The sequence below is a fragment of the Hoplias malabaricus genome, chromosome 3 (genome assembly GCF_029633855.1).
Source record: "Hoplias malabaricus isolate fHopMal1 chromosome 3, fHopMal1.hap1, whole genome shotgun sequence".
In the NCBI taxonomy this organism is placed as follows: domain Eukaryota; kingdom Metazoa; phylum Chordata; class Actinopteri; order Characiformes; family Erythrinidae; genus Hoplias; species Hoplias malabaricus.
This window is the reverse complement of record NC_089802.1, coordinates 30,540,267-30,612,355: the sequence shown is the minus strand read 5'-3', so window position 1 is coordinate 30,612,355 and position 72,089 is coordinate 30,540,267. Positions and strand designations below refer to the sequence as shown.

The following is a 72,089-nucleotide window of genomic DNA, read 5'->3' as shown; positions in this document are numbered from 1 at the left end:
TAGGACCATATTGTAATTGTTAGGATTTTTCTTATTATTATTATTAGGGGTTCGAGCACAAAGTGCTTGAAACCCTATTATAATTGTTAGGATTTTTATTAGGGGTTCGAGCACAAAGTGCTTGAAACCCTATTATAATTGTTAGGATTTTTAGGGGTTCGAGCACAAAGTGCTTGAAACCCTATTATAATTGTTAGGATTTTTATTTTTATTATTATTCTTCCGGTTCTTTTTCTGCACTACAAACGATCGCACAGCCCAAACCGTAAGGCCTACAGACTTGAGGCTTGGTCAGTAGGTAGTAAACCCTCCCGCTACTCAGGCGCAAAAAATCAGACTGATTGGCCTCATGGGGGCGCTACAGCGAAGGACAACGCATTTTCTTACGGGGCTCCTACCACGTGAGGCGTAGAGACGAAATTTTTTTCCCCCTGATTCCTTGAGTCCTGCCGAATCAAAAAGGTCGGTACAACCACTAAGCTCCGCCCACTTAGATTTTTTGCTATTTTGCATAATTTGCAAAACCTACTTTTGCGAACTAGTCTGTGGATTTTTGTCCAATTCTGTTGAGCATGGTGCCAAATTGTTTGTAAGAGTCTGGAGGTTAATAATTATCCAAAAAATGTTAGAATTCGGATTTAAGATGGCCGCCATATGCAAATGAACCTCTTCGTCTGTTTTACTTAAAAATTCATAACAATTGTATACTTTACTCAAATGTGTTCAATTTGCATATTGAACTTACTCTCATGATTCTGAGGTACCAAGTCAAAGGAGGAGCCAATATTCATATAGGGGGCGCTGTAAATGTTACAAGTGTATATCTCAGCATCCGCAAGGCAGTTTGAACCATCCTTTGGCATGCTGCTTCTATGGGCAAAGCTATAAGTGGAAAATTAAGGACAACGCGATTCGGGCAAAATTGTGATCGTCATCGGCCAATTAGTTTTCAGCAGCTGTTTGACTACCTTAACAAGGTCCAATCATCATGAGACTTGACTGGTATGTTCCTGGGGTCACTTCCTAAGTGCATAAAAAATTACATAACGATAGCCACTAGGTGGCGCTATATCAAGAAAATGTGATATATCTAAGCAAAAATTAAGTGTATCGACACGCAGTTTGCAGCTTTGTATACTCTGCAGATGGCCTAACAACTTTGTAATTGCAAGTGTTGTGAAAAAATGCATCCTTTTTTCTCAATGACCAGTTGTTCAAAATTGAACTTTTTCGAACTAGTCCGTGGAATTTGGCTCTATTCCAAAACAATTGACTTTGTTGGAATCTGCAGAGTCTGTAGGTAAATAATTATCCAAAAAAGTACAACATTTGGACACACTGTTGAAACAATAAATCAATTAGTCCAAGTGTGCTGAGTTTTTACATTCTTTCAGCTGTATCTCAAACAAATGAAGCCCAATTAAGACCACAATTTACATACATATGTAGAGTCTTACCCTGAAGGAGCCTGTACAATATGACAGAAATCCATCAAAAGGGAGAGCTACAATTACACAATTACTTGTTATGTGCAGTTTCTGTGTTCATGCTGGATTTCTGTAATTGGGAGGGGCCTGTAAGCCACATAGTGATGAAAGTTCCACATTTTATTATCAATAATTAAAGTTCAGGTCCTTAGGATTCCTCTGATACCATATATGTCCATGTGAATGAAATATTCAAAGAGCAGTACCTGATTAAAAAATCTCTATGTGCATTTGTAACAGCTCAGCTCCTCTATGGGACAGTAGTAAATTGTTTCACCAGCAGGTGGCACTCTAAGACCATATATTGCTTTGTTCATCTACATTCAAGAACTTATTTCTCTGTACAGGTCAAAAGTCATAACATATGAACAAAAATATTTATCATAATTAAAAACGGTGCTCACCAGTCATATCATGTCCTTTGCTAAACTAAAACAAATGGTTCATTAGCACTTGTGAAACCTCACTGTCCAAAACTGCTTAGGGTCTCTCTGTACTGATGCTCCTTACACCAACACTAAGGCCTCATTGTGCAGATCCTTGCTTTAATGGACACCTCATGGACACGTGACATGCAGTTAGTGAGTGATGTACTTAATCCGATTCCATGTTGTTGTTGATATTTACTATACACAATGGCTGCCATTGGCCACTGAGGTTTCAGCAGCTCTTTGAAAGGCCCAACAAGGCCCAATCATAAAGAAATATTTACAGGGTGTCTATGGGGCACTTCGTAAGTACATGAGACATTTCCAAATGTTAGCTGCTAGTTGAAGATATAACAAAATCATAGATTCATTTTTACCTTGTTTGGCCTAAATGGTTCATGTGTCCTAAGGCCTCATTGACCTCTCAGACTGGCCAAAGGTCCCAATTAGGCCCATTCGTGTTAGGACCATGCCATGCAGCTATATTTAGGGGTTCAAGCACGAAATGCAAAGCATACTTTTGTCAATAAGTCTGTGCATTTTTGTCCAATTCTCTTGAGCATGGTGCCAAAACGTTCACATGAGTCTGACACTAGGTAATTATAGAAACAATGTTGACATTTTCATTCAAGATGGCCTCCATATGCAGATGAACCTCTTCGGCTTATGACAAGTTTTACTTGAACGTCTGTAACTCCTCCATACTTTATTCAAATGGGTTCAAATTTCAGATTCTACTTAAGGACATGATTTTAAGGGTACCATATCAGCGATGTAGGCCTATTGTTTCCAAACAGGCCTATTCTGCGAGAACCCCGTTAATTGTCGCTTGCGGCTATATTTATTATTATTATTATTCCGGTTCTTTTTCTGCACTACAAACGATCGCACAGCCCAAACCGTAAGGCCTACAGACTTGAGGCTTGGTCAGTAGGTAGTAAACCCTCCCGCTACTCAGGCGCAAAAAATCAGAATGATTGGCCTCATGGGGGCGCTACAGCGAAGGACAACGCCTTTTCTTACGGGGCTCCTACCACGTGTGGCGTAGAGACGAAATTTTTTTCCTCCTGATTCCTTGGGTCCTGCCGAATCAAAAAGGTCGATACAACCACTAAGCTCCGCCCACTTAGATTTTTTGCTATTTTGCATAATTTGCAAAACCTACTTTTGCGAACTAGTCTGTGGATTTTTGTCCAATTCTGTTGAGCATGGTGCCAAATTGTTTGTAAGAGTCTGGAGGTTAATAATTATCCAAAAAATGTTAGAATTCGGATTCAAGATGGCCGCCATATGCAAATGAACCTCTTCGGCTCTTTGTCTGTTTTACTTAAAAATTCATAACAATTATATACTTTACTCAAATGTGTTCAAATTGCATATTCAACTTACTCGCATGATTCTGAGGTACCAAGTCAAAGGAGGAGCCAATATTCATATAGGGGGCGCTGTAAATGCTACAAGTGTATATCTCAGCATCCGCAAGGCAGTTTGAACTGTCCTTTGGCATGCTGCTTCTATTGGCAAAGCTATAAGTGAAAAATTAAGGACAACGCGATTCGGGCAAAATTGTGATCGTCATCGGCCAATTAGTTTTCAGCAGCTGTTTGACTACCTTAACAAGGTCCAATCATCATGAGACTTGACTGGTATGTTCCTGGGGGCACTTCCTAAGTGCATAAAAAATTACGTAACGATAGCCACTAGGTGGCGCTATATCAAGATAATGTGATATATCTAAGCAAAAATTAAGTGTATTGACACGCAGTTTGCAGCTTTGTATACTCTGCAGATGGCCTAACAACTTTGTAATTGCAAGTGTTGTGAAAAAATGCATCGTTTTTTCTCAATAACCAGTTGTTCAAAATTGAACTTTTTCGAACTAGTCCGTGGAATTTGGCTCTATTCCAAAACAATTTACTTTGTTGGAATCTGCAGAGTCTGTAGGTAAATAATTATCCAAAAAAGTACAACATTTGGACACACTGTTGAAACAATAAATCAATTAGTCGAAGTGTGCTGAGTTTTTACATTCTTTCAGCTGTATCTCAAACAAATGAAGCCCAATTAAGACCACAATTTACATACATATGTAGAGTCTTACCCTGAAGGAGCCTGTACAATATGACAGAAATCCATCAAAAGGGAGAGCTACAATTGCACAATTACATGTTATGTGCAGTTTCTGTGTTCATGCTGGATTTCTGTAATTGGGAGGGGCCTGTAAGCCACATAGTGATGAAAGTTCCACATTTTATTATCAATAATTAAAGTTCAGGTCCTTAGGATTCCTCTGATACCATATATGTCCATTTGAGTGAAATATTCAAAGTGCAGTAGGCTATTAAAAAGTCTAAATGTGAATGACTTTAAGGAGCCCTTGAGGACAATAGTAAATACTTTCACCAGCAGGTGGCATTCTAAGACCATATATTGCTTTTATCATCTACATTATTGAGATCCAGGCGGCACGGTGGCGCAACAGGTAGTGTCGCAGTCACACAGCTCCAGGGGCCTGGAGGTTGTGGGTTCGATTCCCGCTCCGGGTGACTGTCTGTGAGGAGTTGGTGTGTTCTCCCTGTGTTCAAAGTGCAGTAGGCTATTAAAAAGTCTAAATGTGAATGACTTTTAGCAGCCCTTGAGGACAATAGTAAATACTTTCACCAGCAGGTGGCACTCTAAGACCATATATTGCTTTTTTCATCTACATTATTGAGATCCTATTTATCTGCACAAGTGAAAAGTCATAACATATGAACATAAATATTTATTATAATTGAAAACAGTGCTCATCAGTCATACCATGTCTTTTGCTATACATTACAACAACATCTATAACAATACCTTACACCCAATTTTCACTTGTTTGGCCAAACAGGCCCATGCTTCCTAAGGCATCATTGTTGGCTCATAGTGCCATTTTTGCCATTGGGCCCATTCGTGTTAGGACCATGCCATCGCCGCTTGCGGCTATATTTAGGGGTTCGAGCACAAAGTGCTTGAAACCCTATTATAATTGTTAGGATTTTTATTATTAGGGGTTCGAGCACAAAGTGCTTGAAACCCTATTATAATTGTTAGGATTTTTATTTTTATTATTATTCTTCCGGTTCTTTTTCTGCACTACAAACGATCGCACAGCCCAAACCGTAAGGCCTACAGACTTGAGGCTTGGTCAGTAGGTAGTAAACCCTCCCGCTACTCAGGCGCAAAAAATCAGACTGATTGGCCTCATGGGGGCGCTACAGCGAAGGACAACGCATTTTCTTACGGGGCTCCTACCACGTGAGGCGTAGAGACGAAATTTTTTTTCCCCCTGATTCCTTGAGTCCTGCCGAATCAAAAAGGTCGGTACAACCACTAAGCTCCGCCCACTTAGATTTTTTGCTATTTTGCATAATTTGCAAAACCTACTTTTGCGAACTAGTCTGTGGATTTTTGTCCAATTCTGTTGAGCATGGTGCCAAATTGTTTGTAAGAGTCTGGAGGTTAATAATTATCCAAAAAATGTTAGAATTCGGATTCAAGATGGCCGCCATATGCAAATGAACCTCTTCGGCTCTTCGTCTGTTTTACTTAAAAATTCATAACAATTGTATACTTTACTCAAATGTGTTCAATTTGCATATTGAACTTACTCTCATGATTCTGAGGTACCAAGTCAAAGGAGGAGCCAATATTCATATAGGGGGCGCTGTAAATGCTACAAGTGTATATCTCAGCATCCGCAAGGCAGTTTGAACCATCCTTTGGCATGCTGCTTCTATGGGCAAAGCTATAAGTGGAAAATTAAGGACAACGCGATTCGGGCAAAATTGTGATCGTCATCGGCCAAATAGTTTTCAGCAGCTGTTTGACTACCTTAACAAGGTCCAATCATCATGAGACTTGACTGGTATGTTCCTGGGGTCACTTCCTAAGTGCATAAAAAATTACGTAACGATAGCCACTAGGTGGCGCTATATCAAGAAAATGTGATATATCTAAGCAAAAATTAAGTGTATCGACACGCAGTTTGCAGCTTTGTATACTCTGCAGATGGCCTAACAACTTTGTAATTGCAAGTGTTGTGAAAAAATGCATCCTTTTTTCTCAATAACCAGTTGTTCAAAATTGAACTTTTTCGAACTAGTCCGTGGAATTTGGCTCTATTCCAAAACAATTGACTTTGTTGGAATCTGCAGAGTCTGTAGGTAAATAATTATCCAAAAAAGTACAACATTTGGACATACTGTTGAAACAATAAATCAATTAGTCGAAGTGTGCTGAGTTTTTACATTCTTTCAGCTGTATCTCAAACAAATGAAGCCCAATTAAGACCACAATTTACATACATATGTAGAGTCTTACCCTGAAGGAGCCTGTACAATATGACAGAAATCCATCAAAAGGGAGAGCTACAATTACACAATTACATGTTATGTGCAGTTTCTGTGTTCATGCTGGATTTCTGTAATTGGGAGGGGCCTGTAAGCCACATAGTGATGAAAGTTCCACATTTTATTATCAATAATTAAAGTTCAGGTCCTTAGGATTCCTCTGATACCATATATGTTCATGTGAATGAAATATTCAAAGAGCAGTACCTGATTAAAAAATCTGTATGTGCATTTGTAACAGCTCAGCTCCTCTATGGGACAGTAGTAAATTGTTTCACCAGCAGGTGGCACTCTAAGACCATATATTGCTTTGTTCATCTACATTCAAGAACTTATTTCTCTGTACAGGTCAAAAGTCATAACATATGAACAAAAATATTTATCATAATTAAAAACGGTGCTCACCAGTCATATCATGTCCTTTGCTAAACTAAAACAAATGGTTCATTAGCACTTGTGAAACCTCACTGTCCAAAACTGCTTAGGGTCTCTCTGTACTGATGCTCCTTACACCAACACTAAGGCCTCATTGTGCAGATCCTTGCTTTAATGGACACCTCATGGACACGTGACATGCAGTTAGTGAGTGATGTACTTAATCCGATTCCATGTTGTTGTTGATATTTACTATACACAATGGCTGCCATTGGCCACTGAGGTTTCAGCAGCTCTTTGAAAGGCCCAACAAGGCCCAATCATAAAGAAATATTTACAGGGTGTCTATGGGGCACTTCGTAAGTACATGAGACATTTCCAAATGTTAGCTGCTAGTTGAAGATATAACAAAATCATAGATTCATTTTTACCTTGTTTGGCCTAAATGGTTCATGTGTCCTAAGGCCTCATTGACCTCTCAGACTGGCCAAAGGTCCCAATTAGGCCCATTCGTGTTAGGACCATGCCATGCAGCTATATTTAGGGGTTCAAGCAAGAAATGCAAAGCATACTTTTGTCAATAAGTCTGTGCATTTTTGTCCAATTCTCTTGAGCATGGTGCCAAAACGTTCACATGAGTCTGACACTAGGTAATTATAGAAACAATGTTGACATTTTCATTCAAGATGGCCTCCATATGCAGATGAACCTCTTCGGCTTATCACAAGTTTTACTTGAACGTCTGTAACTCCTCCATACTTTATTCAAATGGGTTCAAATTTCAGATTCTACTTAAGGACATGATTTTAAGGGTACCATATCAGCGATGTAGGCCTATTGTTTCCAAACAGGCCTATTCTGCGAGAACCCCGTTAATTGTCGCTTGCGGCTATATTTATTATTATTATTATTCCGGTTCTTTTTCTGCACTACAAACGATCGCACAGCCCAAACCGTAAGGCCTACAGACTTGAGGCTTGGTCAGTAGGTAGTAAACCCTCCCGCTACTCAGGCGCAAAAAATCAGAATGATTGGCCTCATGGGGGCGCTACAGCGAAGGACAACGCCTTTTCTTACGGGGCTCCTACCACGTGTGGCGTAGAGACGAAATTTTTTTCCTCCTGATTCCTTGGGTCCTGCCGAATCAAAAAGGTCGATACAACCACTAAGCTCCGCCCACTTAGATTTTTTGCTATTTTGCATAATTTGCAAAACCTACTTTTGCGAACTAGTCTGTGGATTTTTGTCCAATTCTGTTGAGCATGGTGCCAAATTGTTTGTAAGAGTCTGGAGGTTAATAATTATCCAAAAAATGTTAGAATTCGGATTCAAGATGGCCGCCATATGCAAATGAACCTCTTCGGCTCTTTGTCTGTTTTACTTAAAAATTCATAACAATTATATACTTTACTCAAATGTGTTCAAATTGCATATTCAACTTACTCGCATGATTCTGAGGTACCAAGTCAAAGGAGGAGCCAATATTCATATAGGGGGCGCTGTAAATGCTACAAGTGTATATCTCAGCATCCGCAAGGCAGTTTGAACTGTCCTTTGGCATGCTGCTTCTATTGGCAAAGCTATAAGTGAAAAATTAAGGACAACGCGATTCGGGCAAAATTGTGATCGTCATCGGCCAATTAGTTTTCAGCAGCTGTTTGACTACCTTAACAAGGTCCAATCATCATGAGACTTGACTGGTATGTTCCTGGGGGCACTTCCTAAGTGCATAAAAAATTACGTAACGATAGCCACTAGGTGGCGCTATATCAAGATAATGTGATATATCTAAGCAAAAATTAAGTGTATTGACACGCAGTTTGCAGCTTTGTATACTCTGCAGATGGCCTAACAACTTTGTAATTGCAAGTGTTGTGAAAAAATGCATCGTTTTTTCTCAATAACCAGTTGTTCAAAATTGAACTTTTTCGAACTAGTCCGTGGAATTTGGCTCTATTCCAAAACAATTTACTTTGTTGGAATCTGCAGAGTCTGTAGGTAAATAATTATCCAAAAAAGTACAACATTTGGACACACTGTTGAAACAATAAATCAATTAGTCGAAGTGTGCTGAGTTTTTACATTCTTTCAGCTGTATCTCAAACAAATGAAGCCCAATTAAGACCACAATTTACATACATATGTAGAGTCTTACCCTGAAGGAGCCTGTACAATATGACAGAAATCCATCAAAAGGGAGAGCTACAATTGCACAATTACATGTTATGTGCAGTTTCTGTGTTCATGCTGGATTTCTGTAATTGGGAGGGGCCTGTAAGCCACATAGTGATGAAAGTTCCACATTTTATTATCAATAATTAAAGTTCAGGTCCTTAGGATTCCTCTGATACCATATATGTCCATTTGAGTGAAATATTCAAAGTGCAGTAGGCTATTAAAAAGTCTAAATGTGAATGACTTTAAGGAGCCCTTGAGGACAATAGTAAATACTTTCACCAGCAGGTGGCATTCTAAGACCATATTTTGCTTTTATCATCTACATTATTGAGATCCAGGCGGCACGGTGGCGCAACAGGTAGTGTCGCAGTCACACAGCTCCAGGGGCCTGGAGGTTGTGGGTTCGATTCCCGCTCCGGGTGACTGTCTGTGAGGAGTTGGTGTGTTCTCCCTGTGTTCAAAGTGCAGTAGGCTATTAAAAAGTCTAAATGTGAATGACTTTTAGCAGCCCTTGAGGACAATAGTAAATACTTTCACCAGCAGGTGGCACTCTAAGACCATATATTGCTTTTTTCATCTACATTATTGAGATCCTATTTATCTGCACAAGTGAAAAGTCATAACATATGAACATAAATATTTATTATAATTGAAAACAGTGCTCATCAGTCATACCATGTCTTTTGCTATACATTACAACAACATCTATAACAATACCTTACACCCAATTTTCACTTGTTTGGCCAAACAGGCCCATGCTTCCTAAGGCATCATTGTTGGCTCATAGTGCCATTTTTGCCATTGGGCCCATTCGTGTTAGGACCATGCCATCGCCGCTTGCGGCTATATTTAGGGGTTCGAGCACAAAGTGCTTGAAACCCTATTATAATTGTTAGGATTTTTATTATTAGGGGTTCGAGCACAAAGTGCTTGAAACCCTATTATAATTGTTAGGATTTTTATTTTTATTATTATTCTTCCGGTTCTTTTTCTGCACTACAAACGATCGCACAGCCCAAACCGTAAGGCCTACAGACTTGAGGCTTGGTCAGTAGGTAGTAAACCCTCCCGCTACTCAGGCGCAAAAAATCAGACTGATTGGCCTCATGGGGGCGCTACAGCGAAGGACAACGCATTTTCTTACGGGGCTCCTACCACGTGAGGCGTAGAGACGAAATTTTTTTTCCCCCTGATTCCTTGAGTCCTGCCGAATCAAAAAGGTCGGTACAACCACTAAGCTCCGCCCACTTAGATTTTTTGCTATTTTGCATAATTTGCAAAACCTACTTTTGCGAACTAGTCTGTGGATTTTTGTCCAATTCTGTTGAGCATGGTGCCAAATTGTTTGTAAGAGTCTGGAGGTTAATAATTATCCAAAAAATGTTAGAATTCGGATTCAAGATGGCCGCCATATGCAAATGAACCTCTTCGGCTCTTCGTCTGTTTTACTTAAAAATTCATAACAATTGTATACTTTACTCAAATGTGTTCAATTTGCATATTGAACTTACTCTCATGATTCTGAGGTACCAAGTCAAAGGAGGAGCCAATATTCATATAGGGGGCGCTGTAAATGCTACAAGTGTATATCTCAGCATCCGCAAGGCAGTTTGAACCATCCTTTGGCATGCTGCTTCTATGGGCAAAGCTATAAGTGGAAAATTAAGGACAACGCGATTCGGGCAAAATTGTGATCGTCATCGGCCAAATAGTTTTCAGCAGCTGTTTGACTACCTTAACAAGGTCCAATCATCATGAGACTTGACTGGTATGTTCCTGGGGTCACTTCCTAAGTGCATAAAAAATTACGTAACGATAGCCACTAGGTGGCGCTATATCAAGAAAATGTGATATATCTAAGCAAAAATTAAGTGTATCGACACGCAGTTTGCAGCTTTGTATACTCTGCAGATGGCCTAACAACTTTGTAATTGCAAGTGTTGTGAAAAAATGCATCCTTTTTTCTCAATAACCAGTTGTTCAAAATTGAACTTTTTCGAACTAGTCCGTGGAATTTGGCTCTATTCCAAAACAATTGACTTTGTTGGAATCTGCAGAGTCTGTAGGTAAATAATTATCCAAAAAAGTACAACATTTGGACATACTGTTGAAACAATAAATCAATTAGTCGAAGTGTGCTGAGTTTTTACATTCTTTCAGCTGTATCTCAAACAAATGAAGCCCAATTAAGACCACAATTTACATACATATGTAGAGTCTTACCCTGAAGGAGCCTGTACAATATGACAGAAATCCATTAAAAGGGAGAGCTACAATTGCACAATTACATGTTATGTGCAGTTTCTGTGTTCATGCTGGATTTCTGTAATTGGGAGGGGCCTGTAAGCCACATAGTGATGAAAGTTCCACATTTTATTATCAATAATTAAAGTTCAGGTCCTTAGGATTCCTCTGATACCATATATGTCCATGTGAGTGAAATATTCAAAGAGCAGTACCTGATTGAAAAATCTGTATGTGCATTTGTAACAGCTCAGCTCCTCTATGGGACAGTAGTAAATTGTTTCACCAGCAGGTGGCACTCTAAGACCATATATTGCTTTGTTCATCTACATTCAAGAACTTATTTCTCTGTACAGGTCAAAAGTCATAACATATGAACAAAAATATTTATCATAATTAAAAACGGTGCTCACCAGTCATATCATGTCCTTTGCTAAACTAAAACAAATGGTTCATTAGCACTTGTGAAACCTCACTGTCCAAAACTGCTTATGGTCTCTCTGTACTGATGCTCCTTACACCAACACTAAGGCCTCATTGTGCAGATCCTTGCTTTAATGGACACCTCATGGACACGTGACATGCAGTTAGTGAGTGATGTACTTAATCCGATTCCATGTTGTTGTTGATATTTACTATACACAATGGCTGCCATTGGCCACTGAGGTTTCAGCAGCTCTTTGAAAGGCCCAACAAGGCCCAATCATAAAGAAATATTTACAGGGTGTCTATGGGGCACTTCGTAAGTACATGAGACATTTCCAAATGTTAGCTGCTAATTGAAGATATAACAAAATCATAGATTCATTTTTACCTTGTTTGGCCTAAATGGTTCATGTGTCCTAAGGCCTCATTGACCTCTCAGACTGGCCAAAGGTCCCAATTAGGCCCATTCGTGTTAGGACCATGCCATTGCCGCTTGCAGCTATATTTAGGGGTTCGAGCACGAAATGCAAAGCATACTTTTGTCAATAAGTCTGTGCATTTTTGTCCAATTCTCTTGAGCATGGTGCCAAAACATTCACATGAGTCTGACATTAGGTAATTATAGAAACAATGTTGACATTTTGATTCAAGATGGCCTCCATATGCAGATGAACCTCTTCGGCTTATCACAAGTTTTACTTGAACGTCTGTAACTCCTCCATACTTTATTCAAATGGGTTCAAATTTCAGATTCTACTTAAGGACATGATTTTAAGGGTACCATATCAGCGATGTAGGCCTATTGTTTCCAAACAGGCCTATTCTGCGAGAACCCCGTTAATTGTCGCTTGCGGCTATATTTAGGGGTTCGAGCACAAAGTGCTTGAAACCCTATTATAATTGTTAGGATTTTTATTTTTATTATTATTCTTCCGGTTCTTTTTCTGCACTACAAACGATCGCACAGCCCAAACCGTAAGGCCTACAGACTTGAGGCTTGGTCAGTAGGTAGTAAACCCTCCCGCTACTCAAGCGCAAAAAATCAGACTGATTGGCCTCATGGGGGCGCTACAGCGAAGGACAACGCATTTTCTTACGGGGCTCCTACCACGTGAGACGTAGAGACGAAATTTTTTTTCCCCCTGATTCCTTGAGTCCTGCCGAATCAAAAAGGTCGGTACAACCACTAAGCTCCGCCCACTTAGATTTTTTGCTATTTTGCATAATTTGCAAAACCTACTTTTGCGAACTAGTCTGTGGATTTTTGTCCAATTCTGTTGAGCATGGTGCCAAATTGTTTGTAAGAGTCTGGAGGTTAATAATTATCCAAAAAATGTTAGAATTCGGATTCAAGATGGCCGCCATATGCAAATGAACCTCTTCGGCTCTTCGTCTGTTTTACTTAAAAATTCATAACAATTGTATACTTTACTCAAATGTGTTCAATTTGCATATTGAACTTACTCTCATGATTCTGAGGTACCAAGTCAAAGGAGGAGCCAATATTCATATAGGGGGCGCTGTAAATGCTACAAGTGTATATCTCAGCATCCGCAAGGCAGTTTGAACCATCCTTTGGCATGCTGCTTCTATGGGCAAAGCTATAAGTGGAAAATTAAGGACAACGCGATTCGGGCAAAATTGTGATCGTCATCGGCCAAATAGTTTTCAGCAGCTGTTTGACTACCTTAACAAGGTCCAATCATCATGAGACTTGACTGGTATGTTCCTGGGGTCACTTCCTAAGTGCATAAAAAATTACGTAACGATAGCCACTAGGTGGCGCTATATCAAGAAAATGTGATATATCTAAGCAAAAATTAAGTGTATCGACACGCAGTTTGCAGCTTTGTATACTCTGCAGATGGCCTAACAACTTTGTAATTGCAAGTGTTGTGAAAAAATGCATCCTTTTTTCTCAATAACCAGTTGTTCAAAATTGAACTTTTTCGAACTAGTCCGTGGAATTTGGCTCTATTCCAAAACAATTGACTTTGTTGGAATCTGCAGAGTCTGTAGGTAAATAATTATCCAAAAAAGTACAACATTTGGACACACTGTTGAAACAATAAATCAATTAGTCGAAGTGTGCTGAGTTTTTACATTCTTTCAGCTGTATCTCAAACAAATGAAGCCCAATTAAGACCACAATTTACATACATATGTAGAGTCTTACCCTGAAGGAGCCTGTACAATATGACAGAAATCCATTAAAAGGGAGAGCTACAATTGCACAATTACATGTTATGTGCAGTTTCTGTGTTCATGCTGGATTTCTGTAATTGGGAGGGGCCTGTAAGCCACATAGTGATGAAAGTTCCACATTTTATTATCAATAATTAAAGTTCAGGTCCTTAGGATTCCTCTGATACCATATATGTCCATGTGAGTGAAATATTCAAAGAGCAGTACCTGATTGAAAAATCTGTATGTGCATTTGTAACAGCTCAGCTCCTCTATGGGACAGTAGTAAATTGTTTCACCAGCAGGTGGCACTCTAAGACCATATATTGCTTTGTTCATCTACATTCAAGAACTTATTTCTCTGTACAGGTCAAAAGTCATAACATATGAACAAAAATATTTATCATAATTAAAAACGGTGCTCACCAGTCATATCATGTCCTTTGCTAAACTAAAACAAATGGTTCATTAGCACTTGTGAAACCTCACTGTCCAAAACTGCTTATGGTCTCTCTGTACTGATGCTCCTTACACCAACACTAAGGCCTCATTGTGCAGATCCTTGCTTTAATGGACACCTCATGGACACGTGACATGCAGTTAGTGAGTGATGTACTTAATCCGATTCCATGTTGTTGTTGATATTTACTATACACAATGGCTGCCATTGGCCACTGAGGTTTCAGCAGCTCTTTGAAAGGCCCAACAAGGCCCAATCATAAAGAAATATTTACAGGGTGTCTATGGGGCACTTCGTAAGTACATGAGACATTTCCAAATGTTAGCTGCTAATTGAAGATATAACAAAATCATAGATTCATTTTTACCTTGTTTGGTCTAAATGGTTCATGTGTCCTAAGGCCTCATTGACCTCTCAGACTGGCCAAAGGTCCCAATTAGGCCCATTCGTGTTAGGACCATGCCATTGCCGCTTGCAGCTATATTTAGGGGTTCGAGCACGAAATGCAAAGCATACTTTTGTCAATAAGTCTGTGCATTTTTGTCCAATTCTCTTGAGCATGGTGCCAAAACATTCACATGAGTCTGACATTAGGTAATTATAGAAACAATGTTGACATTTTGATTCAAGATGGCCTCCATATGCAGATGAACCTCTTCGGCTTATCACAAGTTTTACTTGAACGTCTGTAACTCCTCCATACTTTATTCAAATGGGTTCAAATTTCAGATTCTACTTAAGGACATGATTTTAAGGGTACCATATCAGCGATGTAGGCCTATTGTTTCCAAACAGGCCTATTCTGCGAGAACCCCGTTAATTGTCGCTTGCGGCTATATTTAGGGGTTCGAGCACAAAGTGCTTGAAACCCTATTATAATTGTTAGGATTTTTATTTTTATTATTATTCTTCCGGTTCTTTTTCTGCACTACAAACGATCGCACAGCCCAAACCGTAAGGCCTACAGACTTGAGGCTTGGTCAGTAGGTAGTAAACCCTCCCGCTACTCAGGCGCAAAAAATCAGACTGATTGGCCTCATGGGGGCGCTACAGCGAAGGACAACGCATTTTCTTACGGGGCTCCTACCACGTGAGGCGTAGAGACGAAATTTTTTTTCCCCCTGATTCCTTGAGTCCTGCCGAATCAAAAAGGTCGATACAACCACTAAGCTCCGCCCACTTAGATTTTTTGCTATTTTGCATAATTTGCAAAACCTACTTTTGCGAACTAGTCTGTGGATTTTTGTCCAATTCTGTTGAGCATGGTGCCAAATTGTTTGTAAGAGTCTGGAGGTTAATAATTATCCAAAAAATGTTAGAATTCGGATTCAAGATGGCCGCCATATGCAAATGAACCTCTTCGGCTCTTCGTCTGTTTTACTTAAAAATTCATAACAATTGTATACTTTACTCAAATGTGTTCAATTTGCATATTGAACTTACTCTCATGATTCTGAGGTACCAAGTCAAAGGAGGAGCCAATATTCATATAGGGGGCGCTGTAAATGCTACAAGTGTATATCTCAGCATCCGCAAGGCAGTTTGAACCATCCTTTGGCATGCTGCTTCTATGGGCAAAGCTATAAGTGGAAAATTAAGGACAACGCGATTCGGGCAAAATTGTGATCGTCATCGGCCAAATAGTTTTCAGCAGCTGTTTGACTACCTTAACAAGGTCCAATCATCATGAGACTTAGATTTTTTGCTAATTTGCATAATTTGCAAAACCTACTTTTGCGAACTAGTCTGTGGATTTTTGTCCAATTCTGTTGAGCATGGTGCCAAATTGTTTGTAAGAGTCTGGAGGTTAATAATTATCCAAAAAATGTTAGAATTCGGATTCAAGATGGCCGCCATATGCAAATGAACCTCTTCGGCTCTTCGTCTGTTTTACTTAAAAATTCATAACAATTGTATACTTTACTCAAATGTGTTCAATTTGCATATTGAACTTACTCTCATGATTCTGAGGTACCAAGTCAAAGGAGGAGCCAATATTCATATAGGGGGCGCTGTAAATGCTACAAGTGTATATCTCAGCATCCGCAAGGCAGTTTGAACCATCCTTTGGCATGCTGCTTCTATGGGCAAAGCTATAAGTGGAAAATTTAGGACAACGCGATTCGGGCAAAATTGTGATCGTCATCGGCCAAATAGTTTTCAGCAGCTGTTTGACTACCTTAACAAGGTCCAATCATCATGAGACTTGACTGGTATGTTCCTGGGGTCACTTCCTAAGTGCATAAAAAATTACGTAACGATAGCCACTAGGTGGCGCTATATCAAGAAAATGTGATATATCTAAGCAAAAATTAAGTGTATCGACACGCAGTTTGCAGCTTTGTATACTCTGCAGATGGCCTAACAACTTTGTAATTGCAAGTGTTGTGAAAAAATGCATCCTTTTTTCTCAATAACCAGTTGTTCAAAATTGAACTTTTTCGAACTAGTCCGTGGAATTTGGCTCTATTCCAAAACAATTGACTTTGTTGGAATCTGCAGAGTCTGTAGGTAAATAATTATCCAAAAAAGTACAACATTTGGACACACTGTTGAAACAATAAATCAATTAGTCGAAGTGTGCTGAGTTTTTACATTCTTTCAGCTGTATCTCAAACAAATGAAGCCCAATTAAGACCACAATTTACATACATATGTAGAGTCTTACCCTGAAGGAGCCTGTACAATATGACAGAAATCCATCAAAAGGGAGAGCTACAATTACACAATTACATGTTATGTGCAGTTTCTGTGTTCATGCTGGATTTCTGTAATTGGGAGGGGCCTGTAAGCCACATAGTGATGAAAGTTCCACATTTTATTATCAATAATTAAAGTTCAGGTCCTTAGGATTCCTCTGATACCATATATGTCCATGTGAATGAAATATTCAAAGAGCAGTACCTGATTAAAAAATCTCTATGTGCATTTGTAACAGCTCAGCTCCTCTATGGGACAGTAGTAAATTGTTTCACCAGCAGGTGGCACTCTAAGACCATATATTGCTTTGTTCATCTACATTCAAGAACTTATTTCTCTGTACAGGTCAAAAGTCATAACATATGAACAAAAATATTTATCATAATTAAAAACGGTGCTCACCAGTCATATCATGTCCTTTGCTAAACTAAAACAAATGGTTCATTAGCACTTGTGAAACCTCACTGTCCAAAACTGCTTAGGGTCTCTCTGTACTGATGCTCCTTACACCAACACTAAGGCCTCATTGTGCAGATCCTTGCTTTAATGGACACCTCATGGACACGTGACATGCAGTTAGTGAGTGATGTACTTAATCCGATTCCATGTTGTTGTTGATATTTACTATACACAATGGCTGCCATTGGCCACTGAGGTTTCAGCAGCTCTTTGAAAGGCCCAACAAGGCCCAATCATAAAGAAATATTTACAGGGTGTCTATGGGGCACTTCGTAAGTACATGAGACATTTCCAAATGTTAGCTGCTAGTTGAAGATATAACAAAATCATAGATTCATTTTTACCTTGTTTGGCCTAAATGGTTCATGTGTCCTAAGGCCTCATTGACCTCTCAGACTGGCCAAAGTTCCCAATTAGGCCCATTCGTGTTAGGACCATGCCATGCAGCTATATTTAGGGGTTCAAGCACGAAATGCAAAGCATACTTTTGTCAATAAGTCTGTGCATTTTTGTCCAATTCTCTTGAGCATGGTGCCAAAACGTTCACATGAGTCTGACACTAGGTAATTATAGAAACAATGTTGACATTTTCATTCAAGATGGCCTCCATATGCAGATGAACCTCTTCGGCTTATCACAAGTTTTACTTGAACGTCTGTAACTCCTCCATACTTTATTCAAATGGGTTCAAATTTCAGATTCTACTTAAGGACATGATTTTAAGGGTACCATATCAGCGATGTAGGCCTATTGTTTCCAAACAGGCCTATTCTGCGAGAACCCCGTTAATTGTCGCTTGCGGCTATATTTAGGGGTTCGAGCACAAAGTGCTTGAAACCCTATTATAATTGTTAGGATTTTTATTTTTATTATTATTATTCTTCCGGTTCTTTTTCTGCACTACAAACGATCGCACAGCCCAAACCGTAAGGCCTACAGACTTGAGGCTTGGTCAGTAGGTAGTAAACCCTCCCGCTACTCAGGCGCAAAAAATCAGACTGATTGGCCTCATGGGGGCGCTACAGCGAAGGACAACGCATTTTCTTACGGGGCTCCTACCACGTGAGGCGTAGAGACGAAATTTTTTTTCCCCCTGATTCCTTGAGTCCTGCCGAATCAAAAAGGTCGGTACAACCACTAAGCTCCGCCCACTTAGATTTTTTGCTATTTTGCATAATTTGCAAAACCTACTTTTGCGAACTAGTCTGTGGATTTTTGTCCAATTCTGTTGAGCATGGTGCCAAATTGTTTGTAAGAGTCTGGAGGTTAATAATTATCCAAAAAATGTTAGAATTCGGATTCAAGATGGCCGCCATATGCAAATGAACCTCTTCGGCTCTTCGTCTGTTTTACTTAAAAATTCATAACAATTGTATACTTTACTCAAATGTGTTCAATTTGCATATTGAACTTACTCTCATGATTCTGAGGTACCAAGTCAAAGGAGGAGCCAATATTCATATAGGGGGCGCTGTAAATGCTACAAGTGTATATCTCAGCATCCGCAAGGCAGTTTGAACCATCCTTTGGCATGCTGCTTCTATGGGCAAAGCTATAAGTGGAAAATTAAGGACAACGCGATTCGGGCAAAATTGTGATCGTCATCGGCCAAATAGTTTTCAGCAGCTGTTTGACTACCTTAACAAGGTCCAATCATCATGAGACTTGACTGGTATGTTCCTGGGGTCACTTCCTAAGTGCATAAAAAATTACGTAACGATAGCCACTAGGTGGCGCTATATCAAGAAAATGTGATATATCTAAGCAAAAATTAAGTGTATCGACACGCAGTTTGCAGCTTTGTATACTCTGCAGATGGCCTAACAACTTTGTAATTGCAAGTGTTGTGAAAAAATGCATCCTTTTTTCTCAATAACCAGTTGTTCAAAATTGAACTTTTTCGAACTAGTCCGTGGAATTTGGCTCTATTCCAAAACAATTGACTTTGTTGGAATCTGCAGAGTCTGTAGGTAAATAATTATCCAAAAAAGTACAACATTTGGACACACTGTTGAAACAATAAATCAATTAGTCGAAGTGTGCTGAGTTTTTACATTCTTTCAGCTGTATCTCAAACAAATGAAGCCCAATTAAGACCACAATTTACATACATATGTAGAGTCTTACCCTGAAGGAGCCTGTACAATATGACAGAAATCCATCAAAAGGGAGAGCTACAATTACACAATTACATGTTATGTGCAGTTTCTGTGTTCATGCTGGATTTCTGTAATTGGGAGGGGCCTGTAAGCCACATAGTGATGAAAGTTCCACATTTTATTATCAATAATTAAAGTTCAGGTCCTTAGGATTCCTCTGATACCATATATGTTCATGTGAATGAAATATTCAAAGAGCAGTACCTGATTAAAAAATCTCTATGTGCATTTGTAACAGCTCAGCTCCTCTATGGGACAGTAGTAAATTGTTTCACCAGCAGGTGGCACTCTAAGACCATATATTGCTTTGTTCATCTACATTCAAGAACTTATTTCTCTGTACAGGTCAAAAGTCATAACATATGAACAAAAATATTTATCATAATTAAAAACGGTGCTCACCAGTCATATCATGTCCTTTGCTAAACTAAAACAAATGGTTCATTAGCACTTGTGAAACCTCACTGTCCAAAACTGCTTAGGGTCTCTCTGTACTGATGCTCCTTACACCAACACTAAGGCCTCATTGTGCAGATCCTTGCTTTAATGGACACCTCATGGACACGTGACATGCAGTTAGTGAGTGATGTACTTAATCCGATTCCATGTTGTTGTTGATATTTACTATACACAATGGCTGCCATTGGCCACTGAGGTTTCAGCAGCTCTTTGAAAGGCCCAACAAGGCCCAATCATAAAGAAATATTTACAGGGTGTCTATGGGGCACTTCGTAAGTACATGAGACATTTCCAAATGTTAGCTGCTAGTTGAAGATATAACAAAATCATAGATTCATTTTTACCTTGTTTGGCCTAAATGGTTCATGTGTCCTAAGGCCTCATTGACCTCTCAGACTGGCCAAAGGTCCCAATTAGGCCCATTCGTGTTAGGACCATGCCATGCAGCTATATTTAGGGGTTCAAGCACGAAATGCAAAGCATACTTTTGTCAATAAGTCTGTGCATTTTTGTCCAATTCTCTTGAGCATGGTGCCAAAACGTTCACATGAGTCTGACACTAGGTAATTATAGAAACAATGTTGACATTTTCATTCAAGATGGCCTCCATATGCAGATGAACCTCTTCGGCTTATCACAAGTTTTACTTGAACGTCTGTAACTCCTCCATACTTTATTCAAATGGGTTCAAATTTCAGATTCTACTTAAGGACATGATTTTAAGGGTACCATATCAGCGATGTAGGCCTATTGTTTCCAAATAGGCCTATTCTGCGAGAACCCCGTTAATTGTCGCTTGCGGCTATATTTAGGGGTTCGAGCACGAAGTGCTTGAAACCCTATTATAATTGTTAGGATTTTTAGGGGTTCGAGCACGAAGTGCTTGAAACCCTATTGTGTTTGTTCTGATTTTAATTTGTTATTATTATTATTATTATTCTTTTTCTTTTTCTGCCATAAAACGAATCGCACAGCCCAAACCGTAAGGCCTAGACACTTGAGACTTGGTCAATAGGTAGTAGTCGGTCTCGCTACTCAGGCGCAAAATATCAGCCCAATTGGCCTCAAGGGGGCGCTACAGCGAAGGAAAACGCTTTCATTAAAAGATTTTCCACCCCGTGTGGCGTAGAGACGAAATCTTTTTTTTCCCTGATTCCTTGGGTCCTGCCGAATCAAAAAGGTACATACAACCACTAAGCTCCGCCTACTTAGATTTTTTGCTATTTTGCATAATTTGCAAAACCTACTTTTGTGTACTCCTCCGTGGATTTTTGTCCAATTTTCTTGAGCTTGGTGTCAAAATGTTCGCAGGAGCCTGTAGTTTAATAATTATCAAAAAAACGTTGAAATTTCGATTCAAGATGGCCGCCATATGCAAATGAACCTCTTCGGCTTATTTTATGTTTTACTTAAAAATCTATAACAAACTCATGGTTTACTCAAATGTGTTTACATTTCATATTCTACTTTCAGACATGATTCTGAGGTAGCTTGTCAAAGGAGAAGCCAATATTCATATAGGGGGCGCTGTAAATGCTTCAAGTTTATATCTCAGCATCCGTAAGGCGGATCGGACCGCCGCTTGGCATGCTGCTTCTATGGGCAAGGCTGTAGAGGGAAAATTAAGGACAACTCGATTCGAGCAAAATTGTGATTGTCATCGACCAATCAGCTGTCATCAGCTGTTTGACAACCTTAACAAGGTCCAATCATCATGGGATTTGACTGGTATGTCCCTGGTAGGCCTCCCTAAGAGCAGAAAAATTGTCATAACGATAGCCACTAGGGGGCGCTATATCAAGAAAATATTATATATCTCTGTGAAAATTAAGCATATTGACACGCAGTTTGCTTCTTTTTATACTCTGCAGAGGGCCTAACAACTTTGTAATTGCAAGTGTTGTCAAAAAATGCTTTGCTTTTTCTCAGTTTCCAAATGTTCAAAATTGAAGCTTTTCGAACTAGTCCGTGGAATTTTGCGATATTCACAAACAGTTGACCTTGTTGGAATCTGCAGAGTCTGTAGGTAAATAATTATCAAAAAAAGTTCAACATTTGGACAAACTTTTGTTGTAATAAAACAATTAATTGAAGTGTGGGGAGCTTTAAACATTCTTTTAGCTATAACTCAAACAAATTAAGTCCAATCAAGACCAAACGTGACAGAAGTATGTATAGTCTTGTCCTGAAGACGTATGTACAATATGATCAAAATTTACCAAAAGGGGGCGCTACAATTGGACAAAAACTGATTAAATGGGCTTTTTTATGTTATAGCGCCATCTAGGAACGCAGTGGCACCCCAACTTAATTATGACATCTGGTCCTCAGTCTGATCAAGTATGTGACGTTTTAAAATTTTTGGGGAAAGCATTTTTGAGTTATAGGTGTATATTAGTGTACACATATAGCTTATATTAGACTTGAGGAATACATGCTAGATCTGTGTTATTGGGAGTGGCCTGTAAGCTACATAGTAATAAAAGTGCAACAATTTTTTGTTAAAGTTCAGATCCTTAGGATTCAGCTGATACCGTACATGCCCATGTTAGGTAAATATCCACATAGGAGTACATGCTTAAATCTTTCTGTATGTGCTTTCATGGCTGATCTAAAAATATGGGAAAGTAGTCATTTCTCACCAGCAGGTGGCAGTCTAAGACTATACATTGTGCTGTTGAACTACAGTGGCTCTGAGACATTATGCAAAATGCAATGTGGAGCAAAGACCATAAGGCCCAGAAACACCTCCCTTGGCAGCAAGGTCCAGCAGGTGTAAAATGACTCAGCCAAGGAAAATGACATTCTTTGGCCAGATGGTGGCGCTATAGCAAATGGAAAAGCATTGAGGTCTATATCTCCTACGCCGTAAGGCCTAGAGATGAAATCTTTTTGTCCCTTATTCCTTGGCTTAAGACAAACTAATTTGCTGTTGGATCATAAAGCTCAGCCCACTTAGATTTTGAGCTAATTTGCATAATTTGCAAAACATACTTTTGTCAATAAGTCTGTGAATTTTTGATCAACTACCTTGAGCTTGGTGCCAAAACGTTCACATGAGTCTGACCCTAGGTAATTATAGAATGAATTGACATTTTGATTCATGATGGCCGCCATATGCAAATGAACCTCTTCAGCTTATCACAGGTTTTACTTGAACATCTCTAACTCCTTCATGCTTTGCTCAAATGGGTTCAAATTTCAGATTCTACTTATAGAAATGCTTTTAAAGGTAGCATGTCAGCGATGTAGGCCTATTGCTTCCAAACAGGCCTGTTAAGCGAGAACCCCGTTAATTGCCGCTTGCGGCTATATTTATTAGGGGTTTGAGCACGAAGTGCTTGAAACCCTATTGTGTTTGTTCTGATTTTAATTTGTTATTATTATTATTATTATTCTTTTTCTTTTTCTGCCATAAAACGAATCGCACAGCCCAAACCGTAAGGCCTAGTTAGGGGTTCGAGCACGAAGTGCTTGAAACCCTATTGTGTTTGTTCTGATTTTAATTTGTTATTATTATTATTATTATTCTTTTTCTTTTTCTGCCATAAAACGAATCGCACAGCCCAAACCGTAAGGCCTAGACACTTGAGACTTGGTCAATAGGTAGTAGTCGGTCTCGCTACTCAGGCGCAAAATATCAGCCCAATTGGCCTCAAGGGGGCGCTACAGCGAAGGAAAACGCTTTCATTAAAAGATTTTCCACCCCGTGTGGCGTAGAGACGAAATCTTTTTTTTCCCTGATTCCTTGGGTCCTGCCGAATCAAAAAGGTACATACAACCACTAAGCTCCGCCTACTTAGATTTTTTGCTATTTTGCATAATTTGCAAAACCTACTTTTGTGTACTCCTCCGTGGATTTTTGTCCAATTTTCTTGAGCTTGGTGTCAAAATGTTCGCAGGAGCCTGTAGTTTAATAATTATCAAAAAAACGTTGAAATTTCGATTCAAGATGGCCGCCATATGCAAATGAACCTCTTCGGCTTATTTTATGTTTTACTTAAAAATCTATAACAAACTCATGGTTTACTCAAATGTGTTTACATTTCATATTCTACTTTCAGACATGATTCTGAGGTAGCTTGTCAAAGGAGAAGCCAATATTCATATAGGGGGCGCTGTAAATGCTTCAAGTTTATATCTCAGTATCCGTAAGGCGGATCGGACCGCCGCTTGGCATGCTGCTTCTATGGGCAAGGCTGTAGAGGGAAAATTAAGGACAACTCGATTCGAGCAAAATTGTGATTGTCATCGACCAATCAGCTGTCATCAGCTGTTTGACAACCTTAACAAGGTCCAATCATCATGGGATTTGACTGGTATGTCCCTGGGAGGCCTCCCTAAGAGCAGAAAAATTGTCATAACGATAGCCACTAGGGGGCGCTATATCAAGAAAATATTATATATCTCTGTGAAAATTAAGCATATTGACACGCAGTTTGCTTCTTTTTATACTCTGCAGAGGGCCTAACAACTTTGTAATTGCAAGTGTTGTCAAAAAATGCTTTGCTTTTTCTCAGTTTCCAAATGTTCAAAATTGAAGCTTTTCGAACTAGTCCGTGGAATTTTGTGATATTCACAAACAGTTGACCTTGTTGGAATCTGCAGAGTCTGTAGGTAAATAATTATCAAAAAAAGTTCAACATTTGGACAAACTTTTGTTGTAATAAAACAATTAATTGAAGTGTGGGGAGCTTTAAACATTCTTTTAGCTATAACTCAAACAAATTAAGTCCAATCAAGACCAAACGTGACAGAAGTATGTATGGTCTTGTCCTGAAGACGTATGTACAATATGATCAAAATTTACCAAAAGGGGGCGCTACAATTGGACAAAAACTGATTAAATGGGCTTTTTTATGTTATAGCGCCATCTAGGAACGCAGTGGCACCCCAACTTAATTATGACATCTGGTCCTCAGTCTGATCAAGTATGTGACGTTTTAAAATTTTTGGGGAAAGCATTTTTGAGTTATAGGTGTATATTAGTGTACACATATAGCTTATATTTGACTTGAGGAATACATGCTAGATCTGTGTTATTGGGAGTGGCCTGTAAGCTACATAGTAATAAAAGTGCAACAATTTTTTGTTAAAGTTCAGATCCTTAGGATTCAGCTGATACCGTACATGCCCATGTTAGGTAAATATCCACATTGGAGTACATGCTTAAATCTTTCTGTATGTGCTTTCATGGCTTATCTAAAAATATGGGAAAGTAGTCATTTCTCACCAGCAGATGGCAGTCTAAGACTATACATTGTGCTGTTGAACTACAGTGGCTCTGAGACATTATGCAAAATGCAATGTGGAGCAAAGACCATAAGGCCCAGAAACACCTCCCTTGGCAGCAAGGTCCAGCAGGTGTAAAATGACTCAGCCAAGGAAAATGATATTCTTTGGCCAGATGGTGGCGCTATAGCAAAGGGAAAAGCATTGAGGTCTATATCTCCTACACCGTAAGGCCTAGAGATGAAATCTTTTTGTCCCTTATTCCTTGGCTTAAGACAAACTAATTTGCTGTTGGATCATAAAGCTCAGCCCACTTAGATTTTGAGCTAATTTGCATAATTTGCAAAACATACTTTTGTCAATAAGTCTATGAATTTTTCACCAAGTCCCTTGAGCTTGGTGCCAAAACGTTCACATGAGTCTGACCCTAGGTAATTATAGAATTAATTGACATTTTGATTCATGATGGCAAATGAACCTCTTCAGCTTATCACAGGTTTTACTTGAACATCTCTAACTCCATACTTTGCTCAAATGGGTTCAAATTTAAGATTCTACTTATAGAAATGCTTTTAAAGGTAGCATGGCAGCGATGTAGGCCTATTGCTTCCAAACAGGCCTGTTAAGCGAGAACCCCGTTAATTGCCGCTTGCGGCTATATTTATTATTATTATTCTTCCGGTTCTTTTTCTGCACTAAAAGTGATCGCACAGCCCAAACCGTAAGGCGTACAGACTTGAGGCTTGGCCAGTTGGTAGTAAACCCTCCCGCTACTCAGGCGCAAAAAATCAGACTGATTGGCCTCATGGGGGCGCTACAGCAAAGGACAACACCTTTTCTTACGGGGCTTCTACCACGTGAGGCGTAGAGACGAAATTTTTTTTCCCCCTGATTCCTTGAGTCCTGCCGAATCAAAAAGGTCGATACAACCACTAAGCTCCGCCCACTTAGATTTTTTGCTATTTTGCATAATTTGCAAAACCTACTTTTGCGTACTAGTCCGTGGATTTTTGTCCAATTTTCTTGAGCTTGGTGTCAAAACGTTCGCAGGAGTCTGAAGCTTAATAATCATCGAAAAAACGTTGACATTTCAATTCAATGTAGCTGCCATATGCAAATGAACCTTATCGGCTTATCGCCCTTTTTACATGAACAGCTGTTACTTCTGCATACTTTACTCAAATGGGTTGCAATTTCAGATTCTTCTTAGGGACATGATTTTGAGGTAGCATGTCGTCGGTGGTGCGAAAATTCACATAGGGGGCGCTCTAAATACTAGAAATTCATATCTCAACATCCGCAAGTCCGATCGGTCCGCCGCTTGGCATACAGCTGCTTTAGGCAAGGCTCTAAGTGGAAAATAAAGGACAAGTCGATACTCGCCAAATTGTAACGTCATCGGCCAATCAGAACTCAGCAGCTCCCTGACAAGCTTGACAAAGGTCAATCATTATGATACTTGACTGGCATGTCCATGGAGGCACTTCCTAAGAGCAGAAGACGTTTCGTAATGATAGCCACTAGGGGGCGCTATAACAAGAAAACATGTAATATCTCAGCGAAAATTAAGCATATTGACATGCAGTTTGCTGGACTCTGTACTCTGTATATTGCCTAACAACTTTGTAATAGCAAGTATTGTCAAGAAATGTATTGTTTTTTCTCAATGGCCAGTTGTTTGAAAATTGAGGTTTTCGAACTAGTCTGTGGAATCTGAAGCTATTCCCAAACAATTGGTTTTGTTGGAATCTGTAGAGTCTGTAGGTAAACAATCTTTAAAAAAAGTATGACTTTTTAACATTGTGTTGTTACAACATGTCAATAAACTGAAGTGTGAGCTGCTTTATAGGTTCTTTCATCTATAACTCCAAGAAAAGAAGCCCAATCCAGACCAAACTTTATAGGATTATGTAAGACCATACCCAGAAGGAGCATGTATATTATGGCCTAAATCCACCCAAAGGGGGCGCTACAATTGGACAATAACTTATTAAAAAGTTTTTTTTGTGTTATAGCGCCATCTAGGATTGCAGTGGCACCACAATTTAATTATGACATCTGCTCCTCAGGCTTATCAAGCTTGTGAATTTTTTTAATTTTTGGTGAAAGCGTTTTTGAGTTATACGTGTATATATGTGTACATATATATCATATATTTGACTTGTGGAATACATGCTGGATCTCTCTTTTTGGGAGGGGCCTGTAAGCTACATAGTAATAGAAGTGCAAGTTTTTTTTGATAATTATTAAAGTTCAGATCCTTAGGATTCAGCTGATACCACATATGTCCATGTAAGGTAATTATCCACATAGGAGTACACGCTCAAATATTTCTGTTTGTGAAATATTTCTGATCCAAACAGACTGCCATCTGCTGGTGAGAAATAACAGCTTTCTCATATAAGACTATACATTGTGATGTTGAACTACAGTGGATCTGAGGCAAAATGCAATGTTGAGCAAAGACCATAAGGTCCAGAAACACTTCACTTGCCAGCAAGGTACAGCAGGTATGACATGACTCAGCCAAGGAAAATGACACTCTTTGGCCAGATGGTGGCGATATAGAAAAGGGATACGCGTTTAGGTCTATATCTCCTACACCGTAAGGCCTAGAGACGAAATCTTTTTTTTTGCCTGATTCCTTGGCTTAATTCAAACTAATCTGCCATTTGGACCATTTACCTCCGCCCACTTAGATTTTGAGCTAATATGCATAATTAGCTAAACTTACTTTTTTCCACAAGTCTGTGAATTTTTGTCCAATTCTCTTGAGCTTTGTGCCAAAACGTTCACAAGAGTCTGACCATGTCTAATTATAGAATTAATGTTGACATTTCGATTCAAGAAGGCTGCCATGTGCAAATGAACCTCTTCGGCTTATCGTATGTTTTACTTGAACGTCTGTAACTCCTCCATATTTTATTCAAATGGGTTCAAATTTCAGATTCTACTTAAGGACATGATTTTAAGGGTACCATATCAGCGATGTAGGCCTATTGTTTCCAAACAGGCCTATTCTGCGAGAACCCCGTTAATTGTCGCTTGCGGCTATATTTAGGGGTTCGAGCACGAAGTGCTTGAAACCCTATTGTGTTTGTTCTGATTTTAATTTGTTATTATTAGGGGTTCGAGCACAAAGTGCTTGAAACCCTATTATAATTGTTAGGATTTTTAGGGGTTCGAGCACGAAGTGCTTGAAACCCTATTGTGTTTGTTCTGATTTTAATTTGTTATTATTAGGGGTTCGAGCACGAAGTGCTTGAAACCCTATTGTGTTTGTTCTGATTTTAATTTGTTATTATTATTATTATTATTCTTTTTCTTTTTCTGCCATAAAACGAATCGCACAGCCCAAACCGTAAGGCCTAGACACTTGAGACTTGGTCAATAGGTAGTAGTCGGTCTCGCTACTCAGGCGCAAAATATCAGCCCAATTGGCCTCAAGGGGGCGCTACAGCGAAGGAAAACGCTTTCATTAAAAGATTTTCCACCCCGTGTGGCGTAGAGACGAAATCTTTTTTTTCCCTGATTCCTTGGGTCCTGCCGAATCAAAAAGGTACATACAACCACTAAGCTCCGCCTACTTAGATTTTTTGCTATTTTGCATAATTTGCAAAACCTACTTTTGTGTACTCCTCCGTGGATTTTTGTCCAATTTTCTTGAGCTTGGTGTCAAAATGTTCGCAGGAGCCTGTAGTTTAATAATTATCAAAAAAACGTTGAAATTTCGATTCAAGATGGCCGCCATATGCAAATGAACCTCTTCGGCTTATTTTATGTTTTACTTAAAAATCTATAACAAACTCATGGTTTACTCAAATGTGTTTACATTTCATATTCTACTTTCAGACATGATTCTGAGGTAGCTTGTCAAAGGAGAAGCCAATATTCATATAGGGGGCGCTGTAAATGCTTCAAGTTTATATCTCAGTATCCGTAAGGCGGATCGGACCGCCGCTTGGCATGCTGCTTCTATGGGCAAGGCTGTAGAGGGAAAATTAAGGACAACTCGATTCGAGCAAAATTGTGATTGTCATCGACCAATCAGCTGTCATCAGCTGTTTGACAACCTTAACAAGGTCCAATCATCATGGGATTTGACTGGTATGTCCCTGGGAGGCCTCCCTAAGAGCAGAAAAATTGTCATAACGATAGCCACTAGGGGGCGCTATATCAAGAAAATATTATATATCTCTGTGAAAATTAAGCATATTGACACGCAGTTTGCTTCTTTTTATACTCTGCAGAGGGCCTAACAACTTTGTATTTGCAAGTGTTGTCAAAAAATGCTTTGCTTTTTCTCAGTTTCCAAATGTTCAAAATTGAAGCTTTTCGAACTAGTCCGTGGAATTTTGTGATATTCACAAACAGTTGACCTTGTTGGAATCTGCAGAGTCTGTAGGTAAATAATTATCAAAAAAAGTTCAACATTTGGACAAACTTTTGTTGTAATAAAACAATTAATTGAAGTGTGGGGAGCTTTAAACATTCTTTTAGCTATAACTCAAACAAATTAAGTCCAATCAAGACCAAACGTGACAGAAGTATGTATAGTCTTGTCTTGAAGACGTATGTACAATATGATCAAAATTTACCAAAAGGGGGCGCTACAATTGGACAAAAACTGATTAAATGGGCTTTTTTATGTTATAGCGCCATCTAGGAACGCAGTGGCACCCCAACTTAATTATGACATCTGGTCCTCAGTCTGATCAAGTATGTGACGTTTTAAAATTTTTGGGGAAAGCATTTTTGAGTTATAGGTGTATATTAGTGTACACATATAGCTTATATTTGACTTGAGGAATACATGCTAGATCTGTGTTATTGGGAGTGGCCTGTAAGCTACATAGTAATAAAAGTGCAACAATTTTTTGTTAAAGTTCAGATCCTTAGGATTCAGCTGATACTGTACATGCCCATGTTAGGTAAATATCCACATTGGAGTACATGCTTAAATCTTTCTGTATGTGCTTTCATGGCTTATCTAAAAATATGGGAAAGTAGTCATTTCTCACCAGCAGATGGCAGTCTAAGACTATACATTGTGCTGTTGAACTACAGTGGCTCTGAGACATTATGCAAAATGCAATGTGGAGCAAAGACCATAAGGCCCAGAAACACCTCCCTTGGCAGCAAGGTCCAGCAGGTGTAAAATGACTCAGCCAAGGAAAATGACATTCTTTGGCCAGATGGTGGCGCTATAGCAAAGGGAAAAGCATTGAGGTCTATATCTCCTACACCGTAAGGCCTAGAGATGAAATCTTTTTGTCCCTTATTCCTTGGCTTAAGACAAACTAATTTGCTGTTGGATCATAAAGCTCAGCCCACTTAGATTTTGAGCTAATTTGCATAATTTGCAAAACATACTTTTGTCAATAAGTCTATGAATTTTTCACCAAGTCCCTTGAGCTTGGTGCCAAAACGTTCACATGAGTCTGACCCTAGGTAATTATAGAATTAATTGACATTTTGATTCATGATGGCAAATGAACCTCTTCAGCTTATCACAGGTTTTACTTGAACATCTCTAACTCCATACTTTGCTCAAATGGGTTCAAATTTAAGATTCTACTTATAGAAATGCTTTTAAAGGTAGCATGGCAGCGATGTAGGCCTATTGCTTCCAAACAGGCCTGTTAAGCGAGAACCCCTTTAATTGCCGCTTGCGGCTATATTTATTATTAGGGGTTCGAGCACGAAGTGCTTGAAACCCTATTGTGTTTGTTCTGATTTTAATTTGTTATTATTATTATTATTATTCTTTTTCTTTTTCTGCCATAAAACGAATCGCACAGCCCAAACCGTAAGGCCTAGACACTTGAGACTTGGTCAATAGGTAGTAGTCGGTCTCGCTACTCAGGCGCAAAATATCAGCCCAATTGGCCTCAAGGGGGCGCTACAGCGAAGGAAAACGCTTTCATTAAAAGATTTTCCACCCCGTGTGGCGTAGAGACGAAATCTTTTTTTTCCCTGATTCCTTGGGTCCTGCCGAATCAAAAAGGTACATACAACCACTAAGCTCCGCCTACTTAGATTTTTTGCTATTTTGCATAATTTGCAAAACCTACTTTTGTGTACTCCTCCGTGGATTTTTGTCCAATTTTCTTGAGCTTGGTGTCAAAATGTTCGCAGGAGCCTGTAGTTTAATAATTATCAAAAAAACGTTGAAATTTCGATTCAAGATGGCCGCCATATGCAAATGAACCTCTTCGGCTTATTTTATGTTTTACTTAAAAATCTATAACAAACTCATGGTTTACTCAAATGTGTTTACATTTCATATTCTACTTTCAGACATGATTCTGAGGTAGCTTGTCAAAGGAGAAGCCAATATTCATATAGGGGGCGCTGTAAATGCTTCAAGTTTATATCTCAGTATCCGTAAGGCGGATCGGACCGCCGCTTGGCATGCTGCTTCTATGGGCAAGGCTGTAGAGGGAAAATTAAGGACAACTCGATTCGAGCAAAATTGTGATTGTCATCGACCAATCAGCTGTCATCAGCTGTTTGACAACCTTAACAAGGTCCAATCATCATGGGATTTGACTGGTATGTCCCTGGGAGGCCTCCCTAAGAGCAGAAAAATTGTCATAACGATAGCCACTAGGGGGCGCTATATCAAGAAAATATTATATATCTCTGTGAAAATTAAGCATATTGACACGCAGTTTGCTTCTTTTTATACTCTGCAGAGGGCCTAACAACTTTGTATTTGCAAGTGTTGTCAAAAAATGCTTTGCTTTTTCTCAGTTTCCAAATGTTCAAAATTGAAGCTTTTCGAACTAGTCCGTGGAATTTTGTGATATTCACAAACAGTTGACCTTGTTGGAATCTGCAGAGTCTGTAGGTAAATAATTATCAAAAAAAGTTCAACATTTGGACAAACTTTTGTTGTAATAAAACAATTAATTGAAGTGTGGGGAGCTTTAAACATTCTTTTAGCTATAACTCAAACAAATTAAGTCCAATCAAGACCAAACGTGACAGAAGTATGTATAGTCTTGTCTTGAAGACGTATGTACAATATGATCAAAATTTACCAAAAGGGGGCGCTACAATTGGACAAAAACTGATTAAATGGGCTTTTTTATGTTATAGCGCCATCTAGGAACGCAGTGGCACCCCAACTTAATTATGACATCTGGTCCTCAGTCTGATCAAGTATGTGACGTTTTAAAATTTTTGGGGAAAGCATTTTTGAGTTATAGGTGTATATTAGTGTACACATATAGCTTATATTTGACTTGAGGAATACATGCTAGATCTGTGTTATTGGGAGTGGCCTGTAAGCTACATAGTAATAAAAGTGCAACAATTTTTTGTTAAAGTTCAGATCCTTAGGATTCAGCTGATACTGTACATGCCCATGTTAGGTAAATATCCACATTGGAGTACATGCTTAAATCTTTCTGTATGTGCTTTCATGGCTTATCTAAAAATATGGGAAAGTAGTCATTTCTCACCAGCAGATGGCAGTCTAAGACTATACATTGTGCTGTTGAACTACAGTGGCTCTGAGACATTATGCAAAATGCAATGTGGAGCAAAGACCATAAGGCCCAGAAACACCTCCCTTGGCAGCAAGGTCCAGCAGGTGTAAAATGACTCAGCCAAGGAAAATGACATTCTTTGGCCAGATGGTGGCGCTATAGCAAAGGGAAAAGCATTGAGGTCTATATCTCCTACACCGTAAGGCCTAGAGATGAAATCTTTTTGTCCCTTATTCCTTGGCTTAAGACAAACTAATTTGCTGTTGGATCATAAAGCTCAGCCCACTTAGATTTTGAGCTAATTTGCATAATTTGCAAAACATACTTTTGTCAATAAGTCTATGAATTTTTCACCAAGTCCCTTGAGCTTGGTGCCAAAACGTTCACATGAGTCTGACCCTAGGTAATTATAGAATTAATTGACATTTTGATTCATGATGGCAAATGAACCTCTTCAGCTTATCACAGGTTTTACTTGAACATCTCTAACTCCATACTTTGCTCAAATGGGTTCAAATTTAAGATTCTACTTATAGAAATGCTTTTAAAGGTAGCATGGCAGCGATGTAGGCCTATTGCTTCCAAACAGGCCTGTTAAGCGAGAACCCCTTTAATTGCCGCTTGCGGCTATATTTATTATTAGGGGTTCGAGCACGAAGTGCTTGAAACCCTATTGTGTTTGTTCTGATTTTAATTTGTTATTATTATTATTATTATTCTTTTTCTTTTTCTGCCATAAAACGAATCGCACAGCCCAAACCGTAAGGCCTAGACACTTGAGACTTGGTCAATAGGTAGTAGTCGGTCTCGCTACTCAGGCGCAAAATATCAGCCCAATTGGCCTCAAGGGGGCGCTACAGCGAAGGAAAACGCTTTCATTAAAAGATTTTCCACCCCGTGTGGCGTAGAGACGAAATCTTTTTTTTCCCTGATTCCTTGGGTCCTGCCGAATCAAAAAGGTACATACAACCACTAAGCTCCGCCTACTTAGATTTTTTGCTATTTTGCATAATTTGCAAAACCTACTTTTGTGTACTCCTCCGTGGATTTTTGTCCAATTTTCTTGAGCTTGGTGTCAAAATGTTCGCAGGAGCCTGTAGTTTAATAATTATCAAAAAAACGTTGAAATTTCGATTCAAGATGGCCGCCATATGCAAATGAACCTCTTCGGCTTATTTTATGTTTTACTTAAAAATCTATAACAAACTCATGGTTTACTCAAATGTGTTTACATTTCATATTCTACTTTCAGACATGATTCTGAGGTAGCTTGTCAAAGGAGAAGCCAATATTCATATAGGGGGCGCTGTAAATGCTTCAAGTTTATATCTCAGTATCCGTAAGGCGGATCGGACCGCCGCTTGGCATGCTGCTTCTATGGGCAAGGCTGTAGAGGGAAAATTAAGGACAACTCGATTCGAGCAAAATTGTGATTGTCATCGACCAATCAGCTGTCATCAGCTGTTTGACAACCTTAACAAGGTCCAATCATCATGGGATTTGACTGGTATGTCCCTGGGAGGCCTCCCTAAGAGCAGAAAAATTGTCATAACGATAGCCACTAGGGGGCGCTATATCAAGAAAATATTATATATCTCTGTGAAAATTAAGCATATTGACACGCAGTTTGCTTCTTTTTATACTCTGCAGAGGGCCTAACAACTTTGTATTTGCAAGTGTTGTCAAAAAATGCTTTGCTTTTTCTCAGTTTCCAAATGTTCAAAATTGAAGCTTTTCGAACTAGTCCGTGGAATTTTGTGATATTCACAAACAGTTGACCTTGTTGGAATCTGCAGAGTCTGTAGGTAAATAATTATCAAAAAAAGTTCAACATTTGGACAAACTTTTGTTGTAATAAAACAATTAATTGAAGTGTGGGGAGCTTTAAACATTCTTTTAGCTATAACTCAAACAAATTAAGTCCAATCAAGACCAAACGTGACAGAAGTATGTATAGTCTTGTCTTGAAGACGTATGTACAATATGATCAAAATTTACCAAAAGGGGGCGCTACAATTGGACAAAAACTGATTAAATGGGCTTTTTTATGTTATAGCGCCATCTAGGAACGCAGTGGCACCCCAACTTAATTATGACATCTGGTCCTCAGTCTGATCAAGTATGTGACGTTTTAAAATTTTTGGGGAAAGCATTTTTGAGTTATAGGTGTATATTAGTGTACACATATAGCTTATATTTGACTTGAGGAATACATGCTAGATCTGTGTTATTGGGAGTGGCCTGTAAGCTACATAGTAATAAAAGTGCAACAATTTTTTGTTAAAGTTCAGATCCTTAGGATTCAGCTGATACTGTACATGCCCATGTTAGGTAAATATCCACATTGGAGTACATGCTTAAATCTTTCTGTATGTGCTTTCATGGCTTATCTAAAAATATGGGAAAGTAGTCATTTCTCACCAGCAGATGGCAGTCTAAGACTATACATTGTGCTGTTGAACTACAGTGGCTCTGAGACATTATGCAAAATGCAATGTGGAGCAAAGACCATAAGGCCCAGAAACACCTCCCTTGGCAGCAAGGTCCAGCAGGTGTAAAATGACTCAGCCAAGGAAAATGACATTCTTTGGCCAGATGGTGGCGCTATAGCAAAGGGAAAAGCATTGAGGTCTATATCTCCTACACCGTAAGGCCTAGAGATGAAATCTTTTTGTCCCTTATTCCTTGGCTTAAGACAAACTAATTTGCTGTTGGATCATAAAGCTCAGCCCACTTAGATTTTGAGCTAATTTGCATAATTTGCAAAACATACTTTTGTCAATAAGTCTATGAATTTTTCACCAAGTCCCTTGAGCTTGGTGCCAAAACGTTCACATGAGTCTGACCCTAGGTAATTATAGAATTAATTGACATTTTGATTCATGATGGCAAATGAACCTCTTCAGCTTATCACAGGTTTTACTTGAACATCTCTAACTCCATACTTTGCTCAAATGGGTTCAAATTTAAGATTCTACTTATAGAAATGCTTTTAAAGGTAGCATGGCAGCGATGTAGGCCTATTGCTTCCAAACAGGCCTGTTAAGCGAGAACCCCTTTAATTGCCGCTTGCGGCTATATTTATTATTAGGGGTTCGAGCACGAAGTGCTTGAAACCCTATTGTGTTTGTTCTGATTTTAATTTGTTATTATTATTATTATTATTCTTTTTCTTTTTCTGCCATAAAACGAATCGCACAGCCCAAACCGTAAGGCCTAGACACTTGAGACTTGGTCAATAGGTAGTAGTCGGTCTCGCTACTCAGGCGCAAAATATCAGCCCAATTGGCCTCAAGGGGGCGCTACAGCGAAGGAAAACGCTTTCATTAAAAGATTTTCCACCCCGTGTGGCGTAGAGACGAAATCTTTTTTTTCCCTGATTCCTTGGGTCCTGCCGAATCAAAAAGGTACATACAACCACTAAGCTCCGCCTACTTAGATTTTTTGCTATTTTGCATAATTTGCAAAACCTACTTTTGTGTACTCCTCCGTGGATTTTTGTCCAATTTTCTTGAGCTTGGTGTCAAAATGTTCGCAGGAGCCTGTAGTTTAATAATTATCAAAAAAACGTTGAAATTTCGATTCAAGATGGCCGCCATATGCAAATGAACCTCTTCGGCTTATTTTATGTTTTACTTAAAAATCTATAACAAACTCATGGTTTACTCAAATGTGTTTACATTTCATATTCTACTTTCAGACATGATTCTGAGGTAGCTTGTCAAAGGAGAAGCCAATATTCATATAGGGGGCGCTGTAAATGCTTCAAGTCTATATCTCAGCATCCGTAAGGCGGATCGGACCGCCGCTTGGCATGCTGCTTCTATGGGCAAGGCTGTAGAGGGAAAATTAAGGACAACTCGATTCGAGCAAAATTGTGATTGTCATCGACCAATCAGCTGTCATCAGCTGTTTGACAACCTTAACAAGGTCCAATCATCATGGGATTTGACTGGTATGTCCCTGGTAGGCCTCCCTAAGAGCAGAAAAATTGTCATAACGATAGCCACTAGGGGGCGCTATATCAAGAAAATATTATATATCTCTGTGAAAATTAAGCATATTGACACGCAGTTTGCTTCTTTTTATACTCTGCAGAGGGCCTAACAACTTTGTAATTGCAAGTGTTGTCAAAAAATGCTTTGCTTTTTCTCAGTTTCCAAATGTTCAAAATTGAAGCTTTTCGAACTAGTCCGTGGAATTTTGCGATATTCACAAACAGTTGACCTTGTTGGAATCTGCAGAGTCTGTAGGTAAATAATTATCAAAAAAAGTTCAACATTTGGACAAACTTTTGTTGTAATAAAACAATTAATTGAAGTGTGGGGAGCTTTAAACATTCTTTTAGCTATAACTCAAACAAATTAACTCCAATCAAGACCAAACGTGACAGAAGTATGTATAGTCTTGTCCTGAAGACGTATGTACAATATGATCAAAATTTACCAAAAGGGGGCGCTACAATTGGACAAAAACTGATTAAATGGGCTTTTTTATGTTATAGCGCCATCTAGGAACGCAGTGGCACCCCAACTTAATTATGACATCTGGTCCTCAGTCTGATCAAGTATGTGACGTTTTAAAATTTTTGGGGAAAGCATTTTTGAGTTATAGGTGTATATTAGTGTACACATATAGCTTATATTAGACTTGAGGAATACATGCTAGATCTGTGTTATTGGGAGTGGCCTCTAAGCTACATAGTAATAAAAGTGCAACAATTTTTTGTTAAAGTTCAGATCCTTAGGATTCAGCTGATACCGTACATGCCCATGTTAGGTAAATATCCACATAGGAGTACATGCTTAAATCTTTCTGTATGTGCTTTCATGGCTGATCTAAAAATATGGGAAAGTAGTCATTTCTCACCAGCAGGTGGCAGTCTAAGACTATACATTGTGCTGTTGAACTACAGTGGCTCTGAGACATTATGCAAAATGCAATGTGGAGCAAAGACCATAAGGCCCAGAAACACCTCCCTTGGCAGCAAGGTCCAGCAGGTGTAAAATGACTCAGCCAAGGAAAATGACATTCTTTGGCCAGATGGTGGCGCTATAGCAAATGGAAAAGCATTGAGGTCTATATCTCCTACGCCGTAAGGCCTAGAGATGAAATCTTTTTGTCCCTTATTCCTTGGCTTAAGACAAACTAATTTGCTGTTGGATCATAAAGCTCAGCCCACTTAGATTTTGAGCTAATTTGCATAATTTGCAAAACATACTTTTGTCAATAAGTCTGTGAATTTTTGATCAACTACCTTGAGCTTGGTGCCAAAACGTTCACATGAGTCTGACCCTAGGTAATTATAGAATGAATTGACATTTTGATTCATGATGGCCGCCATATGCAAATGAACCTCTTCAGCTTATCACAGGTTTTACTTGAACATCTCTAACTCCTTCATACTTTGCTCAAATGGGTTCAAATTTCAGAATCTACTTATAGAAATGCTTTTAAAGGTAGCATGTCAGCGATGTAGGCCTATTGCTTCCAAACAGGCCTGTTAAGCGAGAACCCCGTTAATTGCCGCTTGCGGCTATATTTATTATTATTATTCTTCCGGTTCTTTTTCTGCACTACAAACGATCGCACAGCCCAAACCGTAAGGCCTACAGACTTGAGGCTTGGTCAGTAGGTAGTAAACCCTCCCGCCACTCAGGTGCAAAAAATCAGAATGATTGGCCTCATGGGGGCGCTACAGCGAAGGACAACGCCTTTTCTTACGGGGCTCCTACCACGTGTGGCGTAAAGACGAAATTTTTTTTCCCCCTGATTCCTTGGGTCCTGCCGAATCAAAAAGGTCGATACAACCACTAAGCTCCGCCCACTTAGATTTTTTGCTATTTTGCATAATTTGCAAAACCTACTTTTGCGAACTAGTCTGTGGATTTTTGTCCAATTCTGTTGAGCATGGTGCCAAATTGTTTGTAAGAGTCTGGAGGTTATTAATTATTTAAAAAATGTTAGAATTCGGATTCAAGATGGCCGCCATATGCAAATGAACCTCTTCGGCTCTTTGTCTGTTTTACTTAAAAATTCATAACAATTGTATACTTTACTCAAATGTGTTCAAATTGCATATTCAACTTACTCGCATGATTCTGAGGTACCAAGTCAAAGGAGGAGCCAATATTCATATAGGGGGCGCTGTAAATGCTACAAGTGTATATCTCAGCATCCGCAAGGCAGTTTGAACCATCCTTTGGCATGCTGCTTCTATTGGCAAAGCTATAAGTGGAAAATTAAGGACAACGCGATTCGGGCAAAATTGTGATCGTCATCGGCCAATTAGTTTTCAGCAGCTGTTTGACTACCTTAACAAGGTCCAATCATCATGAGACTTGACTGGTATGTTCCTGGGGGCACTTCCTAAGTGCATAAAAAATTACGTAACGATAGCCACTAGGTGGCGCTATATCAAGAAAATGGGATATATCTAAGCAAAAATTAAGTGTATCGACACGCAGTTTGCAGCTTTGTATACTCTGCAGATGGCCTAACAACTTTGTAATTGCAAGTGTTGTGAAAAAATGCATCGTTTTTTCTCAATAACCAGTTGTTCAAAATTGAACTTTTTCGAACTAGTCCGTGGAATTTGGCTCTATTCCAAAACAATTGACTTTGTTGGAATCTGCAGAGTCTGTAGGTAAATAATTATCCAAAAAAGTACTACATTTGGACACACTGTTGAAACAATAAATCAATTAGTCGAAGTGTGCTGAGTTTTTACATTCTTTCAGCTGTATCTCAAACAAATGAAGCCCAATTAAGACCACAATTTACATACATATGTAGAGTCTTACCCTGAAGGAGCCTGTACAATATGACAGAAATCCATCAAAAGGGAGAGCTACAATTGCACAATTACATGTTATGTGCAGTTTCTGTGTTCATGCTGGATTTCTTTAATTGGGAGGGGCCTGTAAGCCACATAGTGATGAAAGTTCCACATTTTATTATCAATAATTAAAGTTCAGGTCCTTAGGATTCCTCTGATACCATATATGTTCATGTGAGTGAAATATTCACAGAGCAGTAGCTGTTTAAATAATCTGTTTGTGCATTTGTAACAGCTCAGCTCTTCTATGGGACAGTAGTAAATTGTTTCACCAGCAGGTGGCACTCTAAGACCATATATTGCTTTGTTCATCTACATTCAAGAACTTATTTCTCTGTACAGGTCAAAGGTCATAACATATGAACAAAAATATTTATCATAATATTAAAAACGGTGCTCACCAGTCATATCATGTCCTTTGCTAAACTAAAACAAATGGTTCATTAGCACTCGTGAAGCCTCACTTCCCAAAACTGCTTATGGTCTCTCTGTACTGATGCTCCTTACACCAACACTAAGGCCTCATTGTGCAGATCCTTGCTTTAATGGATACCTCATGGACACGTGACATGCAGTTAGTGAGTGATGTACTTAATCAGATTCTATGTTGTTGTTGATATTTACTATACACAATGGCTGCCATTGGCCACTGAGGTTTCAGCAGCTATTTGAAAGGCCCAACAAGGCCCAATCATAAAGAAATATTTACAGGGGCACTTCCTAAGTACATGAGATATTTCAAAATGATAGCTGCTAGTTGAAGGTATAACAAAATCATACATTCATTTTTACCTTGTTTGTCCTAAATGGTTCATGTGTCCTAAGGCCTCATTGACCTCTCAGACTGGCCAAAGGTCCCAATTAGGCCCATTCGTGTTAGGACCATGCCATTGCCGCTTGCGGCTATATTTATTATTATTTTTCTCGACTAAAACTCATTCTGGAGCAAAGACCGTAAGGCCCAGAGCCACCAAAATTTAAGGGAAGGTACAGCTGAGGTGCAATTAGAGAACTATAGAAAATTATACCTATTGGCCTCAAGGCCTCAAGCATTACCAAACGCGTTTACATCCATATCTCCTAAACCATATAACGTAGAAACAAAATTCTTTTTTTCTCTGAATCCTTGCATCTAATTGTATCTAAAATGTGTCAAAACTTAGCTCTGCCCACAATAAATTTGAGTTAAAAGTGATAAATTGTAAAATTTACTTTTGTGAACTAGTCCCTGGATTTTAGTCAATTTCCCTAGAACTTGATACCAAATTCTTCACAGGTGTTCGAAAGTCAGGAATTATCCAAAAAATGTTGAAATTTCGATTCAAAATGGCCGCCATATGCAAATGAACCTCTTCGGCTTTTCATATGTTTTACTTAAAAATTCATAAGAATTTCATTCTTAACTCAAATGTGTTCAAATTTCATATTCCACTTTCAGACATGATTCTGAGGTAGCATGTCAAAGGAGAAGCCAATTTTCTTATAGGGGGCGCTCTAAATGCTACAAATTTATATCTCAACATCCGTAAGGCGGATCGGAACACCCTCTGGCATGGTGCTTCTATCTGCAAGGCTATAAGTGGAAATTTAAAAACAACGCAATTCGGGCAAAATTGTGATCGTCATCGGCCAATTAGATTTCAACAGCTGTTTGACAACCTTAACAAGGTCCAATCATTATGAGAATTTACTCATATGTCCCTGGTGGCACTTCCTAAGTGCACAAAAATGTACGTAACGATAGCCACTAGGGGGCGCTATATCAAGAAAATTTGATTTTTCTCAGCAAAAATTACGCATATCAACACGCAGTTTACTTCATTGTATACTCTGCAGAGGGCATAACAACTTTGTAATTGCAAGTGTTGTCAAAAGTTGCATCGTCTTTTCTCAATAACCAGTTTTTCACAATTAAACTTTTTTATACTAGTCACTGAATTTTCACTCTGTTCCCAAACAATTAACCTTGTTGGAATCTGCAGAGTCTGTTGATCAGTAATTATCAAAAAAAGTTCAACATTTAGTCAAACCGTTGCCACAATAAATTAATTAATTGAGCCGTGCTGCGATTTATAAATTATTTTAGCTATAGCTTAAACAAACTAAGCCCAATCAAGACCAAACTTGACATAAGTATTTAGGGGCTTACCCTGAAGCATTGTGTATAATATGACTCAAATCTACCAAAAGGGGACGCTACAATTACACTTTAATTTGTTATTTGCTGTTTCTGTGTTCATGCTGGATTTCTATTATTGGGAGGGGCCTATAAGCCACATGGTGATGAAAGTTTAACATTTTATTGATAACTATTAAAGTTCAGTTCCTTAGGAATCCACTGATACCACATATGTCCATGTTAGTTACATATTCACAGAGCAGTAGACAATTAAAAAGTGTGTATGTGCATTTCTAACATGAACTCCTCTGCAGCTCCATGAGTCAAAAGTACACGCTTTCACCAGCAGGTGGCACTCTAAGACCAAATGTTGCTTTGTTCATCTACATTCATGAAATCCTATTCATCTGCACAAGTGAAAGGTCATAACATATGAACATAAATATTTATCATAATTGAAAACAGCGCTCACCAGTCATAACATGTCTTTTGCTAAACATTATAACAACATCTACAACAATATCTTACACCCAATTTTCCCTTGTTTGGCCAAACAGGCCCATGCTCCCAAAGGCCTCATTGTTGGCTGAGACTGTCAAAGTACTCTGATGTGGCTTATCCGTGCTAGGACCCGCCATTGCCGCTTGCGGCTATATTTAATATTATTAATGCTAATTAGTTAGAAGTGTGATGGAAATTTGTTTATATAAATGATTCATAATCAATAGAGATATTTAATCAGCAATGGCCACGCATGTTTGTGTAAACTGAAATTGTTTTATTCCTAATTCTCTGTGTGAGACCGCAGACTTGTGTGTGTGTGTGTGTGTTTGTTTCAAATAACATATCGACACCTCCCTTTGTCTCCAGACCAAGGAGATAGAGGGGGAGGCACAGGCCACGTCTGAAAAGGTGTTAGAAATACAGGAGATAGGGGGAAACAAATGGTGGGAAACTCTGAGTTTTGGGAACAGGATACAGGAAAAGATGACTGAAATGTAAAAGAGTGAACAGATGGTGTACTTCAAAGGGTTTTCCATGTATAAAAAGACGCTGATCAAAAATGGTCAGCAGAGAGGTGAAAAACAGCGTTGCGCGCACGTCCCTCTCTCACGTTAATTAATAAATGCTGTCTCACTTGATGCCGACTCAGAGACTCAAAGAGTGTCTTATTTTCTGTCATGATTTTTCCACCACAGTTTGGCATAGTTGGCAGGATGAGCAACGGATTGTGGCAAAGAGAGGAGTTGTGAACACGGACCGAGGACGCTCTCCGGCAGAGACTGGACCCAAAAGCAGGGAACAAGAAAAAAATAGTACCGCGGGGGTGCGTGTGACTGTTCATCCCTCCGCTAACAATCCAAGCCTCATCTACAAACATTGGTGGTGAGTGACAGTCTAATTATTCGAGATTAATTATAGTTTAAACTATTCCCCTCCACCTCCCTTTAAGCACTCCGTCCTGAAATAGTGTAGTTACATGACGGTGTAACGTGTGATGACTAGCCTGGTCATAGCGAGGCCTCTGGTGGTAAAATATATCACCGGAGTAAAAGAGTAGCCTGCTCATAGCGAGGCCTCTAGTGATAAAAATTATTATCACTGGAGTAAAAGACTAGCCTGGTCATAGCGAGGCCTCTGGTGGTAGACGTATCACTAGGGTAACAAAAGGAAAAGAGTAGCCTGCTCATAGCGAGGCCTCTAATTGTTAGACGTACTTTTAGAGTAACAGGTCCGGACCGTGGGAAGGAGTGCTAGTGTTAGGTACAGGTTACCTAAGTGAATAAATAGATAAAGGGAGGTGAGACGTTGTTGTTGGGGCTAAATTTATCTGAGTCACTAAATCAAGTAAGAGAGCAAGATGGGATCCCAGTTAACATTTTTTTTTAAATTATACTATATATATATATATAATATTATAATTATAAGATTCACACTGCGGCTCTTTTAGTCAGATGAGCCAGGATTGTGGCACTGATAGTGTAACATATGTCCCATTGCGGATAAGATATTTCGGATTCCCGACTACTGGGAACCTCAGTGTGAAATATTAAATAAGATCAAGGACAGGGTGAAACAACCACCCGTGAGGTGCTCACGAGTGGTGATTAAACACTGTGCAAAGAAAAGGAAAAAGTACCTGTGGGGTGCCCACAAGCGGTGATTAAATATTTGAAAAAAAAAAAAAAAAAAAAAAAAGGGAAGGGGGCAAAACTAAACCAGTGTCTCAGTGTTCCTTTTTCCAGCCGATCCTAACCTCGATGCCGCCCCGCCGAAAAAGAACCGTACCAGAGAACAACCAAGCCGCAGCAGCACCTGAGCAAGTGGCAATGCAACCACCTCCACCCACCGGAACACCAGGCCTCAGTGGACCTGCATCCAGCACCCTAGCATAGGGACCTATGTCAATCTACAGCGGGAAATCGAAGTGTTGGACAGAGAGCAGGAGGGAATCGGTTTTCACTCTCCACCCGTCTCCGCCCGAACTCGAACCAAAACTTTAAGTGGAAATGAAGCAGGAGACCAATTCCCCCCGCCCTCCGGAAACCACACCAACCAAGGACAGATGATAGCCTTGCTCCAGAACCCAAGCGGCTCTTTCCCCATGGTGGAAGTGGCTGGCCCAGAAGGACCCCTGTTAGTACATCGACATTGGACTGAAAAGGACATGATGGAAGCTGCCTCTGGCCTTTCTGACCCCCGACAAGTAGGAGGACAAAAGTTTGGAGAAGAGTTTGAAGACTTTGTTATGTCTTGTCGCCCGACGTTGAACGAGATAAAACGCATTTTATTCCGAAAGTTATGTTCCAGTTATTGCAAGGTGGACCGAGGCTGGCCAAACGGAGATGTCCGCCTAGCCCACCCCACCTACGACCCTGGAGAGAACGCTGCACAGGATCCCAACGCTCCTTATCGAAATATGATAAGAGATTTGAAAACCCGTTTAGGAGATGCTTTCCTTTAAATGTAAACACAGGAAAAATAGCAGCATGCAGACAGGAAGATGGAGAGACGGTTCAAGATTATCTGGTCCGCCTGACGAGAATTCATTCAGACTTCAGCGAACTGGACGCACCTGCAGCAAGAGCAGCTGATGCGGAACATGTGACCCCGTGGGAAGCGCATCTGCGCAACAGTTTCCTACTAGGTCTGAAGCCAGAACTTTCCAGCGCTATTAAGCAACATTGTGTGGGGTATCCTAGACAGCCCCTCAGTGTCATAGAAGACCACGCTAAACACCACGAAGAACTTCTCAATACTCTGGAAAAAAAAGGAAAGAAAAAAGCGGGCAGACACTTTGGACCAAGCCATGTTGACGATGGTACAAGAAGTTGCAACCCTCCCCACCAGCGCTTCACGTGGAGGAGGCCGAGGTAAAGGACTCTGGTGGGGTCGAGGGCAAAGCAGAGGAAGAGGATTTGCACGCAATGGGCCAGCTTTCCAGCCAAACGTGTTTCAGAGAGATACATGGGTGAATCGGTGCTACAATTGTGGCAAACAGGGACATTTTGTCAGAGACTGCCCGGAGCAATATGCTCAAGAGGAAGAAAAGCCAGAAACAGCACACTGCGAGAATTGATGGGCGGCGGAGAGGCAGGACGCGCTAAGATGGGACCCACTGACACAACGAAAAGGGAAGTACTCTTTTCTTCTCAAAACTTAAGTTAACTGCCTGACTAGATAATTACTATAAATCTGCAGATCAGATAACGTTATAGAAACTAATGATAAAAAAAATAATAAATAAAGGGGATTTTATTGATAGACCATGCGAAGTATTTATTAGAAAAAATATATAAAAATGCTTCTATTCTATGTGTAGATCTATGTGCTGATCTGAAATATGTGATTTCAAGGGATTATCTAAGACTGAATGGAATCCCCCAGAGCTCTGGTGTAAATATATATATGCATTTAGCATGACGTATAGATTTATTTATATAAACATGTCTATATAAATAAAAATAATAATAAATAAAAAAAATCCCCTATTTTGCCGCGTAGAGGCCACTGCGCGAAAAAAAAAGGGGGATTCATTTGATTAGGTGATTTGGTTGAGTCATTGGTTTGATTCAGATTGAATCACTGAGTTGATTCATTGAGGTGACAATTTGATTCATTTGAACCTTACATTTGAGTCATAGGTTTGATCCAGATTGAATCACTGAGTTGATTCATTGAGGTGACAGTTTGATTCACTTGAACCTTACATTTGTTTCATTTTATGATACTTTGTTTCAAATTTCAACTTGTTGAAATTGATTCATTAATTATCATCGAATTTGTTGAGTTTGGTGATGGTTTGATTGACTTTTATTCTAAATATTTGAGATTTTAAAATTATTATTAACAATGAGATTCATCTTATCCCCAGTTTGATTAATGGTTACCAATTATTGATATGAATTGAGTCATTATTGATTCGAGCCAAAAAATTGGCTTAATATAAGATCTGATTTAATATGTTTTAGAACATGTGATAACTGAGAAATCAATTTATCACATTTTGATTAATAAATTTATATCACATTTATTAGATATGCATGTGTGTGAAACCCCATGAAACCTGACATGGCATGGGATAATTATAAACTCATGTAGCTAAACACACAGCTCTCACAGCTCCGGTCGCCGCCACACAACTTCATCTAACAAATCAAGAGAAACCCACTCTGCAGGCTATTCAATCCACTGCCACTGGAGCAGAGCAAGCTCAGTGGTCCAAATCAGGGTGCATTAAGTATGGGTACACACTACAGTGAACAGACCGTGTCTCCCAGAAACAGACATAAAAGGGTTAATTGCTATTGCTCATGGGAGTTATCACATGAGCAAAAGGAGGGAATGATAAAATATGATACCCAGGCATTGGTATGCACCCAGACTCTCTATACTCACCCAAAGGTTTTGTTCAACATGCCTCACGTGTGCACAAAACACACACAGGCACAAACAACCCCTGTCGCAACAACCTGTAGGTCACCCCCCAGCGACAGAGCCATTCCATTGACAGATTGATTTTGTGGAGCTAATACCAGCAGAAGGGAAGCGGTTTCTCCTGGTCTGTGTATGCATGTTCAGTAAATGGGTTGAAGCTTTTTCCACAGGTACCCAGGATGGCGAGGCAGTAGCCAAAACATTCCTCAGAGAAATAATCCCCAGATGGGACCTGCCACAACGCATCTCGAGTGATAATGGCACTTCATTTGTACATACAGGCCTAATTAGTCTAACTAAGTACCTAGAAATAGACATGCCACCACCCCGCCAGTGCTGGGTCAGTAGAAAGGGTTAATAGAACCATTAAAAATGGTCTTGCAAAATGACACAAACAGGCCTTAATTGGGTTAGGTGCTGTCCATTCCACCTACCTGACTGATGTGACTGGGAATTACCAGTCAGTTCCGGCGCAGAACCACCTCAATGTTCTCAGAGAGAACTACGGATCCTAGACAGCTCGGATGAAGCCCATCCCAACGATACAGGGCTGGACGCTCACAAAAGCACTCCCAGTTGTCGACGTAGTCCATGCTGACAGTGCCGCACCAATCGAGGAGCCAGGAGTGGAGCCCAAAGAGCCTGCTAAATGCCTCGCATCCTTGACGGTAGGTGGGCAGGGGGCCAGAGACGATGATCCTAGCATCCGTTTTCTTCCGAGCAGTATCCAGAAGCAAACGGTAGTGCTCCTTCAGGACCTCGCTGCGGTGGGCGGAGATGTTGTTCGTTCCCACGTGGAGAACGATGGTGCCGAAGTCCTCGCGCTGCCGAAGCACCGACGGAAGCCGCCTGGCAACGTCCAGGACACGTGCGCCTGGGAGACAAGACACGGTTGCATTACTCTTTATCCCCGGCACTTTTAAATGTCTAACTATTGAATCACCAATAATAAGAACACCGTCCTGTTTAGTCTTCGGTGCTGGAGCAGGTGCAGGTGAAGGCCAGGAGCTGAGCACCTCAAACCGGTTGGCAGAAGTGAAGACAGCCTCGGCTTCCCATGCCCACGCTGGCACTCCCATCCCGGTGCAGGCGTGTAGATAGGTACCCCCGCGAACCGCTGCGGCAGAGGAGCCGGAGAGGCGACGGCCACGTAGGAGGCGTCGCGGGCTGCCTCGAGTCTCGTCTTAAGACGAAGTTAAGAAGCAAAGTGGGTTAGGAACGATGAAGACAGCACACTAGGGTAAGCAATGCCAAAAAATATGCAATAGAGATTGTAAATAAACGTCTAGAGGACTAAAACAGCGACAAACAGCAAACAATTTCAAATCAAGCACGCGAGCAGTCAGTGACGTACCTGTGACGGGACGCTTTCAGTGGAGGAAAAAGTGCAGATGACACACAGCTCTATTTATCCTTTACTCCAGGTGACACTTCAGTGGCAACTCGAATCTCTGACTGTCTCTCTGACATATCTACATGGATGAAGGAACATCACCTCCAACTGAATTTATCCAAAACTGAACTACTGGTCCTCCCAGCCAAGCAAGCTATTCTCCACAACATCAGCATCAAGCTAGAGTCCCTATCAGTGGCCCCCACCAAGGTTGTAAGAAACCTGGGTGTCATGGTTGATGACCAGCTGACCTTCGCAGATCACGGTTCTGCTGTAGCTCGATCGTGCCGCCTCTCCCTATTCAACATAATAAAGATTAGGCCATACCTAACTCAACATACAAGACAGCTCCTTGTTCAGACGTTAGTAATCTCCCGTCTAGACTATTGCAACGCCCTCCTGACAGGTCTTCCGGCCTGTGCTGTGAGACCGCTACAGATGATCCAGAATGCTGCAGCACGCCTGGTCTTCAACCAGCCTAAAAGAGCACATGTCATGCCGCTATTAGTTGAGCTGCATTATACCCTTAGCTGCTCGCATCAAATTTAAATCACTAATGATGGCATTCAGAGTATTCACTGGTTCTGCTCCTATCTACATCAATAGACTCTTAAAACCATACGTTAGCGCCCACCCTCTCCATTCCTCAAAGGAGCGCCAACTAACACGACCAACCCCCCGTACAGGTCAGTTGAGGCTATTCTCATCTCTGGTACCACGCTGGTGGAACGAGCTTCCAAGCACTATCAGAGCAACAGGAACCCTCTCCGCATTCAAGAAGCCCTTGAAACCCAGCTCTTCCGAGAGTATCTTTTGCACTGAAAGTCTTTCTTTAATGCACTTATTACTTACTGGCATATTGCACTTAATGTAAAGTATTTTGTATAAATTGTGCTGTAGTTTGAATGTTAGATCCTCTTTTGTAAGTCGCTTTGGATAAAAGCGTCTGCCAAATGCATAAATGTAAATGTAAATGTAAATATAGAAAGAGTCATAAGCATCATCCACACCTTGTCTCCAGTCTGCACTGTATTCTTCCTTTGTTCATTCAGCCTCGCCTGCTCCTTCTCTTTTCTTTGCTTTTCTGAAACCTATGTGGATATTCTTTTATGTAAATTAGCTAACTGTGAAACATATGCCCGCATGTCATCCTCTAAAAGGACTAAGCTTGGACCCTTGTACGCAAGCACGGTGTTGGCATTCGTCTGCCTGTCATCAACTCATGAGGAGTCATGTGTAAATCATGCAGCTCACTTGAGCGACACACCATTAATGCTAATGGAAGTGCTGCTATCCAATTTAAAACCGTGTGCTGACAGATTTTAACAATCCGATTTTTCAAGACACCATTCATTTTTTTCACAAATCCCTTGACTTTGCGGATGGTACACAGCACCCAGACACTGTTTACTTCCTAATTTTTGAAAAATTTATTTCACTGTTTTATCCAAAAACTCGTTCCCATTATCTGAGGATATTCAATCTGGAAGTCCCCACCTGCTTATGACTTCTCTACACAAAAACTTGGCAACAGATTGAGCATCTTATGCTTAGTTTATGGCATGACCTTCACAAGACCTTCAATTTGTGGTTTGATCCCTTTGATTGCTTCTTCATTCAAAGGATCCTTAAAGTATTTCAGTGTACAGTGAAATGGATACTCTGGAAACTTTGCATCAGGCATGTTTGCTTCAATAAACTTATCCCACAGCTTTGCTGGTTCCAAAGATTCTTTGCCAATATTTCCAATCCAAAATACAGAAGAAGCTTCAGTCTCTGTTTTTTTCATCATTGATCAATCATATCACTTGGCAGCCGTCTGGTGTACATTTTATTGTACAATTCAGTCTGCAAAAAGCATCTCTTCCCAAAAGTACAATAGGTGTATGTTCTGATGCCAGTATGGGTATTGTAGTCTTCAGATGTTTATAGCAGAGCTCAATTGGTTCCGTGAGAGGAATCAGCTGTTTTACTCCCTCAAACCCGATTGTCCAAATCATCTGACCAGACCTGGGGAGATGTATAGCATCTTCAGGGCAAATACAGGTGAAAGCAGCTCCACTATCTGCCATCGTTGTCAATGGTCGATCATTTATTTTCACCTCTATTGTTGGATCTCTCTCCGGCCCTATTGCTAAAATTACCATCGATGTAAAGATCAGACAATGAAAGCATGCCCTTTCTGGCCCAAATAGCAAAGGTTTTATCCAATATTGATGGGAGAAACTTTTGATTATTTATAATTGTCACAGGCAGTTATAATAATTTATAACTGCCTGTGACAGACCTCTCAGGGAAAAGGACCTCCTAAATTGATTCCAGATTTTAATTGAGCATATGACAACAGGGATTGAGCTAAAAGCAGTGATAGGTTGTGTAAATGGCAATTCAGAACACAATAATGCAGCTAGAGAAGTAGAATCAACAGACGATTCCTCTAAGGTCACCCACACAGGGGCAGTACCTTCATTCATCATCCAATAAAACAATGCCCTTATATTTGCTGCCCAATAGTAAAACAAAAAGTTCGGGAGTGCTAGACCCCCTGAACTCTGACCTCTTTGGAGTATTTTACTTTTTATTCGGGGTGTTTTATTGTTCCAGATAAAGGTCAATATTAAGTTATTTAATTTGAGAAAAAACGATTTAGTTAAGAAAATCGGAACAGACTGAAATATATACAAAAATTTGGCCAATCAAGGAAATAGGTATGGGGGCCCATCGCACCACAATTTAAGCTGAGATAATAAAGATTGATAATTAGCGATGTATAGATTATTGTAATCATGTGTGATCCAAATTCCAAGGTATCTAAACTTTTTAAGGCAAAGTTTAAATGGAAAGGAGGCCAAAGACATACTTTTCCCAGCGTCTATAGGCATTAGCTCACTTTTCTGGAAGTTTATTTTATAACCAGAGATCTTACCAAACTCTGTTAGCAGGATCATTAATTTTGGTATACTTGAGTGGGGGTCAGAAATATATAATAACGTATCATCAGCATAAATCGAGACTTTCTGCTCCAACCCAGCACAAACGATTCCCTTAATGTCTACATTTTGCCTTATACACATAGTAAGTGGTTCCATTGCGAAAATGAGTGGGGATAAAGGGCACCCCTGTCTTGTACCGCGATGAAGTTCAAAATATAGGACAGATTATTATTAGATCGCACTGCAGCCATTGGGATCTTATATAAAATCTTTACCCATGATATGAATTTAGGGCCCAACCCAAACCGTCCCAGTGCGTCAAAGACATAGTTCCATTCCACCCGGTTGAAGGCCTTCTCCGCATCAAGTGATAGCACTATATCAGACATACCAGGCGTCTAATGTAAAAAAAAAGAGAAACGATTTATGATAAAGCCTGTTTGATCCTGAGATATAATAGTGGGAAGGACCCCTTCTAAACGGCGAGCTAGTACTTTGGCGAGAATTTTGCATCTGTATTTAATAAAGAAATGGGGCGATATGAACTACAATCCATAGGATTTTTATCCTTCTTTAGAATCAAAGAAATAACTGCCTGACACATGGTTAAAGGTAGGGACTGTTCTGAGAATGATTCTTCAAAGACTGATAATAATAACGGAGAAAGTAGTTCTGAGAATTTTTTTTAAAAACTCTGTAGGGTAATCATCAGGCCCCAGAGATTTACCACTCTGCATAGATTGTGTTGCTAATGTTATTTCTTCTACTGAAAAGTCTTCCTCCAATTCACCATCTGTCTCTAAATCTAAAGAAGGGATATGATTGATTGATTGAAAGGAATAATCTAATTTCTGAGGTAATGAATTTAGTAAAAATTTCATCTGATAAGAGTAATGGGTTAAGCCTCCAAGGACGGTAATTGAGCTGTGTGTTAGGAATACACATTTGCATAAACAAGGGGCCATGGTCTGAGATAACTATGGCTTGGTAATCACATTTAGTGATGAAGGGCAGAAGGCCCTTATCCACAAAAAAATAATCAATACGAGAGTATGTTCCATGGATTGGAGAAAAGAAGGAATATCCTCTGGCAGTGGGATTACGAAACCGCCATACATCTGCTACTCCGTAGAGTTCCAGAAATGACTGGAGAGTGTGAGCTGATTTAGATAAGGAGCCCTGCTTTAATGAACTGCGGTCCAAGACAGGAGATAGTACATAGTTAATGTCACCCCTGAGAATAAGATGGTGAGTTGACATGTTTGGTAAGGAAGAGAGAATATCTGAGAAAAACGTAGGATTGTCCCCATTTGGCGCATATATATTGGCCAATATTGCTGGAGATGTATATAGTTGCCCCACTACAATTATATATCGCCCTATTGAATCAGCCTCTACACTTGAGACTGTGAATGGTATATCTTTACTAATCAGTATAGCTGCCCCCCTAGCTTTTGAGTGGAAATTAGAATGGAACATGTACCCAGCCCAACCCCCTCTGGGTACCTATACAAAAAAGAAAAAGAAAAGAAAAAAAATAAATAAATATATATATATATATATATATATATATATATATATATATATATATATATATATATGTATATATATATATAAATTAAATCTAGAAAGGGCAGTGGTACTGTCCATACGGCTATTATATAAGACTATAGTATTCTCAGTAACTGAACAGGCACTACAGCCAGGATTAGGATATATGCCCAAACTAAGTGCAGCTCAAGAGCCCACTGAATTCAGACTCCTATCCCTCAATCTCTACTGACAAAATTATATATTCCTTTACATAACTCATCGCTTCATTCGCATCCGTGAATACCTTTTCTTCTCCCTTATGCATGATACGAAGTCGACCTGGGAACAGAATGCTGTACCAGACACCTTGGCAATTGCGAAGCAGTCTCCTGACCTCCGTGAACGCAGCCCTGGCCTTGGCCACAGTGGCGGTATAGTTCGGGAAGATTGCAATTGGGTTACCATTAAGCCAAAGTGGAGTGCGGGTGCGTGCACGACTTAGCACCTCATTACAATCATGATAATAGTGCAGTCTGGCTATAATGGCTCGCGGCTTCCCATCTGATCTTTTTGGAGCCAGACTTCTGTGTGACCAATCCACAAGCACATCTCTATCCAACTGCAGAACATCCCGCAGCAACTTTGAGATGGATGCTGTAGAGCACGAGCCGTCCGTCTCGACCACCCCAAGAATTCTGATATTACATCGCCTTATTCTCCTCTCCATATCTACACATTTCTCCCATAGCTCTCAAACCCCCCACCGCTGTTTGCAAGGCAGTAACCTCATCTGACCATGTTGACAATCCACCTTCCACATCTTTCAGCTTTACCTTCACCTGGTGTATAAAAGGCCCTTCTTCAGTAGGCATCATTCTTCTGTACCTTTATCCACCAAGTTTACTGCTTAATATTCTCTGATTCAACTACAATGTCAAATCAGTCCACTTAATACTTCATTTATATTACTATAACCCCTTCATCGGTCATCATTTCACTTTTACTTCTGTTCTCTGTTGTGTCTCCGGTGTCGACCCGAGGAGGATGGGTTCCCCGTATGAGTCTTGGTTCCTTCCAAGGTTTCTTCCTCGTGTGCTGAGGGAGTTTTTCCTTGCCACTGTTGCCCCTGGCTTGCTAATAGGAGGCTTGGACCCGGATCTCTGTAAAGCTGCTTTGTGACGACTTTTTGTTGTGAAAAGCGCTATATAAATAAAATTTGATTGATTGATTGATTAATACAACAACATCCAGAATATCAACTTATGTCTCCGTGTCTTTGATGTCTTGACCGACACACAGGAGTGTTTGCTGCTAAAATCTTAGTCTCAGCGCATTCAATAATAAAGCTTCATTACATTTGGTCCTTCGAGCCGGATAGCAGCTCTTATTCCTGGTTTGATGGAGTACGACATGGAGAATACTGAGGGAGCCAGACCAAAGCGTCAGACTCGACCACCAGTGAGGATGAGAGATTATGAAACTGATTATCAGGGCTATGTAGCCAGGGATGCACACCCAAGGTACTTACCCACACTTGGTCATGAGGAAGCGTTTCCTGACCTGAGGAAGGAACCAGTTCACATGACTTCCCAATCGTCCCTCACTCTTTCTGAAGGCTATGTCGGGGATGCTGCTCTTTATGAGACACACCAGCTAGCCTCGCCACTGTCTAGGATGAGAGAAGGTATTCGTACCATTCCGGATTACACCCCTTCTCCTCAGAGGAGCCAGTACACCTCATCCCACTTTCAGGAGGAACTAAAGGTGATCCGGTTAGAGACTTCCAAGCTGCACTCTTCTCAACAAGCCTTCGAAGCTCAACTAAATGAGATGAAGGAGGTCCGTACTGAGCTCAAGGAACTGATTGCAGTAGCTCACTCATTACGTTCGAACAGCAAAGCCCCTTATACTCCAGTGCCAGAAAGAACTGATTATGTACTACCACCTGAGCACAACACGGACCACAAAGCCTGCCTCTACTCCAAGGCCCAGAGTATGGGCAAGACCCAGTTAGATGATGATGAGGAGGAGTGACCGGAACCTCCGCCCTGGCCAGGACCAGAGGAAGAGATGGAGGCACATATGGGAAGCATGACGCTGGAAGATCATAAAGCCGATACATCCAACCACGAATCTCCCCATGGATTGAATTTCCTCTCCTCCCAACCACCTGCTCCACTGCACTGGCAAAAGCCGCTGTATGCATCCATTCCAGCCAAACAGTCCCAGCCCCAGGTGTTTAGCACATCTGCCCCTTGTAGATGGCCGGATCATGCCATGCCATATCCTAATACATGTCCTCTGCCCACTGTCTACCAGTCATTAGCTCCATCCAGTGCCTCACGGCATCCACTGCCACCGACAGCAGCCGTAAAGTTAGAGCCATGCACCCCACCTTCACTACATGCTAGGGCCAGACCACCTGTGTCAGAACAAGTATACAGAGGTCCTAAACCTAACATCCCGAAATTCATCCACCCAGATCCTAGTGAGTTTGCTAGGCTCAGGATAGCTCTCGGGAATATGTTGCCTCCTGACAGCACAGAACTCTTCAAGTACCAAATCTTGGTGGATCACTTGAAATTAGAGGAAGCAAGGTTGATGGCTGATGCCTACCTGAATTCAACTACCCCTTATACTGACACAATGGAAGCTCTCTATGAGAAGTTTGGACAGCCCCATCAGCTCGCTTTGAAGAAGATAACTAGTGTTCTGGAGTCCCCCGATGTTAGGCGCGGGGACTCTGTGGTATTTCAGAGGTTCGCACTACAGGTACAGTCACTGGTGGGATTGTTAAAGACATTAGGCCCACCATGAGAGATTGAGTTAAAATGTGGGTCGCATGTGGCTCGTCTCCTGAACAAACTCCCCCAAGAACAGAGATCTGAGTTCCGACGTCAGATGTTCAGCCAATCTGGGACCGCTTACACCTTACATGACCTCTCAAACTGGTTGCGCTATGAGTCATGGTGCCAGAGTTTTGATGACCAGGGCCCGTTTAGAGCAGCAAAAGAGAAACAGAGCATGAGGCCTGGAAACCAGCAAGGGAAACATACCGTAACCATCCTGCATGGAGTAGGGTCGCCTTCAGAGCCTGGTAAGCTGCTCTGTAAAGAGAGCGGATTGAAGAACAGAGCAAAAGGTAAAGCCTATTGCCCGTTCTGCGACAGCACTGATCATTACCTTAGTCTTTGTAGTGCAGTAGCCAAGCTCTCAAGAGAACAGCTCAAGGACTGGATACAGGTCAATAAACGCTGTTGGCGTTGTGCTAGATCACATCAGGCAGCCCAGTGTAATTTAAAGAAGCCCTGTAACCTGTGTCAGAGGAGGCACCTTACCGTTCTACATGATGTGAACACTAGAACACAGAAGGATGATGGGACTCTGCATGCTAAGGGTGAAAGCTGCCTCACTAATTCATCTTCCGAGACCCTCTACCTAGACAAACCGGTGGTTGGAAGCCGGGTCATGCTAAAAGTTGTCCCGGTGCTGGTCCATCATGGAAATCGGACCTTAGATACCTTTGCTATCCTGGATGATGGATCTGAAAAGACAATGTTATTACCTGCAGCTGCCAAAGTCTTAGGCTTATGCGGTATTCCAGAAGCACTCCCGCTACGCACTGTACGGCAAGATATCCAGGTGCTCCAGGGTTCCACTGTGTCATTCCGTGTCTCTCCATTATGCAACCCACGGAGAAGTCATCTGATAGAGAATGTGTTCACAGCTGACAGGATCAACCTAGCACCTCACTCCTACCCATTAGACCTACTACAGAAGAAATATAGGCATTTGAAGGGTCTTCCTATCCATCCTTTAAAGGATGCTAAGCCCATGCTGCTCATTGGATCAGACCAGCCCCATCTCATTACTCCGATTGAGCCAGTTAGACTTGGTCCACCAGATGGACCTGCTGCAGTGCATACTAGACTTGGGTGGACTCTGCAGGGTCCATTTAAGTTCATGGGGCGGCCAGTTGCTTCACAGCAGTGTCTACTGAATTCAGTGGTTCCCCCAATGGATGAGATATTCAGACATGTTCAGAGGCTATGGCAAGTTGACCTGGTTCCTTGTCGGACAGAAAAGGAGGCGACCCGTTCAAAGCAGGATAGGGAGGCCCTAACACTGCTTGAAACTAAGACTATTCGTACAGAGGTGGAAGGAATCTTAAGATATGCCACACCATTATTGCGGCAGAAAACTATGCCACTGCTGCAAGCTCCAAAGGAGTCTGTAATGCCTAACTTGCGCAGCACAGAGAAGCGTCTGCTGAAAGACCCAGTGCGGGCTGAAGCATACAAAAAGGAAATGGAGAAGCTCATCCAGTCTGGCGCTGTCCGGGAGATCACTTCAGAGTCCAGCCCTAAAGGTGACTGTTGGTATATTCCCCATCATTTAGTCAGTCAGAATGGGAAGAACCGCTTGGTTTTCAACTGTTCCCATCAATATCTGGGTAAGAACCTAAATCAGTATCTGCTGCCAGGACCTGCCCTTGGGGCGTCATTGTTGGGAGTACTAGTGAGGTTTCGAGAACACCCCATAGCAATAAGCGGGGATATAAAGGGGATGTTTCATCAAGTACGACTTCTCTCTGATGATCGCTCCCTGCTGAGGTTCCTGTGGCGGGATTTAAAGGTGGAAGAGCCCCCGAAAACCTTTGAATGGCAGGTGTTACCCTTCGGTATCACCTGTAGTCCTTGTTGCGCTACATTTGCTCTGCAGCACCATGTTACTGCCCACAGTGTGCCAGAGGACGATGTCAGGTTCTCAGTGGAAAAATGTTTCTATGTTGATAACTGCCTGCAGAGTCTGCGCACACAAGAAGAAGCCAAACTGTTGGTGGATAAGCTTAGAGAGCTTCTAGCCACAGCTGGATTCGAGCTACGTCAGTGGGCTTGTAACATCCCCAGCGTTCTGCAACATTTACCTCAAGAAGCGCAGTCAGAAAGCCTGGAACTATGGCTCACCCAAGATAAAGCTGAAATGTGTATGGAGCTGTGGCATATATGAGGACAGTCGATAAAGGAAATGAAGTCTACCTGTCTTTTATTATGTCACGGTCTAGAGTAGCCCCCAAACGGGTGCAGTCCATTCCTCGGTTGGAGCTTTGTGGCAGATGACACAGCAGAGCTGAGGAAGGCAGTTTTTTGCGGCTCTACTGTCGTGTCTGATTCTGCCAGTTTTGATGTCAAGAAACACAGTAAATGGCAGGAGCTCTTAGAATCCGTTGTTAAAGACAAAGCAATTAAGTCTGACTCCACTCCCTCAGCTGAGGATTATCGGTGGGCTGAAATTCTCATTCTGAAACAATCCCAACAGGAGTCATTTCCCGATGACTATGAGAGACTAGCTACAGGGAAACAAGTGTCGTCAGGAAGCCGACTTCTCGCTTTAGCGCCTGAGATTGATCCATCCACTGGACTTATCAGAGTTGGCGGTAGGCTGCGATGAGCTGAAACCCTAGATGAGTGCACAGTACATCCTGTTGTTTTAGACCCCACTCATCTTACTACTCACCTGCTCATAAAAGACTACGACCATCGACTACTCCATCCAGGACCTGAGCGAGTCTTTGCAGAGATACGCCGAGCTTTCTGGATCCTTCGTGGACGCGAAGCTGTCCGCCGTCACCAACATACCTGCCCAGAGTGTCAGCGCTGGAGGGCACAGCCGGCCATCCCTAGAATGGCTGACCTACCTGCTGCACGCCTCTGCCTTCACAAACACCCTTTTCATTCCACAGGTATGGACTGTTTCGGACCACTATTGGTTAAGGTCAGAAGACGTCCGGAAAAGCGATGGGGCGTCATTTTTAAGTGTTTAACAACAAGAGCAGTGCACTTGGATCTTCTTAGTAATATGGATGCGGATTCCTTCTTAATGGCTCTGAGGCGGTTCATATCTCGAAGGGGTAAACCAGTTGAGTTGTGGTCAGATCAAGGGACCAATTTCAAAGGAGGAGACAGAGAGCCAAGGGAGGCCTTTGCATATTTAGCCCCTAATCTGAAGAAGCAACTAGCCTGCCAGCAGATAAGTTTTCACTTTAACCCCCCAGCTGCCCCACATTTTGGTGGAGTGTGGGAAAGGGAGATACGCTCAGTCAAGTCTGCACTCTACACTACAGTGGGTGCCCAGACAGTACCTGAGGAAGTCCTATTAACGGTTCTTCTGGAGGTAGAGGCGATCCTGAATTCTAAGCCATTAGGCTATGTTTCGGCTGATATTGCGGATGCTGACCCAGTGACACCCAATAGCTTGCTCATGGGGCGGCCAGATGGATCCTTGCCACAGGTAGTATATCCTGAGTCTGAGTTGCTAAGTCGTAAACGCTGGAGACATTCACAAGTTCTGGCTGACCGATTCTGGGCCCGGTTTATTCGTGATTACCTTCCCAGCTTACAGGTCAGACAGAAGTGGCACTCTTCCCCCACTAAAATATCAGAGGATGCAGTTGTCATGATAGTGGACCCACAGCACCCTCGGGCAATGTGGCCCATTGGACGTGTCACCAGGGTTCATCGCAGTGCAGATGATCAAATCAGGTCAGCAGATGTGAACATCAAAGGGCAAATGTATACGCGACCAGTGGCGCGAATGGTTGTTTTGCCTGCACTTGCAGCAGGAGAAGACTCTATGTGCAATAGTTCAGATGACTCTTAAGCTAGTGATGTGATTGGAGCCTTTTATTGGGAGCAAATGTGTTACACATTTGGGGGCGGCTGTATAAAAGGCCCTTGAAATTAGAAAAGCCCTCTCTGCATTGGTCAGCATAAATGACAACGGCAGCCTATCGGGAGCCTCGGCTGCAAGTAGCAGCGCCATTTTGCAACAGTATGCAGTGAACAAAGGGACTGTGTAGACGTTTGATTTGGTTCCTAAAAGTTTGAACTTTTAAAAGAGTTGCTCTTGCTGGTTCAGTGTGGGTTTATTTTCTTCATTTGAGTCTGTGACACAAAGTAAGCTATTATGTTCATTCTTTGAGAATAGCTTAATTCTAATTGTAGGCTAGGTCTGTAGAAATGTAGTTTCAGTATCGATTTGTATTTCCTTTAATATTCATAGGTTTGGTCATATTTTCTGATATATTTTACAATATTGAGCTGTTCCACGTTAGTATTGATGGTGTAACTTGGTGGAAATGCACTAAATCTGTGTTCTTAATCGATTTCTTTGGTGTATAATTAGTTACTGCTCAGAGACTGTTGCTATTCTTTTTCTGTCCACATGGGATATAATCCCATTGTTTAAGCTGTGTAACCGTTAATGTGATGATATAGCTTGTGCTCTGTTATGATATGAATGAGTGTTGCGTGTATTAGCCTTCTTTATCCCACCATTTATGTGTCTATGTATGTGTATATATACTTCTACTACTAGTTAATACTGTACCTGTCTGTTGTTCATTTCAGACTCAATTACTTTTCATCATTCTTCTGTATCTTTATCTACCAAGTTTACTGCTTAATATTCTCTGATTCAACTACAATGTCAAATCAGTCCACTTAATACAACAACATCCAGAATATCATCTTATGTCTCCGTGTCTTTGATGTCTTGTCCGACACACAGGAGTGTTTGCTGCTAAAATCTTAGTCTCAGCGCATTCAATAATAAAGCTTCATTACACCTGGTCAACCTCAGAGTGGATTGCCACCATATTTCCAACAATCTCAGATTTTACTCCGTGTAGCTCAACTTTAAGGGAACCAAAAATCTCACTAAGTGCATTTTTCAGTTCTGATTTAATCACCGCCGAGATATCCGCTTTTACTGAGAGGAGAATCTCGGATTTGAGAGCTACCGCGTCCACTACAGGGATTCGGCCGAAGGCAAAGTAAATCCCGCCGAGGGACTTACTTGAGGTCGAGGCGGCGTTAGGCCTAGTACTGAGCGGGCCAGTATACTTATATTTAGGAAGTTTGTAGCCATAAGTCCACACAAACTTTGTCGCCTTACTTAGAGAGCACTTTTAGGAAACTTTAACAACATACCGTAATCCTAAGCGTCCAAAAAATGCTAAATAAAACAAAAGCTCGGCAGGAGCTCAAGTTCAACACGTCCTACTACATAGCGAGCTCTTGTGCGCCCCCGCCCTTTCTTCTGTCCTTGTTTGTATACTGATACAAGTACCTCCATCTTTTTAATTAGATCTGGGTTAAGTGTCCCCTCTACCGGCCATGGTTGGTCTATGTCAGGCCATCGCTTATAAAATTTTATTTTTCTGAACTATATCAACAGGAGTAACCTCTTTTGAAACATTAGTGCCCATTTTTGGCATAATAATGTCTTAATATGTTCCCAGCTTACACTTAAAATATTTCTCTCCCTTTTTCCTCTGTTTATAGGCCACTATATTACCACAATCAACAGAAATTAAACCCAAATTGAATGTGCCTACTTCAGAGAAATCAAACCTTAGAATGCAATACAAATTCACACCACTAAATCTCCCCTTTACTAAGTAATATAATTACTAAGTACACCATAAACTTAGATTAAATAAGCATTTTCTAACTACCTTGCAAATAAAGAATATACAAATTTATATAAGGCTCAACAAGCACTTCTACTTATGATAATTACCACTAAATATTTGCAGCCCCATTACACCTGCAGCAAATCTTAGATAAAAAAAAAAACCTTTCCCCACACAATAATTTGTCTTCATAAACCTAATTTATAACTCTTAATGGAATTATAATCAAATAAGCATGTTATCTTAAGAAAAGGAACAACCTGTTGCCGAGCTTTCTTTGAAAAAGACGTACTGTATTGTCATGTACAATGTCATGTACTGTAGCACAAATAATGGACTAAATGCAAAGAGATAAAACAAATCTATGAATTTCTAACTATTACTTTTTAATAATAAGACCTATTAATTATTAAACCTAAATGTATTAATGCAGATGTTTGTGAAAGATAGTTTGTGGATAAAAATATAACAGGCCTTTTCTAAAGTCTGCTCTGGGAAACTTCAAACTTCAACCCCTCTTTTTCTTTTATGGCCAACTGCCCACTGTTTGTGGTCCTCCACCGTCTCCGCTTGTCTCACACAGGATAAGGGAAAGAGACAAATAGAAATTTAATACATTGAGCTTAGTTTTTGGTAATTAAACATTCAATATGTTTATTTGTATTTTATTTACCAACACTTTAGTTCATTCATAACAATTTTATCCTTCATTAAATATTGTATGATTATTTTGCATGTCAATCAACTCCAACAAGTGTCTTCATTGGCTTGAGGTCTGAGTAACTCCCCCTTTTGTAAACAGCCCAGAGAAAGAGTCTAAAAGTGATTGATGGCAAACAAAAAAGTCAATCCTCAATAAAGCATGCTTTAACATCTGGTTTTGCTTTCCCAGTTAAACATAAATATGTCAAATACCATTCTATGGTCACTAGATTTAGTAGTTGCAAATTGTAATTTTAACATATAAAACCATTCCAGTGGTATGTTTGAAACCCCAGAAATCACCACTGCCAAACACTCAGAGTTTTCCAATATTCACACATTGGTAGTACTTTTACAATTATCAGTTGGCAGCTAATTAATTGTTTATATAAAATAAAAGTACTTCACAGAGATCTAAACACCAGAGATTATAAGATTCAAACCCCTTTTTCTGAGCAATAAATGTTAATTTACTAAACTCAAATGAAAATCAATAAAGCTCAACATTCAACCAAACAACACCATTCCAACACAAATATTAATTCGATCCCCTCCAAATTCCACCTTGTGGCAGTTCTCTCCATATAAGGCCATTAGGTAGTTCCACTGGCCAAACACAATTACCCCAAACAATGTTCCTCAATTTTATCAAACTATTGCATTCAAAGAGAACCCAAACAAATTACTGCTCCACCAACTCACTCCCACCCACTATGTTAAATTTATCCTATATTTGCCTTTTATTTTAGATTATTGTATTTTTATATCTCTGCTGTGCTCACATACAACTCCACACAAGGACCACACCAGTTCAAACGCACACAATCTCAGGAGCCCAAACCTCTGCACAGCACTATACATCATATAATTTATACATTCATTCATTCATTATCTGTAACCGCTTATCCAATTCAGGGTCGCGGTGGGTCCAGAGCCTACCTGGAATCATTTGGGCGCAAGGCAGGAATACACCCTGGAGGGGGCGCCAGTCCTTCACAGGGCAACACAGACACACCTACATTCACGGACACTTTTGAGTCACCAATCCACCTGCAATGTGTGTTTTTTGGACTGTGGGAGGAAAGCGGAGCACCCGGAGGAAACCCACGCGGACACGGGGAGAACACACCAACTCCTCACAGACAGTCACCCGGAGCGGGAAACGAACCCACAACCTCCAGGCCCCTGGAACTGTGTGACTGCGACACTACCTGCTGCGCCACCATGCCGCCCATATTTATACATCTATATTTTTAATTTGCCCAAATAACTATTATTTTCTATTTGAACCAAATCAATGTGGCTCCTTTTCTTTTCCAATACTAATTTAATTTTTAATTCCCATGATTACACCTTACAGTTTCCCCAATGTACACTCTTAATTACAGACAGACACTTTTGTCCGTTGTGATTCACCTTTAACGCTAATTATTACACGCAGCTTTATAACTTCTCTCTCCCTTTTCTAATCTTAGCATCTAAAAACATACTTCTGGAGCTCATTTTCTATTGTTTTCTTAATTTACGGTCTCCCAGAAGGTTCATTTAATTTACTTTTTTAATTTAATAAAACGTCTTCTGTTCAAGGCTCATTTTGGAATTATAATTAAACAAAGCTCTCTTATTTAGGGGTTCAGGAAATCATTTACAATAACTGTCCTGGAACGAAGCTTTTACCATTACAAATTTCTTTCCCTATTAATTTCTAAATATCTCATTCTTCATCACATTTCCCCACTTTCTTCACTCTGACACTCTCTGGACAGAGGTGTCCTTTACACCCCTTTTTCTAAACACATACACAGAAAATGTATGGCTCTTTACAGAGCAAGTGAGAGACCAGCTCTGCACACACATTCATGATTTACCAAAAGAAGAGAGGAGGTGGCCATTCCCCACATGCACTTCAGCACTCACAACCATAACTCTTTCCCCTAACCATACACACACAAACACACACACACATAGTTACAGACTGAGAGACAGAGATAGAGGATGAGGAAGGGAGGGTGAGAGACACGCTCACACAAACACACACACATACAGAAGGACACTCCCCTTTTATTTTTTCTTCACTCACCTAGACACATAGACACATCACTTCCAACATTTAACACAATTCCAACGTTTATCCAACATTTTCCACAAAATCACACTTTAACAGCATGCTTTTAATTCCACTGCCGCTCCTTATTTCCTTATTTTTTATTTTTAAATTATGCTATGTTATGAGGTGTAATTATTCAAAGAGAGGCAGCATCAATACAGTGTTCGACAACAGTGTTTCGAGTAGGAAATTAAATCTCAGATCACACCTCCATTTTCTCGTCAAACCTAGTGAATTTTTGAGGATTTACGGCCAGTCTAACCCACCTCTACAGAGAGGGCTTTTAACCAAATAGCGGCTTCTTAATCTCTTGTAACTCACTATTATCTCTTTTCCTTTTTTCTCTTCTATTACTTCTCTTATATTACCTGATTTCTCTTCTATTTCACTGTTAACCTTATATAAATTTTAACCAAATGCCACTGGGCCGCAGGGCTTCTTACTATTTTTAATATATTCCAATTCCACAATAACTCAAAGCTTACTTTCACACAGTGGCCAAATACATCTTAACACATTATGTTACTAATTAAGCAATTCTACACTTATACTTCAACTTTTCCTTTCCTTTTCATTTTTTCCTTCTGTTACATCTGCTTCTTTTCCTTTTACACTTTTACCTCATTATTACCTTTTTCCTTAATTTCTATTTTTCTGTTCTATTTTTCTGTACGTTTACCCAAGTTTAGAACGAAGAAACTCCCCTAGCACCATCAACACAATAGTGTATACACGAATGAGTCTAATACGGTGCAACCGTTCAACTAAACAAATAGCTCAAACAAACAAATTTTGCACTCAAATTTGTGAAAAATCTCACCTTTTATTTGCCGGCTTTAAGCGGGAGTTCGTATGCAGGAGCCGTCTGAAGCTGAAAGGCCACAACTCAATATCCCACCCTCATCGCCATCTTTTTGTTGTTTATTTGCTGTATTGTGAAGACAGATGATGGAAAAGAATCTCCGCAGACATAGTTAAAGGTGTAAATTCATCTTTATTTACAGAAACAGTGTCTTACGGGTTCTTAAGGATCCCGTGAAAGAGGTGTCCGATTCAGTCTCTCTCTCTTCTCCCGGCTTGCACTCCCATCTATATGATCCTTAAACTTTCCAAATATGGTAATATGGAATTTGGTCTACATTTGTATATTCAAGGAACTGAGGGAGAGGAAAAAATGTATATCCTTCTTTGGATCATGTACACAGAACATATGTCTAAACATACAGAATAGTGAACATTTTTAATGCTGCACTTAAGGCCTTATGTTTAAAATATACGTCAGGCGCCAGACACCCTGGAGGTCCCTGGAGCTGTGTGACTGCTACACTGTCATGTTTTTACTATAGTTCATATTAACAATGTAAATTTAACATTGCCCATGTCTGAAACAATGCCCTATTCACTATATATTGCACTATTTTTGATCCTGCCATCTTGTAGTTCTTTCTGAAAACATGCAAAGATTTAAGTGCAATCTAACAAACCCACAATTAATCAGAAGAAATAATACAAATTGTGTAACCTGGCAGATAGTGGATGTAAGTATCTTATACGTCATATTCATTTTGTTCAAATGTAATCTTTTAATACCTTTCACAATGGATGTTTTCGCAAATCATATATATATATATATATATATATATATAATTACAGACTGTAGTCCATCTGTTTCTCTGCATACTCTCCCATCCCAATTTCACCCTGTTCTTAAATGGTCAGGACCCCCACAGAGCAGGTATGATGTGGTGGTGGATCATTCTCAGCGCTGGGTGACACTGACGTGGTGGTGGTGGTGTGTTAGTGTGTGTTGGGCAGGTACAAGTGGCTCAGACACAGAAGTGGTGCTGGAGTTTTTAAACCCTGTGTTCACTCACTGTCCACTCTGTGAGACACCCCTACCTCGTTGGTCCACCTTGTAGATGTAAAGTCAGAGACAGTAGCTCATCAGTTGCTGCACATTGTGTGTCGGTCGTACTCTAGTCCTTCATCAGTGACATGGGAAGCTGTCGGCTGGATGTTATTGGTCGGAGGGCTATTCTCAGTCCAGACACTGAGGGGTTTAAAAACTCCAGCAGCACTGCTGTGACTGATCCACTCGTACCAAAATGACACACACCACCACATCTCAATGCTGAGAATGATCCACCACCCAAATCATACTGGCTCTGTGGGGTTCCTGATCATTTCAGATGCAATGTAGATTTTCCTAATCTAGTGATAGTTCAAACACAGTGGGGTGATTGGAGTGACCTCTTCAGAACAAGAGGAAGCACAACTGAGAGAAATCAAGACCCTAAATAGGAAGCCATTCCCTTCTGGTCCTTAACCAGGCTTTCAGTAATGTACAGTACTCTTAGTGTGAGGAGCAGACAGAGTAAGATATTATACTTTAGTGAAAGTAGACCTCAGCAGACACAATATTCTTCTTTATTCTTTCTTTTTCTCTCAATTGTAAAGTATCCCTGGGTATGTGGTATGTCATATAAGTGTAACTTATTATTATATTTTTATTATTATTATTATTATTACACTCACTATACACCATTCATTCATTCATTCATTCATTATCTGTAACCTCTTATCCAGTTCAGGGTCGCGGTGGGTCCAGAGCCTACCTGGAATCATTGGGCGCAAGGCAGGAATACACCCTGGAGGGGGCGCCAGTCCTTCACAGGGCAACACAGAAAACACACACATTCACTCACACCTACGGACACTTTTGAGTCACCAATCCACCTGCAACGTGTGTTTTTGGACTGTGGGAGGAAACCGGGGCATCCGGAGGAAACCCACGCTGACACGGGGAGAACACCACTATACACCAGTCACTGTTAATTAAAAGAGAAGCAATATATATAAGAAAAACAGCATAAAAGGAAACTTACTTAAAGCTCTACAAAACAAATACAACAAGACTATATTTTTGTCCAAAATACTAAAATGCAAGTTAAATAATAGGAGAAATAAATGTTTAAAATGAATAATTTTATATTTGGAATAATACCGCAACCCTGACATGGACAAGTAGAAAAGATGATGATGATGATGATGATGATGATTTGGAATAATAAACTCTATCCAGAGTGATTGAGGTCTGTAGTGAATTGAGTTGGTCTGATCTTCTCAGTCAGTGATTGGACGATTGGAGTTGAAATGGATTGGCTTTCATGGCCGGCTGGTGGAGCTTAGTATCTTATTTTAAAACGCCAAAAGTCATCAAAAGTCGGTTTTTTTAATTAGTTTTGTACCTTGGTATTTTAACGGTGTAAAAAACGACGGTATTTATACTTTTACGGCGTAATTAACAGCGCCACGCCGGGAGAAAGGCTGTATTTTTCAGCGTTTTATAAAGTAAACACGTCTTTTTGATCCATATGGGTGGGTCTCCTTTCAGCCTTCGTTAAGGCGCCTGTTCAAATATAAAACTGCTCCAATCATGAGCTTCACTGGCCTCCGCTTCACCGTCAGAGTCTGGTTTATAAAGTTGGTGTTTACCAGCTCTGGGCCTGAGGTCAGTAACGAGAACACAATACATAACAATGACGGCTAATTACAGCCATGAAAACCGCTTGTATATAACGGTTAGGGAAACAAGGCTGAGAGTAAGTCAACGTTAATATTAACTGTGTTCAGGTTGTAATATGCAGCAACTCAACGTCAGTATCTCGTTATGTGCCAAACTGCACTGAATAAAAAACAGTCTATAGCCCCTTTCAGGTATGAATTCATTAGAAATTCCAGAGAAACTCAGCATTATTGGATCCAGAGATGTTCTGGAGCACTCCTTTCACACGCAGCGCACAGTGGGAGCTTTTGTGTGTCAGACACACACTCTCAGCATGAAATGTGCCGTGTGCGTGCGGGTAAACTCCAGAACATTTCTGGATTAACATGCATGCGTGAATGAGTTTATGACAGATTTAAGATGGCTGTCCTCACACATTGGATTGTGCTGGGAACAGCTGGATGAGTCTGGCCAGATGTGGAGGAACTTACCTGAAAAGCAAACATCCTGTCAAATCATCTTGGGAGCTGGAGATGGTCAGACCTATGGTTCTTTAAGGACGTAGGAGAGTGAGTTTGAAAGAGCAGGTGCTAAATGGTTTTGCAAAGAGGTGAAGTGGATAACAATACAAATAGCAGGACGGAACAAGGCAAACTGTGAAAATACAGTAGTAAAGTTCCAGGTCCAGGAACCTCACTGAGTAGACGTTCATTGTTGGAGCAGAGAAGAGGCAATGACAAGCATATATCATCCAGGCCCATCAATTGGAGAGCAAGATTCAGGATGGATGACAAATATTTTAAACATCGATTGATTTTTTTATTATGTTTACTTTTTCTTAATTAATATCACATAGGTTTGTTCCCCATAGAAGCTGTTGACTTCTTTTGATGTCGGACTTAGTAAAACAACAAAGGGTTATTTGACCAGAGGCTTTTAAGCATGTTTAGGTTAATCGTAGTTTAAAAAACAGGTAATTTATGTTGTATTTTTTGGACATTCATTCATTCATTCAGTTGTTCATTATCTGTAACTGTTCTGGGTCGCTGTGTGTCAAATATGGAATCACTGGGTGTAACGCAGCAACACGCTCAATAGGCAAAACTTTTCTTAATAAAGTAAAAAGTATGACTTGAATGTAGGTCAAAAAACAATCATTTGTACCTTAGAACCAGGAAACGTGTCCTGTGGTTGTACTGAAGCTTGAAGCATTAATTAAATTCATTACATTTGCCATTCCTTTCCCTTCATTAATTATATGTTTGAGGTGTAAATATTTCAAAATTATATAACCTTATAATTTCTTTAGTTCCCACCCAGACCATAGTTCTCAAGCAGCAATGGGACGAGGATTCACAGCTCAATACTGAACAGGAGGTTTGTGACAAGGTTAGTCGTCACATACATACTAGCTCAGTTTGCGCTAGACATAATCTTATTCAGTTAAAATTGGTTGCACATTGAGTGTACTGGACAAACCTAACCCAAATTTTAATGTCCCCTGTGACCGCTGCTCCCAAGTCCCAGCTACCTTCTCTCGCATGTTTTGCTTTTGCCCAGCTTTAAAATCTTTTTGGCAGAGTCTGTGTTTGACTGTGTTTCTTTTGAATCTATATTATTGATTGTAGAATTGAGCCATGTCCCCTGATAGCCTTATTTGGTCTAATCTCCTAAAATGTTATGTTTATTCCTGTAAATGCTGTATATTCAAGGGGGCAGCTTTGGCCTTATGGTCAGAGGACCGGGCTTAGTGCCGGAAGGTCATCTGTTTAATCCCCAGGACCGGTGGGAACATCCATGGCTGAAGTGCCCTTGAGCAAGGCATTCAACCCCCAAATGCTCCCCAGGCGCCGGGGATGGCTGCCCACTACTGTGTGTGTTCACTGCCACAGATGGGTTAAATGCAAAAGACACATTTCATTGTACAATGACAAGTGATTGCACATTTCATTTCATTATTCCGATGGTCTCGCATTTGGCACCCTTCTAGCTAGGAGATTTATTTTATTTCCGTGGAAAAGTTCCTCACCACCTTCATTTGGTGCCTATTCTTCTTGAAAGAGACACACATTTAAAGGCAATACACAACAATATCTTTGTATATCCACTCATTGGTTTGCCTTTTTTAGAGAACAGTTTGATCTTCTAAATTTACCACAATGAATGTAATTGCTTGTGGCAAACAAGTTATTGGACTGCATTCATGACCTCAAAACTTATAGTTAATTAAGGAAAAGGAATTTAAGGCCGGCAAATGTAATGAATTTAATTAATGCTTTAAGCTTCACTACAACCACAGGACACATGTTTCCTGGTTCTAAGGTACAAATATTTTTTTGACCTACATTCAAGTCATACTTTTACTTTATTAAGAAAAGTTTTGCCTATTGAGTGTGTTGCTGTGTTACACCCAGTGATTCCATTTTGGACACACCGTGACCCAGAACTGGATAAACATCTGAATTAATGAATGTCAAAAAAAACCAAAAAAAAATAATGATAATAAATTAACTGTTTTTTTAAACTACGATTAAACTAAACATGCTTAAAAGTTTCTGATCTAATAACCTTTTGTTGTTTTACTAAGTCAGACATCAAAAGAAGTCAACAACTCCTATCGGGAACAAACCTATGAATAATTGAATTAGAATAATGCTTGAGTAATGTTTTAGCTGGTTTATACATACTGCACATGTGACACTGTGCACCGGAGCCCCAGATTGACATAATAATAAGAATTATTATTATTATTATTATTATTATTATTTGTATTGTTATTATAATAATATTCACTTAAAATTATTATTAGTATTATAGCTATTATTATTATTATTATTATTATTATTATTATTGTAAGAAAAGTAAGAGACCACACAACATTTTCCTTTTCTGTCAAATCATCAAGAACACATTCTATATCACAGAAACAATGCGGAAATCAAGTTTTTTTAAATAAAGTGTGTCTATGAAATAAACGTTTGGAGCCATTTCTAGGAGGAAACCGACATATCCTCCATAGCTCCATAGTCACACATCTCCAGGAACCTCCAGGAGTCCCGCTCTGAGTGTTTGGTGTGTTCTCTCTGTGTCTGTGTGGGTTTCCTCCGTGTGCTCCGGTTTCCTACCACGGCCTAAAAACACACGGTGGTAGGTGGATTGGCGACTCAAATGGGTCTGTAGATGTGAATGTGTGGGTGTGTGTCACTCTGTGAAGGACTGGCATCCCCTCCAGGGTGAGTTCCTGGGGTGAATGATTGAATTCATATATTTAATTATGAATATATGTGAATTTAATCATGAATAGAAACAGAAACCGGTTCAAACAAGGTGTGGGATGAAAAACATCTGTTTTATCAAAGGTGAAAATTATTTCGTATGCTGGAACAGCAGGTTCATCAAGTTTGATGGCTACATATTTCAGCTGTGTTCCGCTAAGCAACATATATATAAAGACAGCGAATCTTAGCCCTATCCTCAGAGGTTGAATAGAGCTGCTTTACACACAGATCTATTAACTGGTAAGTGTTTGTTTCATTTTATTGACTTGTAAACATTCTCCTAATTCAATTTCCATTGCTGCATTTGTATATTAGAAATGCTTATTACATCTAGTATCAAAGCTAATTATCATGTACTTTTCCTTGGGTTACATTTTATGGTGAGGTCTGGGTTTCTGAGAAACCCATCAGTTTAATTCCTCGATTCCGAAATATTATTTTGTGTTTATTTAGTTTATTACCATTAGCTCATGAAACGCAGTGAGCCTTTGAAATTAAAGTGTGCAATGATGTAACTGTCAACTGTTTTCTTTGGTATAGATACTTTGCAAGATGAGTCCTCTGCTTCAGCTCAGTTTGGTCGCTCTACTCTTTGTGGGTAAGTATATACAACATATCATATGCATACAATATATAAACATTAACATTTTCTAGTCTTATCATTTTAATTCAGTGCATGAGTTTAATCACCAAGGAAAATTCAACTCCTGAACTGCCTTCTAGTTAGCAGCAGTCTGACATTCAGAGGGAAATATCTGCACACCTTTTATATATTTGTTCATTTATTTTAGTGTGTTAAATAGTGACTGTTACTAAAATGCTCTATATTTCTCTCATTGAAACCTAGAGTTTAGACCTAATAATCCTAATATGGGCACTGTAACACAGGAAATGAGTCTGCGCTTTCAGTAATGACTGCAGGAACTGTTTTTAACACAGGACGTTTCTGGGGGAAAAAATTACACGCAAGGCGAAACGTGCCGACTTTGTCTGTATTTGTTTATTTTCTGACACCTCATGTAAAATATGCTTAGTTCCAAACAACGTCCTACTCACTAAATAGTACACTTTAAAGATTTATTTATAACATTAAAAACACAACACTAAGATTATATTGAGTCTTACTTGAGTTCGTTAAATTCACTGCACGAGGACACATTTATTTATGTAATATGAGATATTAAAATTGTGTAATGTATGTTTATAATTAACGTCTGATAGTGGTAGTTTGTGGATTTAAATGTAAGGATAAATTAATCTACAGTGCACTCATTATCTCTCTCTCTCAAATTAGTTGGAGTCACCAGGACCTATGGAAAAGGTAAACTATTCTCAACTTAGTTACTATTTTTTTGAACATTTTTGAAAGTTAAATAAATAATTATTATAATATTATAAACATTAAAAACGTATTCTAAACATAACCAATATGTTACCTTAGGGGCACTTTAGATTTCCACATATTAATGCATTTTAATGTCACTGGTTATAAGACCATCTCTTATTTGTTTAAAATTAAATCTAAAATGTCTCAGCAATAAATGTCTTACATTTGCCTTTCATTAATTTGTCCTGTCTTTTTGATTTTGAGCAGTATTTGTACT

The 72,089-nt window shown here is 40.0% G+C and overlaps 1 protein-coding gene across 1 annotated transcript in view; it reads left to right on the top strand.

Moving 5' to 3' along the window:
- The first annotated feature begins 70,968 nt into the window (after nt 1-70,968).
- LOC136690758 (uromodulin-like) overlaps nt 70,969-72,089 on the top strand; it is a 4,999-nt gene continuing 3,878 nt past the window's right edge. Inside the window, exons 1-2 of the mRNA XM_066662721.1 lie at nt 70,969-71,083; nt 71,780-71,806. Coding sequence (XP_066518818.1) covers nt 71,038-71,083; nt 71,780-71,806 — 73 coding nt within the window. The 5' untranslated portion in view covers nt 70,969-71,037. The remainder of the gene's footprint in view (nt 71,084-71,779; nt 71,807-72,089) is intronic.